At 48.7% G+C, this 65,808-nt stretch overlaps 3 protein-coding genes and 1 non-coding gene across 8 annotated transcripts; 2 read left to right on the forward strand and 2 right to left on the reverse strand.

Annotated features, from left to right (window-relative positions):
- Positions 1-1,607: 1,607 nt before the first annotated feature.
- Positions 1,608-12,647, forward strand: Cabp7 (calcium binding protein 7). The gene is made up of 5 exons (XM_078039695.1): positions 1,608-1,888; positions 8,599-8,742; positions 9,510-9,622; positions 9,894-10,047; positions 10,275-12,647. Exons 1-5 carry the CDS (start codon positions 1,780-1,782, stop codon positions 10,400-10,402), a joined length of 648 nt encoding a protein of 215 aa, XP_077895821.1. The 5' UTR covers positions 1,608-1,779; the 3' UTR covers positions 10,403-12,647.
- Zmat5 (zinc finger matrin-type 5) lies at positions 11,945-42,244 on the reverse strand. 5 transcript variants are annotated; one of them, XM_013363207.4, is made up of 6 exons: positions 42,118-42,244; positions 26,848-27,002; positions 20,749-20,811; positions 19,280-19,360; positions 17,137-17,248; positions 11,945-12,142 (listed from the first exon to the last, which is right to left on the reverse strand). In XM_013363207.4, the coding sequence occupies exons 2-6, from the start codon at positions 26,972-26,974 to the stop codon at positions 12,013-12,015; spliced, it is 513 nt and encodes a 170-aa protein (XP_013218661.1). In that variant the 5' UTR covers positions 26,975-27,002; positions 42,118-42,244; the 3' UTR covers positions 11,945-12,012. The 5 variants fall into 5 exon arrangements, with proteins under 5 accessions (XP_013218661.1, XP_005336120.1, XP_077895823.1 ...); XM_005336063.5 differs by having other exon boundaries at positions 26,848-27,031; positions 42,118-42,240; XM_078039697.1 differs by lacking the exon at positions 42,118-42,244 and adding an exon at positions 27,950-30,154.
- On the reverse strand, positions 24,707-24,779 carry Trnav-uac (transfer RNA valine (anticodon UAC)). The gene has a single exon. It is a non-coding gene; the product is annotated as a tRNA-Val (tRNA).
- Positions 42,245-42,503: 259 nt separating the features above from the next.
- Uqcr10 (ubiquinol-cytochrome c reductase, complex III subunit X) lies at positions 42,504-45,241 on the forward strand. The gene is made up of 2 exons (XM_005336064.5): positions 42,504-42,700; positions 44,982-45,241. Exons 1-2 carry the CDS (start codon positions 42,551-42,553, stop codon positions 45,024-45,026), a joined length of 195 nt encoding a protein of 64 aa, XP_005336121.1. The 5' UTR covers positions 42,504-42,550; the 3' UTR covers positions 45,027-45,241.
- The last annotated feature ends 20,567 nt before the right edge of the window (positions 45,242-65,808 follow it).

A 65,808-nucleotide genomic window follows, 5' to 3' on the forward strand; every position in this document is an offset into this window, starting at 1 on the left:
GGTCTCCCCCCATATGCCTGGGGAGACAGATAGATGGACAGCTGGGGTCTTTCCTGGATCCTCTGCAGGTTGTGGGTGCTACTGGAGTAGACCAAGAAGTGCTGAGGCCCAGGACTGGCTTACTGAGTCCCCTCTCTCCAGGCCTGGAGACAGGGATATGATTAATCAGCGACGAAAGCAGAAACAAGCAGAAAAATTTAATCAGCTTGGGAAGGGCAGGGCCGGGCAGGGCTATGGCAATCAGCTTTCCTGCTGGGGCCTTTGGCTGATTGGACCCAAGGGGGCAGGGAGATAGTCCTGCTGGGGGCTTCACAGATAAGACCTAGACTGAGGCCAACCCAGGTCAGAAGGTCATCATCCTGTATACACCCAGGGCTCTCCCAGCCCAAGGACTTGCACATGTGGCCCCATCTGCCCATAGGCTCTTGCCCCTTCCCCCTCCCCTGCTAGTTCATAACCATGGCATACACAAGTGACCAACACTCCTAACACTCATCCATCTACACATAGATGGAAAACACATGTACAAACACTCGGTGGCACATGTACACTTTGAGAAAAAAGATATACGCATGCACATGCTGCTCCCTCAAACACTTGCCACCCCCCACCCCCACCCCCACACGCACACATGCTCTGGGCCTAGGGAAGCCCTGCATGCACATTAGGTGTGACTTGCAGCCACTTGAACACACAGGCCCTCACACCAGACCCCACAGGCTCGAGGCCCCATCTCTGTCCCTCCCTGGCCCTGAGGCCATGAGACAGATCAGGGCTCCTCATTTGCAAATGGAGTGACAGAAGCTGGGGAGGATCCAGGACTGGGGCCCCATTCTGGGGAACAAGGTCAGCTGCTAATGTCAGCCACAGGACAAGGAAACCTGCCCCAGACCTGTCCCCTTCTCCTGCCTGCTGCCCACATTCTATGACCTTGGTCAACGTCCTTCTCTCAGCCTCAGTTTCCCTACCTTGAGCTTCTCCTGGCACCAACACCAGGCTACTTCTTGAGGAACCAGGCATCTGGGACTAACCTCACCTTTCTGGATCTCTGGTCCTCAGTTTCCAGGTCTCAGCTCCTGGGGGAGGGGGGGCAGGGACTGTAGGGGAAGGTGGGTCAAAGGGTTCGAAGGAAGGGCCCCATCCTAATTCACCCCCATCCTGGTCCTGGTGGCTGCGAATGTGAGGTGTGGGAGACGAGAAATCTGAGGGAGACCTACGGGAAAAAGGAGAATCCGGGGCCGAAGGGAGGAAGGAGCCCGGGAGGGCTTGGGGCGGCCGCTCAGGGGCCGGCGGCGGGCAGGGGCGGGAGGGGGGAGCGCAGAGGGGGCGGGCAGGCGGCGGGCGGGGGAGGCGGGGAGCGCAGCTAGCGCGGCACAGAGCGAGCGAGCGAGCAGGAGAGGCGGCGAGAGCCGGAGCGGCTGGCCGGGCGGCCGCGCCGGCGAGCGGACGAGCAAGCGGCGAACAGCGCGGAGCGCGCGGGGCACTGAGGAGCGGGCGCAGCGGGCGCAGCGCGCGGCGGTCGGAGCCGAGAGGCCGGAGCGGCGCCGCCCCCGCCGCCCCTGCGGGGCCCCGGCTGGGAGCCCGAGGAGGGAGGGGGCGGCATGGCCCGGCGGCCCGGGGCGCGGGGGCGTTAGGCCCCCGGAGGGGCGCCCCTAGCCTCGCGCCGCCGTCCTCCGCAGCCGCGCGCCCCGCCCGCTCCAGCCGCCCCGGGGTCCACCGGCGGCCCATGAGCCCCGGCCTCAAAGTTTGCGGCGGGCGGGCGGGCGCGGAGCCTCCAAGATGCCGTTCCACCCGGTGACGGCGGCGTTGATGTACCGGGGCATCTACACCGTGCCCAACCTGCTGTCGGAGCAGCGCCCCGTGGACATCCCTGAGGACGAGCTGGAGGGTGAGTGCCCTGTCGGGACCCCTGCCCGCCGGCCCTCCTACCTGTGCGCCCAGGTGAAGCGCCGGCTAGGGGCGCAGCGGGGCGGGGGGCTGTCCGCAGGTACCGGCAACCAAGTGGACCGCTCCAGCGAGCAGCTGCGCGGGAGGCAGGATCGGTTCGCACCCCTGGGCGCCGCGGTGAGGGTAGCCGAGGCGGAGGGGCGGCCCAGCCCCTGGCCGCGTGGTCCCCTGCGCTGCGGAAACTTGCCGGGCCCCGCAGCAGGGTCACCGGGCCGCGCAGCCCGCGGTGACGGTGCGGCAACGCGGTGGACTGGGGTGGGAGTCCGAGCTACGCCCCCCGCGCTGGCCGGGCCAGAGTACCCGCATCCCGATCCCCTCCGCGGCGCCCGCCCGTGGCTCTGCGCTCACATTGACATTCCGCTCGTGTCGCTTTAAAAATCCAATCTGCTTGGGCAGCCGGAGAAGGGGAGAGGGCGACTGCCCTGCTCTTGCGGGTTGTGGGGCTTCCCCCAGCCCCTTCTGAGGCGGTAGCCCCTTCCCCTCAGCTCTGCGGGGACCCCCCAGCCCGGAGCGCCCGGAAGGCGGCCGGGGAGGCGGTGGCGACAACAAGTGGCCGGATTGGGCGGCTCAGTCGCGATAGCCAAGCTTAGAAGGGAAAGGCACAGAGGCAAGGACCCAAACCTGCCCGTTACCCCAGTCCCTCGGCCTCTCAGACATGAATGGGGACCGCAGGCAACTGTCTAGAAGAAATCAGAACAGGCGACCGCAGCTGGGGTCCTCAGAAAGAGTGTTCTGGGGAGCAGTAAGACCCCTAGGGCCTGCCCAACTCTTTCCCTGCTGAGATGGGGGGAGGTGCTCATGATTCCCCTCCCCCAGACCTCCTGGTGCCCCATATGGAGTGGAGTTGGGGGCTCTTGGCTGATGGGAGTCTTGGCCTCTTAGGATCTGCTTGTCTGCTGCTGGGGGAGGGGCTGAGATCACCTCAAGGATGAGCCTCTCTGGGTATCTTGGGTTGAAGGGTCTCTCAGATCTGGGGTCTCATTAGGGCCGATTAATGTACAACCTAGGGAACAGTGCAGTTAGGGATGGTGGTGGGAAGCCATGAAGGGAGTTCCCTCCAGGTCCCTAAGCTGGAATGGGGCAGATCTTTGGGGAGTCAGACTGGGTCTGGGGAAGATCCAGAGAAGGCAGACACCACCACACTCACTGCACCACAAGACCAGGAGCCACCTGCTCCTCACCAACAGCCCACACAAACCCTTGGGTTCTAGGAAAGCTTTGGAGACCAGGTCTGGGCTCTGGTGCAGGCAGGACAGATGGAGGGACACTGGTTTCCCTGCCCTGTCCTTATCATTCATTCCCAAAGCCCAAGTCCCACCCTCTCTAGACCAAAGCCCATGGTTCAGAGCTTCCTCTAGGGCCTGGGAAAAGAAGGGGGCATGATGAGGGGCAAGAGGCAAGGGAAGGGACATAGGCCATCTTTTTCCCATCTTCATTCCCTCCTGCCTTGGGCCAACCAGACCTCCTGCCCGTTTCCCCCTCCAGAGACCCTCCTCCTGGTCATTTCCTCCTGGTCACTCAAACAGGGGGCCACATGCTTCCCCACACCCCAGGCAGCTTTTACCTCATTCCCTTCCCTTGCTCCAAGCACCTCCAACATGACCCTGGCACCCCAGCTCTAAGCCTCATTGGGTCCCTCCTTCCTTGATCCTCAATCCTGGAGTGCATGAGAGAATCAGAGAGTGGGCTGGGATGCAGGGGTGAGTGGGCCACAGGGTGGGCAGTCCAGGGGCAAGGAGGCTGCAGGCTCCCCTTGGGCCACCTAGCTGACATGTTGGCAGGAGCCCAGCGGCGTTAGTCACCATCACACCAAACACACTCCCTGCTTCTCTCCCGCCCCCTTCTCCTGGGCCAGCAGAGGGGCCCTAGTGCAGGGGGCACCTGAAGGGCAGGGACCTCCCTGAAGCCATCGGGTGGAGGGCATGGGACCAGCAGATACCAGGGTGGCTCTGGGCCATCTCCTGGCCTGCGGGCATCTACAGATGAAGACACAAAGACTGACTGACCCTCTTCTCCGCTGCAGGAACCTCAGAAGCCCTCGAAGGTCCTGGGCTCCTTGCAGGGGTCCTTGAATGCCAGGGCAGGGTAAAAAGAGTGGCCATCCCTGGCACCGATCCCTTTTCTGCTGCCTCTTTAGTGCTCCACTGGTGCTTCTTCCCTGGGACTGTATGGATAAGACCCAGGCCCTTGGCTGGGAGGAGGCCCTTCGTGGGGGAGCCACATGTGCCAGAAAGAGGGAGCCAGGCAGACTGGGATGAAACACTGCCGTTTGTGCCTGCCTTCACTGAAATCCAGGGGGCAGTCAGTCTGCGAGGGGAGGAAGAGGAGGAAAGGAGATGGGGAGGGCAGCCTTAGGATGAAGGCTTCCCAGCCAGATAAAGCTAAGTTCAGATCTCTGCACCCTCTGCTCATGGAGTGACCTTGGACAATCTCTTGCTTTTCTCAGCCTTGATTTCCCTGTATGTAAGGAAGGGGTTGGTATTGCTCTCCCGGGGGGTCCTGCAGGTAGAGGATGCATTGAAAGTACTCAGGACAAGGCCTGGCAGCGTGTCAGGGGTCCCACCATCACAGCAGGGGAGATTGAAGAGGGGATGCTGGAGGAATATAAGCCTGGAGTGTGTAGTGTCCGTGAGGCGGGGCTGTAGGGTGTTTAAGAAACTGGGTGAGGAAGGCAAGCTGGGGGGCTAGGTCTGGCAGAGGCACTTGGGAACCTGTGGCCCTGGGGAACTCTGGATGGCAGTTGATAGGGTAGGGGCATGGCTGGGCAGAGCTGGCCTGGGGCCTACGCAGCCCTACTGAGGGAATGGGAAGAGCTCCGTCACATTCCCTCTGTATGACACACTATGGCTGCAAAGCGCCCCCGTTCTGCCAGGCACCCACATCAGAAGCCTCCAGGGGTCCCAAGGCATCAGTGGGCTTGAGCACCTGAAGGTGGGAATGAAATAGCTGCAAGCCATCACCCTTTCTGGCCAGAGACAGGAGAAAAGAGAATATAGGCAGGGAGATGGCCACCCGGGCAGGGTTTTGGGGTTGTCCAGGAAGACAGTGAAGACTGCATTGAGAATGGCCATGTGGGGACCTTCTGGGGAGGAGGAGCCTGGGTAGTCTCCTTTCTGCCTCTGGTCCCTGCAACCTGAGCCCAGCAGCCGCCTCTGCACAGGCCAAAAACTCAGGGAGGCTGAAGAGGTGGGGCGCAGGGCCAATGCCGCGGAAATGACAGCCTCTGCAGAGGATGGACACTGCCCCTTCCAGTGACCTCCATTCTGTGCCCCTTCTCTGGACTCGGGCTCTCTTGACAGAGCGCTGGTGGCCTTTGGGGCCTGCTAGGGACTCAGGCCCTGACATAACTCTACAGGTTAGGGAGGGGGCTGGGGGATGTTAGCCTGGGGTGTCAGGTGGGGTACAATGTTAGCCTGGAAACCCAGTGGCCCTGCCAGTCCATTCCTGAGCCAGGCATCCCCATGCCAAGATGGAGCACAGCAGGTTTACCCTGGCCTCATGCGGCAGGAAGGGAGCAAGGCTTTCGGGGAAATGTGCTGGGCTGTGATATGTTGATGGCACACAGTGACTGGGAGTCATGACATCTATGCCTCTCAGGGACCACCTACTCCTTATTCCGCCCCCTACACACACAGAGGCCAGGCCTCAGCCATCAGGCAGGAGTCTCATCCCCATTTCACAGACCAGGCACCTGAGGCTCTGAGAGGGAAGTGCCTTGCCCAAGTCACCTGGCTCGGAACAGCAGAGCCAGAACCTAAGCCCAGGCCTTGGGTCCTGGCCCCAGCAGTGGGCAGACCAGCCTGGCATCCCAAGTTCTCCCTCTCCTTCTGGCTCTACCATCTGGGACAGTCTGATTTACAGCCAGGCCTGGCCAGCACTTACACGCTTGATTTTCTTGCTTAATCATCCCAGAAAGTCCCATTGTACAGGTGAGCAAACTCAAGGTCACCCAGCCAGGGTAGAGGAGGTTGGGTTTTGAACCTGGGTCTGTGTGATATCAGGATGCCTCCCTGACCAAGGAAGGTGGAGCCTGAACTGGGTCTGTGTGGGCACAGGGGCTTAGTGGGGTGGCGGGGCTCCCGGACTGTGGTACGAACTGGTTGTGCAGTGAAGGGTGCGCGAAGGGACACGTGGATGGGGAGGTGGAAGGCTGTGGATTTACCTAGTGGCCTTGGGAGGTCAGTCCTACCTGAGACATGGCCCTGGGACCTGCTGGGCTGCCTCAGAGCCTCTTGTCTGCCTGCCTTCCTTCCACTGCCTCTGCTCCTGTGTGGTGCCTTTCCTCAGGGTCTCCAGGGAAAGGAATTGGGTTCCAGTTGAGGCAGCTCTGGCAAGGTGGAAGGAACTCAGCTCACGGGAGGGATGAAGGGGGCTGCCTCTGCAACTTTCAGTGTCCAGGGCTTTGCCAGCCCACCCTGAGATGCCCAAAGAAGCCTGTAGAGAGGGGGAGACCAAAGACTTGGAGAAACGTGGTACCCGATGCTGGGTCCCCCTGCCCCAATCAAGTCCCCGGGTCAGTGGCCCAAGGGTGGTCCTCCACCTCTGCCTTTGCTCCATTTCCCTCTTCTGTGGATGGCTCACAGGGTGGGTGGGGTGCTGCCCTTGGAAGGCTGGGCAAGGGGACAGGCAGCCTCCTCAGCCTCCCTTCCTGCTTCTTTCCATTGCTGACTGTTAGCAGGCTCCGAGTGACGGCCTCACGTCGAGCGGTACGGTACATGAACTTCTGCTCAGCTGCTTTCTCTGTGTGCCCCCGTGGGTGGGTCCCCACATCAGTTATTCAGTTTCGTCATTCATCCAGCAAATGTTTATGCTTGAGTGACAGGCCCTGTCTCAGGTCATGGGGATAAGTCATGACTAAGATTCCCCCGATCCCTGCCGTTACAGCAGTCATAATTCACCGTTCAGTGTGGGGGAAGAGCAGGTCTGTGGGGCCCCAGAGGAGAGCCAAGGTCAGGCAGGGGCAGGGAGGGCATCAGGGAGATGGACTGTCCAGGCTGAGAACTGGGGCTGCATGGGAGGTGGCAATAGGGAGAGGAAGAGCGTTCCAGGTAAAAGGAGCTGCATATTCCTGGAGATAGAGCAGTGCTGATGTTCAGGCCTGAGAGGGACCCCTTGGGGGCTAGAGTTCAGTACTTGGAATGGCCAGAGCCTAGGGCTGGGTTGGCACTGGCCAGAAACCCACGTGTGTTTGTGTGTGTGCGTATTTGCCTCCATCTCTACCCAGAGACTCCCAGGCTCTTCAGAGTGAGCCCTGTGGGTGCCATGCCTGTTACACACTCTGGTCAGGGGGAGCACACTGCTTCCTTGGTGGCTTAGGAAAATGCTTGGTGGGAGTTGGCCTAGAGTTTCCAGAGTCTAAAGTTTGCAGAAACTCTGGGCCTGGCCCAAATCTCTCAGCTCAGCCGTTTCCCTAGCTCCAGATTCTCAGCTTTCCTTGAAATGTACCTAGGCAACTCTGAGGGGCTTCCCTGTGTTTGTCTCAGACATACTTGTGAGACTCTGACCTCAGCTCAAACCATCTGGCTGTAAGCCATGGCTCCTGGTCTGTGGTAGAACCAATAGGCTGAGCTGGGCTCCCCTGTCCCCCAGAGACCAAGGAATAACCCCAAAGTGTAGGATTCTTAAAGCAGTTTTAGGATTCACAGACCCCGGCATTAAGTCCTGGATCAGCCTGTCCAGAAGCTGGCTGCCCAGCCTCTTCAGGACTCAGTGTCTAGGTGGGGAGCACGGGGACATTCCTGTGTCTCTAAGGAGTTCAACTCTGCATGCTGCAAACCCACCCATGGGACAATTTAGGCAGAGACCAGCAGGCTGCTAAGTGAAGAAAGACCTCCAGGGAATTGGAGCTAGTGGACTGAGATTTGTCCTCCAGAGGGGCCCTTTGGGGCTGTGATAATTAAAGAAGCAGAGGAGGAACAAAGGTGAGAAATTAGGACCTCATTTATGGTTCCTGGATGTCATCCTCGCATCATTCCACCCATTTTGCTATGGGTGAGACTGAGGCCGGTCCAAGGTCATACTCTGCAAGTGTGTTGTTCCCCAACTAAGTGACCCAGGTTCTCAAGCCTCAGTTTTTCCCTCTGTGCAATGGGGAGGAGACTCCCACATCTGATCTAGCATGAGCCTGGTGGGGCTCCTCCACCCCACCTCTGTCTTCCCCGAAACTGGTAGGCAGTATGTGCCCAGCTGGGAGCCCATTAGCTGGAGCTGCTGCCACCTCATGTGGCTGTCATTAGCGAGTGCTGGCCACTGTTAAGGAGCTGAGTCTTGGGAGGAAGCTTAGGAGGTGGGGATGAAGGAGAGAGAGATGGAAGGGGTGGGAATGAGAGGAGAAGCCCTGGCCTGGCAAGCCTGGCATCCTCCCTGTACCTACCACACGGGGGCGTCGTGAGCTCATCAGGAGAGGCTCTGGGAGCCTGGCATGCTCAGACTCCAGGGGACAGTCACCGCAAAGGGCCAGGTACTCCTTTGCAGCCTGGTTTGGCCTGCCCAGAGACTCCAGAATACAGCACCACTAGTGAACCCTTGGGCCATCCTGTGACTGTTTCTCACCAGATCTGCAGATTTGGGGTTGGTTGGATCCCAGGGTTCTGACTAGGGGGGCTGTTTGGGGCAGGGTTGAGGTTCCAGACTGCTCTGCTCCCCCCACAGAGATCCGCGAGGCCTTCAAGGTGTTTGACCGTGATGGCAATGGCTTCATCTCCAAGCAGGAGCTGGGTACGGCCATGCGCTCCCTGGGCTACATGCCCAACGAGGTGGAGCTGGAGGTTATCATCCAACGGCTGGACATGGATGGTGAGCACTGGCCCTTTCACCTGGGCCCCAGGGATGGGGGAGGGTCTGGGGCCTGAGTCACTGAGGCTTAGTCTACCCTGGGCCTCTTGTTTCCCCTACTCCAAGCCACCCCAAAGTCTGTTGCAGGTTGTAGCCAGATCTGGCCCCATTTCTCACCCTGGAGAATCGAGGCCAGATAGCCCTAGCCACATGCAGGGCTCAAAGACTGCTCTTCTAATCTCACTCTGTAGACTGAGAAATGTGGAAAATTGAGAGTTTATATCCCCAGCTTCCACCATCCCAAACAAAATCATTGAGTTGTTTTTACCACTTGACATTTTATTAAGGAAAAATTCATGAGAAAGACCAATAATGCCAAGTCCCCTCTGCTTCATCCCACCAGAGACCTCAAGAGAGCAGGTCACCCCCTCCTGAGCCTCATTTCCTACCTGTATGGTGGAGGCGATGTCTGGCCCTATACCCGCCCTGGTCAGCAACAGGGTGCTGGGGAGCCCTGGATGGTTTTGTATAAACTGAGTGAACTCTGGGGCCACCTGCTGCTCTCCACCTCCACCCTCCCCCGTGGGGCCTCATCACACTTGGTGGTCTCCATATTAGCCCAGAGTGTGGCATGTTAGGTGCTCCTGAAATTGACTCAAGACTTAAAAAGGGCACTTGCCTGATATGCCAGGACTCCATCCCAAGTCCCAAAGGAGGGCAGCAACTGCCCTGCCCGCCCCAGGTAGGTTTCAGGCCTGACAATCTGATTGGACCTGTGCCCACTCTAGGTGATGGCCAGGTAGATTTTGAGGAGTTTGTGACCCTCCTGGGACCCAAGCTTTCCACCTCGGGGATCCCAGAGAAGTTCCATGGCACTGACTTTGACACTGTCTTCTGGAAGGTATGTCCTGGTTGGTTGGGACTCAGGGCTTTGGAGAGACTTAGGGCTTTGTAAAGGGGAGATGACCACTCCAGGCTTCTGTCCGCTGCATGTCTTCTCTACTGGGGGGCCATGGACTCACTGGGAGAGGCAGGTGTCGGTCAAGGATGCCGTAGGAATGAAGCAAGAGTTTCCAGTCCTTCAGAATCTGGAGGACCGTCCTTGGGCTTTTGTGGCTGCAGGGTGTTGGGTGGGGTGGTGGCCAGAGCACTGTTCCTCCTCCTGCCCCAAGTGCGACATGCAGAAGCTGACGGTGGATGAGCTGAAGCGGCTGCTCTACGACACCTTCTGTGAGCACCTGTCCATGAAGGACATAGAGAACATCATCATGACAGAGGAGGAGAGTCACCTGGGCACAGCCGAGGAGTGCCCTGTGGATGTGGAAAGTGAGTGACAGGCCCCTGGGACAGCTCAGCCACTTGAGCAGAAGGACATACCAGGGGTTTGCAGAGTGGGGCTGGCGGGGTGGGGGGTGGTTTCCTGTGTGTCCCAAGCTTTGTGTCCCTGTGTTCCCATGGGTTGAGACTGCGTGCCAAAGTGTAGGCAGCTTCTGATTCTACTGCTTTGTGTCTCCTTCTCTCTGCTCCCTGGTGCTCCCCGTGGGTGGCCGCAGCCTGCTCCAACCAGCAGATCCGCCAGACATGTGTCCGCAAGAGTCTGATCTGCGCCTTCGCCATTGCCTTCATCATCAGCGTCATGCTCATTGCAGCCAACCAGGTGCTGCGCAGCGGCATGAAATAAGTGCCACCTGGGCACCTGGTCTGGCACGTGCAGTGCTGGGCCCACTCCCACCCACCACCACCTGCAGCCCTTCTCCCTCAGCTGGCTCTGGACCAATATCCTGTGTATTTCGGGGCCTGGACGTCTGGTGACCCCCACCCCTCTCACCCCATGGCCCTTGCATGGAGCTGTGGCTAGGCTGCGGAGAACCTGGTGGTGGCCCCGAGGACGGCCCCCGGCCCCTACACCATGCCTGTACCCCTACCTAGCCTGTATGTAGCGCTAACTCTTCCTGCTGTCCAGGGGCTCCTGGGAAATGAGGGCCTTGTACAGGAACCTCAGGACCCAGCCACTGCTGTGGTCCCTGTGCCCAGAGAGGGCACCTGCCTACCGCAGCTCTAATCCCTGAGGTTTTCCAGAGCTGTGGAAAGGGTGGAGGAGGAGGGGGCAGAAAGCTCCTCTAGAGAAGGAAACAAGGCTAGGTCTCTTGAGTCCTTTCCTCTGACTCAAACTAGCCCTCCTCCCCCATGTACCTGCTAGGGCCTGAGCCTGCCCATTTCACAGGTGAGGAGCCTGAGGCTCAGAGGGACAGATTTGGCCTCAGGTTTTCCTCAGGGATTTTTAGGAAGGGCAAAGCTCATGGTAGGATGGGGCATCTGAGATGGCCCTGAGGTCCCTGAATTTCTGCCCCCAACCCATCCTAGCAAAGGCCCAGTGACCAAGGGTATCCTGGTCCCCAGCACAGAAGTCAGAGCTGTAGTTCAGCTTAGGAAGGGAACAGAGCTGGGGCCAGGAGGCCTTAACTGGCCTGAGCAGCCTGTGTGATCTCCCCATTGGCCTGGGTACTCCTCCTGGCAGACCTTGGGAGGGCCCCTGGGCCAGCCCTTGGGTGGAGGAGCTGGCATAGTTCAACTCTGTCAGTGCCAGGAGGTGTGACCAAGCTATTCTCCCAAACCCAGGGCCCGCCTTCTGCCCCCTCCTCCTTCCATTCTTCTGCACCCTCAAGGCAGAGACCCAGCTCCTGTCCCTGCCCCAAATATGCCATCCCAAACCTGTGGCACTAGCTCAGCATGGGAAGATGCAGGGACTGCAAATTCTGCTAGGGCTGGGATGGCAGATGGAGTCCTTGTGCTCCTCTCCCCAGCCTTGGGGCCACTTATCACCTGGGCGACGAGGGAGCCACACTGGCACACCCTTTGCCTGGCTGAACTGAGCCTCTGCTGGTCTCTGTTGAGAAGGGCAGAGAGGACAGATCACCCTGGACCTTGTCTCATCCCAGCCCTGCCTGTCCCCTGGAAAGGGTTGGAAGGAGGAGCTGAGAACACGGGTTTAGGGAAGCACAGCCAAACCAAGGGAGGCTTTCTTTATATACACCTGCAAGTTTTCTCCGTCTTCTCAAGACATCCCAGGAGGACGGGTGGGTGAAGCAGAGGATGAAGCTGCCCAGCACAGACTGGGACCAGGTCTGCAGCTGGTATGGGGGACTTTTGAGGCTTGGGGAGACCAGGCCTACAGTCTCAGAGGCTCTGGGGACATAACAGGCAGAGGGCATGGCCTCCCCAGTAGGAGCAATTGTCTTTATTGTGACAGATAAGCGCTGACCAGGTAGGAGATGAGCAGGGGCAAGGGGCTCAACCCCACTGCACTCTTGGCTGCAGGGGCCACCCCCCGGGTGGGGGTGCCCTCAGGGATGGAGGCAGCTCCTGGACCGGCGGCCAGCCTATGGGGTACTGGAAGACAGTGGCTCTGATGGGTTCAGCCCTGGAGAGAAGGAGAAAGAGAATTAGAGCAGGTGCAACTGAGGCCTGGGTTGGAGCACAGCCCAGATCCAGCTTTCCCTCCCACCACCCTGGCTAGGGAGGGTCAGCTGCCTGCATGGCCCTTCTGGAAACAGAGACTTGAAAACACACAGACCCTTAGAGGCAGCAACCTCCTCTCCAGGAACTGAGCCCAAGGAAACAGTGAGGTTGTAGGCAGATATTGAGCTACAAGAATGGCTTTGAGAAAAACAAAAATAACTTTAGTGTCCACCTGTGGGGGACTGATTAAATACATATGCACGTCCAGTGGAGAATGATGCTATGCAGCCTGTGTAAAAATTAGGCAGACATATATGCACTGATGAGGAGAGACATACTATGTGAGTAGGGAAAAAAGCAGCTTATAAAATAATGTATATAGCATGATACTATTTTTGTTTAAAGATATATAACATATATAAATGCATAAAAAAACCTGGAAGACACGGCAAAATGTTTCTATCAAATGGTTCTATCTGAGTGGTGCAATTATGGGTGGTTTTTTTTACTTCTTTATACTTTCCAAAAGTTTTGCAAGCACGCAAGCCTTTGAAATCCGAAAAAAATATTGTCTAAAATGTTTTAAAAAGCCTCATTTCTCATGCTACTCACTGTCCTTAATATTCACCTCTCCCAAACCACCACCCCAGGGCCCATGGGAAGTGCCATCGATGGAAAGGCATCTTCTGTGCCCAATCTGTGGTACCCTGACCTACAGGAGCTGACTGAGATGGATGGAGGCAGCCTCCCCCCACCCTTTCAACTATGCCACATTCAGACCCGTCCATACTGGACATCCCTCAGGCTACAAAGCACTTTGAATTCACCTGGGAGCTCCTGTATTGTCTCCTCGGGCTTGCAGTGCTCAGAGGGTAAAGACTGGGGTAGGAATGGCATTTTTTTACCCCAGTGCCCAGAGCCAGGCCTGACATGCAGAGGCGACACAGTAACTGTGTGCTGAATGACACAGTTATTCAGCTATACCAAGAGCTCTTACAGACTAGGCACTATTGTGGACCAGAGACCAGGGCCTAGAAAGACCTCAAGATCTCACATGAACCCTTTTTTTCAGATGAGACAACTGAGAGGTGCAAGGAGTCCTCACTTGTCCAGGTGACGCAGGGGATGGAGGACGAAGGGCTAGAATGCAATTCAGACATTTCTCCCTGCCTCTTCAGTTGCCTTTGTTCTAGCCACACCCCACCCCACCCCATGCCCTAGCCTTCATGAAAGGTGAGCGCTGGAAGCTTCTAACAGGCTTGGGGGCCCAGTGGCCAGCCCTCTGCAGAAAGAGAAGGGCCTGGGTTTTCTGTGAGAGGTCAGGACAGGTCTCAGGCCTCCGAGGTGGAGGCAGGGGTGGGGGGCTGTGCTCAGCAGCTCTGAGAGTTTGCCTCTCCCCACCCACTCAGCTTACCCTTCTCTGGGCCTGATAGTACAGGGTCAAGGACTTCTGGGAGCCCTAACTGCAGCCTCTAGGATTCCCATTGTGAGAGGAACAGGGACATCCCCTACTCAATGGGCTTCTGTCTGCTGGAAAGCACAGAATGCAGCTCTTGACATGATTTATGGTGCTGGGGAAATTTCATAAACAGAAGGTTGAGGGTAGAGGAGGTCACAACTGCGGGAGCTGGGGCTCTCTATGGAGTCACAGTGACAGTAGAGCTCCCCAAGGGGTGTGATCCTGGGAAGCCCCAGCCTCTAAGCCTCGGGCCCTTCCTCTAGCAAATGGGGCACATTTCCAGGCAGCTGGGACCCAGCTACTGGATTCAAGGCTCAGTCCAGTGTCCCTGCCTGCCCTGAGGCACCCAACAGAGAAAGGGCAACCCCTGAGTCTGCTCACAGATACTGGAGCCTTGCTAGGGTCCCAGATATGCCAGGCCCTGGGCCTTACAGCCCATACCTGCAGCCCTGGCACAGAGTAGACAGACGCAGGTACATGGGGTAGGACTCTACTTGAGGCTTCCAGCATGGCCTGTTTGCCCTGTGTGTAAGGACAGAAGCAGCTCCCTGGCAAATCCCCAGCTGTGGTCCTTACCAAAAGGAAATAGAGTCTTATGGAGGTGGATGGGCCAGAACAGTAGCTGTGGTCCAGAGAGGGGTATGTAGGGGAGATTAAGAGGGATAAAGTCACAATCAGAAGAGCCAACAATGGGAAGCAGGGCCGAGCATTGAACTGGCTGGGGATTAGTCTGTGTGTCTAAGGCCAGCTGCTCCCTCCCTCTGCCACTGTCTGCTCTTGGCAGATCCCTCAGGGTCAGTCTGTTGAGGGAATGAGCAAAAATGCCACCAGGCTGCACCTTCAAGAGCCTCCGTGTCCCCATGTTGACAAGGAAAGTTGGCTCAGCCCACTGTGTGTTGTGGGGTTCTGCTCAGTCTGTAGGTCTATGTGTTCCCAGGTGGGTCAGGCAGCCACCTGTTCCCCAGGAAGGAAACAGACACCCAAAGAGGAAAAGGGGGCTACTTAAAGTCCTCAAACTGGTCCCCACACATTAATACCCAGGTAACAGGCATCTAGGCTGGCCACACTGCTCCCCTAAATGCACACACATGTAGTCACCATGCCCTGGGGACACCCACACTTGCTCAAGATTGTGAAGGGGAGCTGGGGCTAGAAGGGGCCATGTCTTAGAGTGCTAAAGCTCACAGGCTCGTGGGGTTGGCAGAGGCAGTTTTATGCAGAGGAAACCGCATGCATGGGGTTCCCAGAAATCACAAATGACTGTCCATCTAAGAGGCTGCTAAAGAGTCCACTGTGACTGACAGGCGAGGTATGACAGGTGATCAGGTGACCCCATGAGTCTGGTAGCCAGCAAGGAGATTCCCTTAGGCCCTGTGAACTAGGTTGTAGAATCCAGGCCCTCCCAAAGTGGAGGTGGACTTGGGAGGGGTTAAGCAGGGGAGGCCCAGGGCCAGAGTGTGTTTTGGAAGCTGGCTGGGGCTGTAATATGGAGAATGAACTGGAAGAGCTCAGGGGAGGGGAGAGACCTAGGAGAGGGCTGTTATGGCCAGCTAGGAGAGCCACAATAGGACAACCCAGAGGCTGGAATCTAATTCCCTACAACCCCACAGGAGGGGTTCATGGACGCAGAAGCACAGCCCTGATGAGCAGAGGTGTCATGTTTCCCAAAACTACCCTGCAGGGAGAGGACTATGGGAGACCAAGGTAGCAATGGCAACAGCAAGAATAAAAGGTCACTTCCTTTCCAACAACTCTTTTTTCTTAAGGCTGTACAGGTCTGTTCTGCCCAAAGAATGATTCATATTGGCTTGAAGCCTTCAGGAGGCAGGTGAACAGGTGGGGAAGGGGCAGAGAATGTTTGTGGAGAAAGCAGATCTCTTGGAAGTGCCCAGGTTGATTGGCCAGAGGAAAAGTGACCTGGAAGAGCAGTTTAGACCCTGCTCCCCAGAGCCCAAGGTGGGTCCCAGTTGTAGGCACCATTCCAAAAACTGCTACTGCCATATTAGCAGCTCCAATCCAGCTGGAGACCACAGGGTCTTCCTGGATCCTCCTCACAGCCCTAAGAGACACCACAGGGCAAAAGCAGGGCCATAAGTGGCCAGGACAACATGAGGTTGGGAGGAACTCATTCATATGGGACCAGTTCCAAGGAGTGGTGCAGAGCAGAGACTGAACTGAACTGATCTCAGGAAAATGGGGATCCCCAGGACTCCCTAGTCAGACCAACCCTCCACCACATGAGCAGAAGTAACTTGGCATTCAGGATCTGGATCCCTGGAAGATGGCTGGTAACTACAGGGGGCACCCAGATGACCGAAGTCACAATCCCTTCAGACAGATCCAAAAGGCAGGGATGGCATACTCCAACATTTGAGTTTTGTCCAACTACATAGTTTTAAGGTAGGGGTATACTGGGCACATATTTAGAATAAAGGTAAAATACAAAATTAACTTTAAAAGACCTTAATCATCTCTTTCCACTGGACCAAGAAATTTGCCTTCACCTTCTGGCACAGCCCCGAGGGAAGTCCATGGACTTCTCTGACCAGACCCTCTTGGCTCAAGTCAGGTTGTCATCCCATGAGACCATACCACAGAGCAACTAGGGCCTGAAGTGCTACTGCAAGATGGGGAATCAAGGTGGCCCAGGGTAGGGCAACTTGCACACAGTCATGTGCAGCTCACAAGCACACCGCTTGATCCCCTTTTGTACCCTCTCTTCCTCCCATTTCCTCCCCCTCTCCATTACTGGCAGCGGGGAGCTCAGGAGCCCTGGACTTTGGCTGTGATGCTAGGTGGCTGCGGAAGCTCCTGCCTATCTCTGTGCTTCTCTGTGTTAATGTATAGTGTGGGCTGTGTCTGAGAGGGGAGGGTCCGAGATGGCATGCAGCCCACATTTGAGGGCCCCTGGCCCAGCATGCTCCCTGTATGAGAAGTTCCTGTCCATTTTTGAGCATTCTGAGTGCTCAGGCCACTCCCCCTTAGGGAGGCGTGGGAGAATGATGTTGTCAGCCCCTGTACAGTCCCTGCTCTGCCTATTCCTAGCTGTGTGCCCTTGAGCAAATTGAACGTCTCCATGAGCCTCAGTTTCCCATCTGTGGGGCCTTGGGACAGGCAGTAGATGATGGACCACTGGGAGCTTGGCCACCACAGCTCAGTTCCATCTCTCTAGCAATGGACTTAGTGCTGTGGAGTCAACCTGGCCAACACTTCCCCTCCCACCAGCACACACTGCCAGAGGGGGATGAGACATAAAAGGTGGGGACCAAGGACAGGTACCTTTAAATGTATACCCCCTCTGGCCAGTGCCTGGGGACCCAAGAGCCTCCACTGTAGCCCTACTCATAGGGATCTCTGGAGGAGGGAAGGAGAAGAGTCTAACCATGGCCCTTGAATTTAGGAAGTTCATGGAGATTCCTCAACTTTAGCAAAAGACCAAAGGACAGGCTGGCTGGGGTCTTGCCCCCAGCAGCACAGAAACACCTGGGAGTCTATACCTGCTGCTTGGGGTTGAGCTCAGTCGCTTGGCTCTCTTCTCCAGCCAGTCCTCCAGGTGGCCCTCAGGGAGCTCGGGGGTGTCCAGAGGCCACTCCCTGGCCCGCCTCTCCTCTGTGGGAAATAGGGAGACAAAAGGAAGATGAGGGGCACAATTCTGCCTGCCTGAACCCCACCCTCCCGCAAAGTAACAGCAACTGGCCAGCTCGGGGGAAGTCCTGGGATGCTGCAGCAATCTTCCAGAGAAATACAGGGTGGTAGGCCAGGAGCACTGCTGCTGGCTTGTCCCTTTACTGCCCCTACTGCTTGAGCCTATCTGCATCCCATGACCCGGTGCTACAGGCCTGGCTCTGCTCCCCATTGAAGGGAGATAGTGATGGCTGCCTCCCAAGCTTTGGGGAGCTGGAAACAGGACAATGAGTGTAAAGAGCCTAGCCCTCAGGAGGGGTTCAAATCTCAGGTGCAAGGGGTCAAAATTGGCAGTAGAACAAGGTTGAGTCTTGGTTCTGCCACATGCCAGGTCTCCAGACAAGGCATGAGCCTCAGTTTTCTGGTTTTTCTTCTCATATAATGTTGTATAAAAAAACACTGCCATTGAACTAAAGCCAGGAAACAAATGGTCTGAGTTCATACAACCTGGGTGTGAGAGGATGATGGGGTCTATCTCCAAGTGGTCTGGGATGGGCCATGGGCCAGAGGAAAACAAACTCATGGTATGACAACACTTGGGGGCTGGCCCTGGGCTCACTGCACAAGGCATCATTGCCTGGGGCATCATCATGTTTTACAGGTCAGGACATGTCTCCAAGAGGTCAAGCCATGTGCCAAGGTTACAGAGGATGTGGAAGAGCCAAGACCATCCACAATGCCAGCCTCCTTGGGCCTCACCCTATCTCCATCTCTACTAGATATGATCTCAGCCTGAGCTCCCCACCACAAGTTAACCATTCCCTGAGAGCCTGTGGCGCACGGGGAGCTGGAGACATCCGCACTGCCAGGACTTGCTGGCTGGTGCCATGAGGCCTCACTTCCACCCAGAGAGAGCTCCTGGAAACCCGGTGTCAGTGCCAGAGCTGTTGTATTGGCTCCCCAGGGGAGGGCATAGAGCCCGTAGGGTCCAACTAGGCAGAGGGAAGTGAAGCCTAACAAGGGATGAGGACAAAGATCAAAGTGCCCCAGGCATTCAAGAGCTCCCTGAGGCAGCCGGACAGAGAAGAATGGATAGCAGCCTCCTGGGAGACCCAGAGTCAGTCTCTAACTCACTGTGGGACTCTCTCAAGGTCCTATGGTCTGAGGTCTGAGTACTGGCCTTGGTTTCTTCATCTGTTCAATGAAGGGGCCATAGGAGATCAGTTAAGATGTCTAAGAGGGCCAGGTGCAATGGCACACACCTGTAATCCCAGCAGCTTGGGAGGCTGAGGCAGGAGGATTGCAAGTTCAAAGCCAGCCTTAACAACAATAAGGCACCAAGCAACTCAGTGAGACCTTGTCTCTAAATAAAATATAAAATAGGGCTGGGGATGTGGCTCAGCAATTGACTGCCCCTGAGTTCAATCCCTGGTACCCCCTATCCTGCCAAAAAATACCTCTTACTCCCCCTCCCCAAACAAAGCCCTCTAAGAGGGAACTTCCTTGTTCTGTAATTGGAAAGCCAGCATCGAGCTGCCCAATGGCTCACAGGCCTGTTTCTACGGAAGCTGAAATTGCTCTGCCCCTCCAGAAGACACTAGGCTATGAGCATCCTGAGGGAGGAAAAAGTGCTTTCTTCATTCCCCTTTCCCAAGAGCGCTAAAGGGGATCTGCCAAGTGTTGAATAGGGATTCCTATGGTGCCTGATGGAGGGGGAGTGGGAGGGACCCACCACACCTGCCGGGTTAGCGTGTGGGCAGTGGGGCACTTTCAGAGCTCCCAGGCGGGAGCCATAAATTTTTCACTTTCAGGAGACACAGCTGTGTCTCTGACGCCCACCTCACATTGTGGAATTGGGGACTCCCTATCACCCTGAGCAGACCTTGGTCTGCCCCACATGATGGCTTCTACTGAGGGACAGGAGGGGAGGTGCAGAGCAGTTTCCCCAGTCACAGATCCCACATCTCTTGCCCGCACTCCATTCCTGCCCTGCATAGGGCCCCTGCCGAGACGCACCCTCCACCTGGATGCTCAGTTCTTGCAGGTCTCGCTCTGACATGTGGGAAAATCTGCAGTTGGAGCCAAAGTCACACTGGCCTGCAACAAGAAGATAGAGTTACTTGCCATTCAAGAAGGGCGCCTATTATAGGCTGAGGGCACCCTGATGACGGGTTCTGACCTTTTAGAAACAAGGTTTTAGGGTCTCTGGTCCCACTCTCACTCAGCAGTCCTGGTGGACCAAACCTGATCAAAGTGAGTCAGGACTGGGCTGCACAGATCTCTGCAGGCTGTCTCTCATCTCCAACCCTTCCTCCCCACCTCCATGAATTACATGTGGGTTCCTGAAAGAACATGCTTTCTCCTCCATGCCAGGCTGTTGCACATGCTGTGCCCCTACCTGAAGCCCCACCTGCCCACCTGGCTTGCATGAGCAGCTGGACTGCTCCTCCAAAAGACCTCAGCAGGGGCTGGAATTGTGGCTCAGTGGTAGAGTGCTTGCCCAGCATGTGTGAAGCACTGAGTTTGATCCCCAGGGACCACATAAAAATAAAAAACAAATAAAATAAGGGTATTGTGTCCATCTACAACAACAACAAAAAAATCTATTAAAAGAAAGACCTCAGGGGCTGGGGATGTGGCTCAAGCTCGCCTGGGATGCGTGCGGCCCGGGTTTGATCCTCAGCACCACATACAAACAAAGATGTTGTGTCCACCGAAAACTAAAAAATATAAAATAAAAATTCTCTCTCTCTCTAAAAAAAAAAAAAGACCTCAGCAGCACCTTTGCTATGGAGGAACCAAAGTTTGGGTGGTTTTTCCAGGCTCAAACAAGAAAACTAAAGTGTCTGGAAATAACAGGAGCATCGTGGTAACCTACATCAGTGTAACCTCCCAGTGTCAAATGTACCTCAAAGCCAAGTCTATGGGAGAGCTCCTGATCTGCAGGCCTGGTGACTATTTGGGGGGCAACACCATTTCCTGAGAAGAACACGGCCTTTCATCCAGCTTCCCTAGCTCACCCACAGTACTTCTCCCCAGGGCTAAGTTCCCTTACAAACCACTGTGGTTTTCCTCTTTGCCTTGGCTTCCAGGAAGCTCAGGGACAAACTTTCTAGTACACAGACCTCAAGAGCAAACATGGAGACTAATTATTCTCCTGGCTTGTCTTATTTTTCCTACCCTTACTTTCATCTGTCTTTGCTGCCTTTGCTTACTAAGGTCTATATCTCTTTGAAGTATAGTTGTCTTTGTGAGATGAGTACTGAGCAGTCAAATCAATACTTCTGAAAAGCTGAGGACTAGACCAGGGAAAGACCCAAATTCCAAACGATGGGGAGGCCCTGACTGACTGGTCAGCTGAAGCCGGGCTGCAAAGTGGACTCAGGATGTGTCCAGAGTTGGAGAAGATACTCTACAGAGATCCACACAAGCCAGACAAGGTATTCTTGGTCCCTGAGGGGACCCAAACCAGCAGAGCACTTTACCTGTCAGCAGGAACTTCCTGCAGGGCCGCTTGTTCTGCTCATCCAGCAAGATGGCAGCTGCATCTATAAGAGAAGAAAGGGACTGGGTTCAGATGGCTCCGCCAAGGAGGGAGGTAGAGTCTCAGGGAACTGAGGGAAGAAAAGAGCTCCCCACACACGGAGGAGCATTGCTTTGGTTGACCATAGAGGGGGATGCTTGGCAGTGGGATCCAAGGTGACCTCCATCCCTCACCTCACCTAGGGCCAGCCAAAGTCAAGAAATAGGTTTTAGGTCAAAGGTATTTGACTGCACAATGGACTCACATAGGGAATTTTCTTTTTCCTCAACCAAACAGAGGGGAAGGGGAAAAAAAGCTCTTTTATTTCCATATAAAATCATTTTTGAAGGGGCTGGGGTTGTGGCTCACTGGTACAGCACTTGCAGCGCATGCGTGAGGCACTGGGTTCGATCCTCAGCACCACATAAAAACAAATAAATAAAATAAAGATATTGTGTTCATCTACAACTAAAAAAAATTTTTTAAAAATCATTTTTCAAGTTTCAGAACATCTTAGGGCTGGGAATGTAGATCAGCAGCAAAATGTTTGCTTAGCATATGTGTGGCCATGAGTTTGATTCCCAGCACCACAAAAAACAGCAATAACTGGCTTTCTCAGAACAACTTCTAGAAATTTTAGGGAACTTTAATCAAAACATAGGTTAACCAAGTGAGAACTGACATGTGGACATTATTTCGTCTCCCCATTCAAGAGTGTCACACGTCTCATGTATTATCTCCATCTTTTCTTTGTTCCCTAATAAAATTTAGAAGTTTTTAAATAATTTTATTGCTCTTCTCTGTAAAAACTTGACCTGGCAGATGAATTCATCATTTTAGGGACTGTCAGTTAACAGGACATATTTTTATGGCCTCCTGGTTGCAAATAGCCTGACAAATTATTATTTGGCTTAGCAGCCATGTTCTCAGCTGCTATACTGAATGCTCTCCAAAGGTCTTGTTCCTCAGCTTGGTATTGAAAGGTGGTAAGAGGGTGCTCAGAAATGGCAACAATTCTTTTTTTCTCCTCATGAATCCACTTTATAGTACTAATGTCCCCATTCTGCAGAGGGGTAATATTGAGGTTCAGACAGGAAAATGACTTTCCCAAGGGTTCATGATCAGAAAGCGGCAGCACCAGGTTTGAACCCTGGTATGTGGAAATCTAGAGCCTTTGTTCTTTCCATGTGGCTGCTGATTTCCTGATGCCTGGATAATTATCCCCAGTAATGGGGATGCCTCCCTTCAGGGCAGCTGGTGGCTGGGAAGGGAGAGGATCTGCTAGGGGATGGGAGTTGGTTACAGCAGGATTCACTCCAGGGAGCCTGGCAGAGCCATGAGTGAAGCCAGCAATGTGGAGGAGGGTCCATCCATTAGCACCAGGCTTGTCAGGCTCAGTTCAACCACTAGAGCTAGAGACACCATGGCCTGACCTGCCTGTCGTTCCTGGGGAAGCTGAGCTGGTGCGATTATGTGGATGTTGCCTAGGACCTCCCTGAGGCTAGTACCACTGAGGGAGGCAGGAGGGCTGAGCCTAAGTCCCAGACAAGAGGCACTGGCTAGGTGGCTCAGTGTAGAAGAGTTCTATTCTGTGGTGCTGCTGGCCAGTGGTTCTCAACTCTGACATGCTTTAGGATCACCACGCAACTATTAAAGTACATGGACACCTGCACCTGCCCTTCTCAGGTTCTGCTTTAATTCATCAGCATGGGGGAGCATCACAATTGTTAAAAGCTCCTGGGGTCAGGCAGGGTGGTGCACACCTATAATTCTAGTGGCTCAGGAGGCGGAGGCAGAAGGATCACAAGTTCAAAGCCAGCTTCAGCAACTTAGTGAAGCCCTAAGCAACTCAGTGAAACCATGTCTCTAAATAAATTACAAAATAGGGCTGGGGATGTGGCTCAATGGCCAAGTGACCCTGGGTTGAATCCCCAGTACCCTCCCCTGAAAAAAAAGTTCCTGGGTACCTCTAAAGTGCACCTAGGATTAAGAAAACCCTGCCTACCCTCTGCACAAAGAGGCCCCTGTTCCTCCACATGGTGTTCAAGGCTCCTTGTGATCTGACCTGTTGGTCCTTCTCGCTTCATCTCCCAAAATTAACAGCTAACCCTGGTGCCCCATGTTTATTTACCTAGTCATTTAGGCATTCATCTATCAAATGTTCACAAAGCACATCCTGTGTGCCAGGCACTATGCCAGGACGAGGATTTAAGTGGAGATCAAGTCAGAGCGGGTCCTTCCTTCAGTCCAATAGCCACAGTAATCCATGTGGATATAAATGGGGGTAAACATTGAAAACAAACAAATGACCTGACCTGGCCTAAGGCATGGGAAGGGCATCCCTGAGGATTTATTGCCCGAGTTTACTTCTGGGACAAAGAAACTATCTTGGGATGGGGAGGACTGAAGGAAGGACATGCCCACAGAAAGAACAGTACATGCAGTGATCAATGTGGCCAGAGCCAAGAGGGAGAGGCCAGCAGAACATGGAAACTCAGGCAGGACACACTATTGTAAGTGAGTGGGAGGTCACTTAGAAGGGCCTGTTTTATCCATCTTTGAATCTTCAGAGCCTGTCTGGGGACTAAGGACAGGCAAGTACTCATTGAGCACTGGCTGAATAAATGTGCCCATCAGATAAAAGGCCTGAGGCCACTCCTTCTAAGGACACAGAAGCATCATTCCTACTTAGCATAAACCCTAATGTGCAGAACAGTCATCATGGGATTACTGAGCCTGTGTCACATCCCTGGGAGGTGGGTACTGTTGTTATGGCTGTTTTACATGTGACAAAATTAGGGCTGCACTGTTAGTGATTCACGACTTGGGACTGAACCCAGGCAGCCTAGCTCCAGGGCCTGTGTTTGTCCTGACTGTGACCCATGGATCATCAGCCACTCTGAGGCCCTTGGAATTTGTCAAAGGCCATGAAGCTGGGAGCTGAGAACCAGTTGCTCAGGGTAAGTGCAGGCCTAGAGAAACCTTTTGAACAAGAAGACAGCTCATGTGCCAGCTTGGCCACCAGCACATGGGGACAATGAGTAAGGCAATCCACTGGTCTAAATTTTTAAAAATTTTGTTTTAGTTGTCAATGTACCTTTATTTATTTATATGCAGTGCTGAGAATCAAACCCAGTGTCTCACACATGTTAAGCAGGTGCTCCACCACTGAGCCAAAACCCCAGCCCCACTGGTCTGGATTTTAAATTCATCATCTGTAAGTGGGGAAACTCAGGCCGCCAGCCCCGCTAGCAGAGCTGATTTGTTTTGTTTTCTGGTCCTAGGGATCAAACCCAGAAGAGCTTTACCACTGAGCCACAGCCCTTTTTATTTTTTGTTTCGAGACAGGGTCTCACTAAGTTGCTGAGGCTGGCTTTGAACTCACAATCCTCCTGCCTCAGCCTCCTGAGCTGCTATGATTACAGGCATGTGCTACCATGCCCAGTTCCCTGCACAGCTGTTCTAAGGACTAGAAGTGGCTGGGCATGTGAGAGGTTGATGGGAATGCAAGAGCCCTAAGAAAGGGACTACAGCACCTGCCTTTTCATTTTTTCTGTAAGGAACACAAGGACTTCTACCCATTATTTCTGGACTCCAGAGCCCAGCTGTTATTGGCTGAGCTTCTGGGATAAGGAGCAAACGCCAAGGTGATCTTGGCCTACCTAAGGCCAAAGCAAAGCCCCTCACTGGGTTTGGAAGACAGGGAGCCTGATGTCAGGATCAGAGATTTCTCAGACAGCTAGGAGCCCCCACTGCCCTGAAATTCCCCATCTGTCTCCATTCCCAACCCCCCCCCCCCAGTCACAGCTGTGCTGGCCCTGCTGAGCAGCCTTGTTGGCCACCTTCCTCCCAAAACCTAGAAGCCTCAGTTTCTTTGCCTGAAATAGGGAGCATCTGGGAGACGCTTTTTTTTTTTTTTTTAATGGTGCTGGGGATTGAACCCAGGGCCTTGTGCATGTAAGGCAAGCACTCTGCCAACTGAGCTATATCACCAGCCCTAGGAGAGCTTTAAAAACACCAAGCCTAAGCCAGGTGTGGTGGCGCATACCTATAATCCCAAGGCTTGGGAGGCTGAGGCAGGAGGATGGAAAGTTCAAAGCCAGTCTCAGCAACTTAGTGAGGTCTTAAGCAACTCAAACAGACCCTGCCTCCAAATAAAATCTAAGTGCCGGGTGTGGTGGCACACACCTGTAATCCCAGTGGCTCGGGAGGCTGAGGCAGGAGGACCACGAGTTCAAAGCCAGCCTCAACAAAAGTGAGGCGCTAAGCAAATCAGTGAGATCCTGTTTCTAAATAAAATACAAAACAGGGCTGGGGATGTGGCTTAGTGGTTAAACGCCCCTGAATTCAATCCCCAGTACCAAGAAATAAAAAATACTATGCCTAAGCCAGGTGTGGTAGCACATGCAGTAATCTCAGCAACTTGGGAGGCTGAGGCAGAAATTCAAGCCAGCCTGGGCAACTTGGTGAGACCCTGTCTCAAAATAAAAAGATTAAAAAGGGGACAGCTAGGTATGTAGCTCAGTGGGAAAGTACTTGCCTAACACATACAAGGCCCTGGGTTTCATTTCCAGTACTCAAAACAGAAAACAAAAAAACAAAAACAAAAACCATGCCTAGTCTTTATTCACCCAAACCCAGTAGGGTAGGGAGATCACTGTTACCATGACCAACTAGCCTTATTTATTTAAAGGTCTCTAAGTGCCTAAGAGAGTCACTGAGAAGTAAATGACAAACCATAGCAAGCACAGCATGTAGCAGGTACTCAATAAAGGCTCACTCCCTTCTAGTGAATTTTAAGTCTCAGAATAGAGAAGTCCTTCTGTCTCCCTTCCCCTTTCTCCTTGGCCACCTGAACTCAGTTTGTTCCTCCCAGGCTCTGAGCCCTGTCCTGGAAAACTGCTCCCTACCTGTCCAAGCACCTCTGCTGCATCACCAAGCTCCCTCTCCTTTCAGCTCAGCTCCTCCCTGGCCACACTCTGGCCCCTCCCTGACCATTCCTTGGTGTGCACATCTAGTGACAGCTATGTAGCAGCATAACTCCCATCCACAGGCATCCTGGGGGCTAGGCCATGATGGATGCTTCTGACCTGAGCTCTTTCACTCCAGTCACACCTGCTTTGCAAGAGTCCCCACCCCCACCGCAGCAGTTGGGTTATTCATTCCTCCCTCCAGCCAATCATTCAACAGACTCTTCCTGTACCACACTATTTACCCCACACAGAGTTCTTGCTGGCAAATGTAGGCCTGGCCACATCACATCTGTTGAAAGCTCTTCAGAAGCTGCCTTCTGCCCTCAGGACAGTGCAACCTCCTTGCTGTGGCCTCCACAGACCTGAAGAATCTAGTCCCTGCCCATACCCAGCTTTGGCCCCTACCATTCTCCGCATCATTGGCTATACCCTCTCCTCCCAGGGCATCCGATGCTTTGCTCATGGCTACCTGTTTCAGAGTCTTCTTTGCATATCCTTGGCCCCAAATGACATGGCTGGCCCTATTTCAGCTGCTGGCTCAAACATCACCTCCTTGGAGAAGCCTGTCTGTTATCTGTATCTCAAGGATGTTCCACTGTGGGTGAAGCACAGAACCCTCAGTCAAGGTCATCAGCGAAGGGACCTTCCATTTTGGATTGGCTCTCAGTCTCTGGGGCTCTCTCCTTTTTTTGGGTACTGTTTCTATTTTTTTTTTCCCTTAGCATGTACTCTATCACTGAACTACATACACCCCAGCCCCTCCCCACCCCACCCTCTCTCTCTCTCTCTCTCTCTCTCTCTCTCTCTTTTTGATACTGGGGATTGAACCTATTTTTTATTTTATTTAGAGACAGGATCTCATTGAGTTGCTTAGTGCCTACTTTTTGCTAAAGCTGGCTTTGAATCCATGATCCTCCTGCCTTGGTCTCCTGAGCCGCAGGGATTACAAGCATGTGCTACCAGGCCCAACACCTTCCTCTTTTGGATCCTCAAAGAGCCCAGACTGACCCACCATGGTGCTAACCTAATGGTTAGAGGGATCAGCATGCGGGCTCCAGCAGCCTGGCCACAGAGCCCGCATCACCCACCTCGGAACATGTCGTACCACACCTTCTTGGCCTTGAGGTGCTGCAGCCCATTCAGGTGCTTCTTTCGATTGTGGAGATTGTCCTGGAAGGACCGGTCACAGTAGTCGCAGAAGTATCGCTTCCCCATGGCCGCCTACACCAGGTGCTGAGGCTGCCTGGAAAGTCACAAAGCTCTTGGTCAGACCTTTGGAGAAAAGGCCAGAGGTCAGAGCTCTGGGGACAGGGCCCCTGACTGAGCACTCCCTGAGGGCGAGGCCTGAGCCAAGCTTTTCTTACGGTGCCTTGTACCATGAGGAACTTCTAGAGCTAACAGGTCTAGTTCTAGAGGGATTTTTTAATTCTGATACCCAGCCTCCAACCTCAGCCAATTAAAACAGAAGCGGGTATAGCAGCACACACCTGTAATTCCAGCTACTCAGAGGCTGAGGCAGGAGGATTGCTACTTCAAGGCCAGCCTTGGCAACTTTGTGAGACTCTGTCTCAAAAAAGGCTGGAGAGGGGCTGGGGATGTGGCTCAAGTGGTAGCGCACTCGCATGGCATGCGTGCAGCCCGGGTTCGGTCCTCAGCACCACATACAAACAAAGATGTTGTGTCCGCTGAGAACTAAAAAATAAATACTAAAAAAATTCTCTCTCTTAAAAAAAAAAAAAAAAAAAAAAAGGCTGGAGATGCAGCTCAGTGGTACAGCACCAAGTTCAATCCCTAACCACAAAAACAATAACAACAAACAACTAGAACCTCAGAAGGTAAGCCCCAGACTTTAGTATTTTTTATTTATTTCATTTTATTTTTTGGTACTAGGGATTGAACTGAACCCAGGGATGCTTAATCACTGAGCCACATCACCAGCCCTTTTTATTATTTTTTTAAATTTTGAGACAGGATCTCACTAAATTGCTCAGGGCTTTGCTAAATTGCTGAGGCTGGTCTCAAACTGCTATCCTCCTGCCTCAGCCCCTTGAGTTACTGGGATTATAGGGCATGCACCACCATGTCTGGCTTTAGTATTTTTTTTAAGCTCCTAGGTAATTCTAATATATAGCTAAGCTGGAGGACCCCCACCTTATACCCTCTGGCCAGCCTCCCTCATCCCTAGCATACCTCTGACTTCTGATCTCCTTGTTCTGGTTTTCTCCATGCTGGCCCCATGGGTCTTCTCCCTGCCCCTCACACAAGCCAGGAACATGGCTGCCTCCAGGCACATGGGTTTGTATCTGCTGTCCCCTTGGCCTGGATGCTCTCCCTGTGATGTCTGCCTGCCATACTTGCTTCCTTGGTCCTTTTTTTTTTTTTGGCTAGCTTTGAACTTGCGATCCTCCTGCCTCAGCCTTCTGAACTGCTGGGTTTACTATGTGCAGCCAACAGAGGGGTCTTAAGACCTTACAATGTTCTCATTTCCCTTTGGGACTGAATGAGGACCTGCCACCTAAGAATTTAGTAATCTTCTTGGGAAGCTATTAGCCTCTGCTGCCTAAGCTCTCTGGCTTAAAGGACACCCAGGAACATGATTTTAGGGGACTTGCATTTGCATTCTTCTGACCAGCTATGTGACCTCAGACAAATCTCCCTTCCTCTCTTGAATCTCTGGTTGTCCCAAAGGAAAAATGAAAATTAACTCATTTATTCCACAAATACTTGATTGCCTACTCTGTATCAAGTACTATTTTAGGTGCTGGGGCCCCAGCAATAAATAAAGCAAAAATATATCTGCCTTCATGGATTTATATTCTTGTCGGGAGAGAAAGACAATAAACGATAACAAGTAATTTATTATTTCAAAGGCGATAAGTGCTATGAGGAAAAATCAAGCTGGGAATGGAGACAGCTAAGGGGAGAGTTCTGCAATTTTAAATAAAGTGATTACTGTAGATTGTCAAAAAGATAGCATTTGAGCAAAGATCAAAGGACTGAGGGAAGCCGGGTGCAACAGCACATGCCTGTAATCCCAGCAGTTTAGTAGGCTGAGGCAGCAGAATGACAAGTTCAAAGCCAGCAGTAGCAACTTAGCAAGGCCCTGAGAAACTCACTGAGACTCTGTCTCTAAATAAAACACAAAAAGGGCTGGGAATGTAACTCAGTGGTTAAGCACCGAGTTCAATCTCTAGTACCAAACCAAACCAAACATAAAAACCCTGTCATTGTGACCACAGCTGCCATTCCTTTCCAGGAGATCTGCAGCCCATGGTGGGTGGCAATTCTATGGCTTTCATGCCCAGTGCTTGGGTCCTCCAGCTTGATGTCACAAGACCAGAGGGAGGATGTGTCTACTTGAGACTGTCAAGTGGGAAGTGCAAAGGCTGAGCCTAGAACAGTTCCTCAATCTGGGGTCTGGTCCCTCACTTAACAAAGCAGGCTTCTGAGGCCCAAAGGAGTATAGGAAATGATTTCCCTGAGGTCAGAAGGTGGCTACCCAGGCTGGCAGCCAAAATCCCAGATTCCCAGGACCTGGCAAATAAGGATGAAGCTTGGACCTGAGCCACAGAGCAGACGGATGAGTGGGGAGGTAGAGGGGACAGATGGGGGAATGCTTCTTGGGAAGAAAAGACTAGGGATAGATGCAGAGACAAACAAGCATTCTGGGCAGTCCAGACAGCCAAGCAGGTTGATGGAAAAAGTTGCTCCTGCAGTAGACAGGGGCAGCAGCCATTAAGTCAGGGGCTGTAATGGGATCAGGAACAGCCAGTCATTCCGAATGAAAACGTATAAAATCTCTCTTCTCCCATTACTGCTGAGAAACCACATCTCAGACATGCGGACTTGATATATTAAATTTGGCAGCTCTAATACATTCCGTCTTGCCAATAAACTTATAGGAATTGGATTGAAATTGTAAGAGATGAACGCTTAACGGCCGAGTGCTTAACAAACCATTCAAGGAGCTTGAAGCTCCAAGGAGCAGCTGATTCTGGAGAGTAATGGGGAAGGGAGCGGAGGAGGGGAGTGTCCCTCTGCGAGATTGACTCAAACAATGGCTCTGAAGCAGACTGAGCTGGACCACACAAGGCACTGAGAAGCTGGCTGTGTAACCTTGGGCAAGTCACTGTCCTCTCTAGGACTCTATTTCACTGTGAGAATATGAGGCAGTGGATCTAAATGATCTGATTATTTCAGAAGTGTACAGAGAATTTTATTAATGCGAATGGATTATTAAGGCTGGGGATGTAGCTCAGCTATAGAGCATTTGACTAGCATGTGCAAGACCCTGGGATTGATCTCCAGCACCACTAAATAAATAAATAAAATAACAAAGACCACTAATTGACTAGCAAGTATTCAATAAGTGTTAAACTATTGTTAGAGTTAGTAGTTTATTGAGCACCTACTATGCTCTAGCACCATGCTAAGAAATATATACATCATTTCATTTGATCCTCAGGATAACCTGTGGGAATAGGACCTATGATGCCTTTTCAGATGAGGGCATAGAGACTCCAAGATGTGAAGTGACTTGGTCAAGATCACACCACTAGAAAGCATCTGAGCTGGGCTTATATCCAGGCAGCAAGGCCCACATTCCTAACCATTCAATCCAAGTCTCCTCCAACAAATCAGACCAATGGCAGTTTTCCTTCATTAATCACTCACTACACCCCCAGGACCATGCTGGCTCTTTGAACTCTAAGAGGTATATATTATAAACCTACTTACGAATGGGAAAACTCAGGTTCAGAGATGTGCTGTGAAGTTCCCTGGGTCACATGTATAGGAAGAGCAAAGAAAGCTTCAGGGTGGGAAGGTCTGTTCATGCCATCTAACTAACTGTCCCAAACCCCAACTCAGCAGGAAATTGAGGCCACAGGCAAATGTCTGGCCATCCTGGTCAGGTCTATAGGTCTACAGGACCCCACATTCTAGTTCCAGCTCTGCCAGGTGAGACTGTGTCCATCACTTGCCCTCTCTGGGCCTTAGCTGCCCTTTGTGTAAAGTGGCAAGAGGCTGGCTGGTGATCTCTAAGGACCTCTGCATTTCTAATATCCACTGATCAGATGAGAACATGCCCATGATAGTGCCTTTTGCCTACTTGTCCCAGCTGGGGACAGCACTGAGCACAAGGCCCTGCAATTATATGGCCTCATACAGCTAGGTTGCATGAGGCAAGGAATAAGGGCTGGGCTCTGGAGTCGACCTCAGGGCTTAAATCCTGCTTTGTAATTTGGTGAGCTTGATCATTATTTAACTTCTGGCCTCAGTTAATGCTATGATAGCCATACTCCTCAAGGGGTTGCTGTGAGGATCAGATCATCCACGTGCATGCAGAGCTGAGTCCATTAGAGATGCTCAAGGAATGTTGGCCATCACCATCATTATTATTGGCTTCCAGAAAACAAAGGCTCAGACAAGAAACTGAATGTCAGTGCCCAACTAACCTCTGGGGCCAGCTGGTCCACATTACAAATGAGGAAAGGGAAGCCAGGAGAGGGGAAGTGAGTCCCACAAAACACACAGCACAAGAGGCAGAAATGGAACTGTAACCTCCACTTCCATGGTAGGCCCAGTCTCCTGCCCTGCACAATGGCTCTGCAGAACCCCTCTGCCTGCAGATGGCACTGGGGGCCAGTGTTTCCCACTTACCTCATGAGCTTATCCCCATAGCCATGTGCCCAAAGCCCAATTCCTGGGCAGGAATTGGCTTCTGCAAGGTCACTGCCCTAAGCACCAACTTCTAGACCAACTGCCAACTGTCTCCTGCTTTAGTGCACATTAGGAAAAGGTGCAACCTGCAGAAGCCTTTCGACAGACACAGTGTCTTGCCAGCTGCATACCTTGACAAACAGAATGATGGCCAATTTCAGCTCCAACTCACCTGCTAGCCAGGTGTCTGCACAAGACAACCAATACTACCACACTGCAGCCCTGAGTGGGGGCCAGGGACCCTGAGTAAGGGTCCAGGGACAGGGATGGAGGGGGACAGCTGAAGCATCTCTAGGTGGTGGGGCCCAAACACCAGCAGGGAGTGCTGACTAAGCTGGCCTCCTCTGCTATGATTCATCCTCATCCTCTGAGGGTGGTGTGTTTAGCAGCATGTGAGCAAGCCCCTGTCCCCTGTCTAGAACACAGAATGATCCAGCCCCACTTTCCCACTGGGAACACAGGTGGTGCCACCAACTCACTTCCAGGGACAGGTCTATGGCTGAGACAACATTTGTGACTTCCCAGAGCTTTGCCAGATGCCAGAGCTGGCTCCTCATAGCCAAGAGGCACAGGGATGCGAGCAGGATAACTCTCTGGGGTCACATAGGTCTGGATTTGAATTCCAGTTCTGCCATTTACACTTATGTGATCTCTGAAAGTTATTTCATGTCTTTGAGTCTGTCTTTGGTTATAAAACAAGGATCCCATAGCTGCAGAGAATTTACCAAGGTCACTGTCATCCTTCAGTATCCATAAGGGATTGGTTTCAGGACCCTCATGGATATCAAAATCCTTTGATGTTCTAGACCCTTGTATAAAATAGTATATTTGCATATAACGTACACAATTTTTTCCACATACTTTAAATCGTCTCTAGAATATTTATAATACTTAATACAATGTAAAAGCCATGAAAATGGTTGTTGTACTATATTGCTTAGGGAATAATCATGAAAAAAATCTTAGTGTTTTGACAGAAAGGACCATGGATATAAAGCAACAACATACAGTAAGTGCTCGAGAATGGAGATGTAGGGCTAGAGCTGAGTGGTAGAGCCCTTGCCTAGCATGTGCAAAGCCCTGTGTTCCCCCAAACTACTTCGGTTTATGGTATCACCCAGGTACTCATTCCCTCACCTACTTGGTAAGCACACCCTGACGCCAATTTAAAACTGTGATCAGTAGGGTACCATGGTGCACAACTACAATCCCAGCTACTTGGAATGCTGAGGCAGGAGGATCACAAGAGCAAGGTCACCAGGGAAACTTACGAAGACCCTTTCTCAAAACAAAAATATGGAAGGCAGGAAAACATAACTGCAAAGTCCATCCACAGGCCCCTGGCCCCTCTTACACCTGGCTGTTTTCTATAGCAAGTCTCCTCACATGCTGATCACTGTCCTGAGGACCTGCTTCCTCCACTAGTACACAGCTTCTCATGGGCAGAGCCCTCTGTCCGATCGCTGCTCCCCAGCACCTGGAAAAGGGCCTGGCCTACTCCAGGGCCCCCTGCTGCTTGTGGAATGAAGGAGCAAGCAGCCTGCAAAAGTTAAGGACTCCCACTCTGCTCAATGCCAGTACTTCCCAGGCCCTCTTCTCAACCATCTGGGTATAAAGATGAGGAGCACGCAGGAGAAACAAGGAAAGCCCTGAAGTTCTCTCACTGCCACCTAGCTTCATCTCACAGATGTCTGTGTCCACCAGAGCCTTGGCCTGCTCCACTGTGCCGTTGCCCATGGAACCTGGTCTACTGACTTAATCCTCATTTGGCTATCTCCTGGCACCTGATTTCAGCCCTCTAGACTCAAAGAAATGATGACCTACTATTTGAGACACTGAGGGGAAGAATAGGGAAGAAAAGAGACTGGAGGTGAGGTGAGGGGAAATCACTTCAGATTTGTTTAATCCTCATCAAGTCCTCTGAGTAGACAGCGTGGGGTCCTTTTTGCAGATAAGGAAACAGCCTCAGAAATACTTATAATCTACTCACAGCCATGGGCGGGAGAGATACAAAATAATGGTAAAAAGTACCATCAATAACAATGATGCTTGTACCAGTACTAATGTCTTCTCTTGAATTCTGGGTTAGCAATGCTGAGAACCCCCCATTCGATCTCTTGGAGTCTTCACCACAATGTCGAAAAGGTACATGCTGGAGGCCCCACCGTCAAGGCACCCAGAGCCAACATTCATTCTTGGGTCTGGTGGACCCCAGAGCCCATTCTCTTCCTGCCCCACTATGAGGCTGCTGCAGGGCAGACATTTGTACTTCATCATTCTCTTGGTTCACTTCATTGTGTGCATCTCAGGCATAGAGCTGGCTTTGGCACAGGGCTAAAATAAGCCAACAGCTTGGCCTTGGCCAGGCGCTGGGATGCACACTGTAATTATCCTGGACTTGTGTTCACCACATGCTGCCCTCAAGCTCACCTGTCATTTCTTCTAATTATGGCACCACCAGAGTCCAGGTAAACAGTAAACCACAGCCAGAGGACAGCTTTATTGCACACCCACTAGGAGCACGGAAATGTCCCGGTGCCACGTATGTCTGCCGTCTGGAGTTTGATGGCAACAGAATTGCCCTGTGGGGGTGGCCCACCAACAGCCTGCTCGGGCCCCTGCTCCAACAGAAGTGCCAAGAAAATGCAGATGTCTTTCCTGACAGGAGCTCCCATATGTTAGGGGCATCCTTCAGATGTCCCAGTGTTTAACTGCAACTACACAGCTTTCTCATTCTGACCTTGTTTGGATGTTTGCTTCCTGCCCATTTTGGGGTGAGGTGCTTCATCTTATTCATAGCAGTCTAAGGTAGTGGGAGCCCCACCCACAGAAATTTCAAACTCAGCAGGTCTGGGATAGGGCCAGGATCTAAGCAGGCTGATTCCAAAATCCTCCGAGCAATGCTAGACTAGGGTGGCAGATGACAGACTGGAAAACAGAGAGGGTGACAGTCTCCTGAAGTCACACAGACCACCCTGGTCTAGCCTTGGAAGTTATTTTTCCTTAAACACAGATAGTCCTCAACTTACAATGGTTCAGCTTTGGATTTTTGACTTTATAATGCAGTATGACGCTGGGCTCCAGCGGTGCACTACAGCTCCCAGTCAGTGCTGCTGGCACAACAGGAAACGACCTGACTCTACACAATATACTGTGCTGCTAAATTGGGAGGCTTGGTAGGTTAGCTGTATCAAATGCATTTTGTGGGGGGGGGGAACGGTGTATGGTGCTGGGGATTGAACCCAAAGGCTCATGAATGCTTGGCAAGTGCTCTAACCTTGAGCCACACTCCCAGCACTTTAAATGCATTTTTGATTTACCATATTTTCAATTTACAATGGATGTATCAGGAGATACCCCCACCATAAGTCAAGCAGTATCAACCAACCCAGGTCTGAATTTCATCCCTGACATTGACTGTATAAATCTCAACAAACTAATCACCCTTTGCATCTCATCTGGAAGACAGGAGTAATAATGCTATTCTAAAAGATGACTATGAGCATTCAGTCATGAGTGCTGGGTGCTGAGCACAGTTTCTGGCACACAGATAGTGCTCACTGTGCATTTGTGGAGATGGCAGCCAGGCTCCATGGCCCCCAGGGATCCTCCTTCCTGATTTTTCCACTTTGTATGATCCCTCAAGAGCTGCATCAGAGTTTAGTCTGTGTGAGCTAGAGAAGAGAGGTGATGGTACGCCATTTCCATGGGCAGGTTATAAAACACACTGCAGCTTCCTTCTCAGTGCCTTTCTCTGATCACTTTTATCTAGAGGACGTCAGCTGCCACATGGTAAGCAGCCCTATGGTGAGGCCCATGTGGAGAGAACTGAGACCCCTGCCAACAGCTGAGTGTTATAGTTCAGATATGAGGTGTCCCCCAAAAATCTCACGTGTTAGTGCAAAAAGTTCAGAGGTAAAATAACTGGCTTATGAAAGCCTTAATCTCATCACTGTGCTAATCCACTTAAATGGATTAACTGTAGGCAGTAGGGTGTAGCTGGAGGAGGTAGATGACTGGGGGTGTGCATTTGGGACTCATATTTTGTTGTTGTTGAGTGGAGCTCGCTCTCTGCTTCCTGACTCTCATGTCCTAAGCTGCTTTCCTCCTTCACATTCTCCCACCATGCTGCTGTTCTGCCTCATCTTGGGCCCAGAGCAATGGAGCTGGTTGTCTACAGACTGAGACTGCTAAAGCTGTGTGCCCCAAACTTTTCCTCCTCTAAAATTCTTCATATCATGTCTTTTGGTCACAGCAATAAAAAGGCTGAGTATAATAGAGAGAAAGCTTGAAGACCCTCCCAAATTCCTGATCCTGAGAAACAGCAGGAAATAATAAATGTTTGTTGTTTTAAGTCATTAAGTTTTGGGGTAATTTGTTTTGTGGCAGGAGATAACCAATACAGTGGTATAAATGAATGAAAAAATTAAGATCTGTGGCAGCTACAGGAACAAAGAGCTCCATATCCCAAAACACCCCTAAGTCAAGTCAAAGGAGGCCCCTGTCCCCACTCCCACATGCACAACCCCAAGGTTCCACGGGTCCCTTTTCATTCATTCATTGACCAGCCAAACATTTGCTCAGCACTTTATCTCTGCCAGATAATGGTTCGCATCTCACCACAGAGGCCTTGCTCTCACGAAAATGTAGACTGACTATGTGCTGGGGGTAGCAGACAGATACAGATACTACTACTAATACCCGTAGTAGGCTCACTTGGTACCACTTTGTGCCCAGTAGTACCAAGTGAGCACCTGTATCCAATTCCTCTAAGACCCTGCAACTTCCTTCTCAGTGTCCTTCTCTGATCACTTCATCTAGGGGACATCAGCTGCCACATGGTAAGCAGCCCTATGGCGAGGCCCATGTGGAGAAGAATGGTCAGAAACAATCACAAAATTCTTGGGTACAGATTGAGTATCCCAGATATGAAAACCTGAAATCCAAAATGCTCCAAAATTCAAAACTTGGAGAACTGACATGATGCTCAAAAAGTTTCATATTTCAGGTTTTCAGATTAGGGATGCTCAACTGTTAAAGTTTATGCAAATAATCCAAAATCTGAAAGATTCTGAAATATGAAATGCTTCTGGCCTCAAGTATTTTGGATAAGGAATACTCAATCTGTACCCCAATGATCAGAACAAATGTAATTTATCCTAAAACAGAAATCTAATGTACAGCAATAGGAAGAGAAGTTATCCACTACTCACTAAATGCTAGGCACTTAGCCACTGCTCAGTCTTGCATGAGGTGGGGACAAGGATTTAATGATGTACACAAAGCCTGAGATGTCAATTCTGTTGTTATTCTCATCTTACCCTGAAAAAAAAAAATTGTGGCCATAGAAAGCTCACATTTGGCAAGGATCAAGAGTAGGGTATGGTGGGCTGGGATTATGGCTCAGTGGTAGAGCGCTCACCTAGGATGGGTGGGACCTGGGTTCGATCCTCAGTACCACATAAAAATAAAGGCATTGTGTTGTGTCCATCTATATATACCTAAAAAATAAATATTAAAAAAAAAGAGTAGGGTATGGGCCAATCAGTTCAATGATACCCCATACAGCTATTAAAAAGGCAAAAGCCAGGCACAGTGGCACATGCCAACAATCCCAATGACTGGAGTGTGAGGCAGGAGAACAGGAAATTTGAGGCCAACCTGGTCAACTTAAAGAGACCCTGTCTCAGAATAAAAAATAAAAAGGGCTGGGGATATAGCTCAGTGATAACAGCACCCTAAGTTCAATCTCTAGTATTTCAAAAAAAAAAAAAAAAAAAAAACAAGTCAAAGGAAATATTTCTTCATTTAAACAACTGTTCATTCTATATTGTTAAATGAAAGCAATAAATAAATAAAATGGCTCATTATTACATAAGTATGTACAATGATACTACTGTTTTAAGGAGAAAGACTCCTCTTCCCATATATACAAAGACTAGAACAGATACAATATTTACTGTGCTTATGTCTAGGTAATAGGATTACATGTGGATCTTTTTTTTTTCATTTTGTATTTTTCCATTTTTCTAAGCAGTTTCTACATTTAGTTGTATTGTTTTAAAATCAGAAATCCCTTAAAAAATGTGTATGCTGGGGTTGTGGCTCAGTGGGAGAGCTCTTGCCTAATATGTATGAAGCCCTGGCTTTGATCCCCAGCAACACACACACACACACACACACACACACACACACACACACACACGAGAAATCTACAAGGCAAGAATAAATCCTATTTCTTCTCCCTCCCTCAGGAGACTGCCAGGGACGGTTCCAGGGACCTGATTTGCCTGAATAAATCAGTTAGGTTTGGTGGTTGAAAGGGACAGAATAGACAGTTCCCGCGGCTTCTGGCTGAAAACTGACAGGGTAAGCCCTGATATTCTAACTCAACCTGGCCTAGCATGCCCCAAGGCCCAGTGAAAAGTTGGCTGAGCCCAAATCTGGGCTCCAGGGACTATAGGCTGAAGACAAGTGTTTCTCATTAAATAGTTACAGGTCCCAGGAGCTCAGTTTCCAAAAAGGAAAGATAAAAATAGTCTGGAAGAGACTTCTAAAAGAGATACATGGACTTAGAACTGCCCTGTAGCCTCCTTCTTCTGCTCCCAGTCTGGGCTTCAAATACCATCTGACCCTCTGTTACCACTGTTCCTGCTGTCCAAGTCAAATCCCACCCCTTCACATCTGGACCAGCTTCCTCAGTTTACCCACCTGGGTTGCATCAGACCAACTCTCTTAAATCACCCCTGCTCAAAATTTTCCATGTCTCCCAGGGGGGAACCATTTTAAAAATGAAGTCTTCAGGGATGGGCATGTAGCTCATCAGCAGAGTGCTTCTTAGCATGCATGAGGCCCTGGGCTCAATCCCCACCACATTTCTCCTGGGTAAGGGTCAAGCCCTCAGAAATCCTGAATTAACAGATCTGGAAGGGGACTCAGAAACGTGCATTTTAACTAGTAAGTCTAGTACCTCTAGTAAGGATCTTCTAAGAAAGAAAACCCTGTAGAAAGAATCTCCCCTTGACTCCCAAAGGCAGTCTATGGGTGGGGAGTCATTCCCAGTAAACATCTCCAGCCCTGGATTTGTGTCCCAGCAGACAGAAATCAGTCTGATTACAAATGAACTCAGCTCACTGAAATGGTAATCTCAATTAGATGCAAAGCATATGATATGTCAAGAGCTTTGTAATGTTGTGAACAACCAATAAAAAAAAAAAAGAAAAAAGAAAAAAAAAATTAGATGCAAAGCACAACTTACAGAGTAAGAAATTATTTTCTACTGGATAAGTGTCTTGTCATATACTCCAGAAAAGTTCTGAATTGAAAACAGAGGTGGAAAAGTAAATCAAGTTCACTGTACTAAGGTTCCTGAACTAAGTCTAGTAAAAATCAGCATGTACTTGGTATTTAGGTGGTGTATGACTGTAATTCCAATGACTTGGGAGACTGAGGCAGGAGGATTCCAAGTTCAAGGCTAGCTTCAGTAACTTACTAAGCCCTAAGAAACCTAGTGAGACTGTCTCAAATTTTAAAAAGGAGGGCAGAGCTGGGGATGTGGCTCAGTAGTTAAGCACCCCTGGATTCAATCCCCAGGACCAAAAGTATCTGTTACATTGCTTGGCATGGTGGTGAACACCTGAAATTTCAGTAACTCAGGAGGCTGAGAAAGGAGAATCACAAGTTCAAGGTCAGCCTCAGCAACTTAGCAAGACTCTGTTTCAAAAAATAAAAAGAGCTGAAGATGTGGGGATGTAGCTCAGTGGTAAAGCACCCCAGGTTCGATCTCCTAATACAAAAAAAAAAAAAAAAGTATCAGTAATATTGAAAAGAATTTGACATTAAATATTTAACAGATAAGCATTGTGATTCTGATTTAAGGTATAAAAGTTAAAATGTACAGTTAAGTAATTGATATAATATATGTCAATAATTGATATTAGACTTGTGATTTTAGTTTGAGAGGTTAGCAATAATTGGAACACTGGCTATTAGAATCACCCGGGATGCTACAAAGGTTAGTTAAGGAAGCCCCCATATTCTGAGTTCATGTCAGACAAAGAGCCTATATTTTTTAGACAGACAAAAGCCACTGACAAGAGAATTTTACTAAGTCTATAAAAAGTATTAAATTGTTTACAAGAACTTGAAATTCAGTATGTTTATAAGTTTAATTAATCAGATTTTCTAGTAACCAAGTATCCTTGGGGATATTGAGCTTGTTAGGTTATACATCTAAGTGCTTAAAAAGAAAATCAAATATATTAAATTTATAAATGGAGTTAAAATGTTTAAGGGAATGTAATTAAGCTGCAAATAGGGCTGAGTGTTTAAAGGAATTTAGTTTGTTAAACTTGAGATCAAACATCAAAGGAAAAGTGAAGGCCATTTTTCTTACTTTTCTAGATTTATGTACAGAATAATAATTCCTAAGTTGAAAGTGAAGGCTTAAAGATAATTAGGTTTTTAAAAACTGTTATTCTGGCCAGGTGCAGTGGCACATGCCTGTAACCCAAGCAGCTCTGGAGGCTGAGACAGGAGAATCATGGGTTCAAAGCCAGCCTCAGCAATGGCGAGGCACTAAGCAACTCAGTGAGACCCTGTCTCTAAATAAAATACAAAATAGGGCTGGGGATGTGGCTCAGTGGTGGAGTGCCCCTGAGTTCAATCCCCAGTACCAAAAAACAAACCTGTTATTCTGCCGGGCCTGGTGGTGCATGCCTGTGATCCCAGTGACTAGGGAGGCTGAGACAGGAAGATTGCAAGTTCAAGGTCAGCCTCAGAAACTCAGCGAGGCCTTATCTCAAAATAAAAAATAAAAAGGGCTGAGAACGTAGCTCAGTGGTGAAAGTGCATCTGGATTAAATCTCCAGTATCAAAAAATAAAAAAATAAAAATTGTTATTCCAAAATGAGAATTTCAGTTTAAAAGATAAAAAAAAATTTTAAAAAAGGAGAATAAGCCGTATCTTTCACTCCCTGTGTTCTTCCCTATTCATCCCACCTAAAATAATTGCCTCTGAACTGTCCATCAGTCAGGTTTGTTTGCTGCAGGTGATTAGCAAGAAGTAATCTTTTCCTTCAGGCTCACTATTTTCTGCCCCAAGGAGTTACCAGGATGCGTTGCAAATAGTAAATAACACTTTAATGATAACTCATCCCAGATGTAGAGCATTTCACACTTCACCTAACCAGGGATTACAGTTACTTCCCCAACTCAATTAGGGGATTGAGTCCAGAGGCACTATACCACCATCACTGAGATACATTCCCAGCCCTATTCAGTTTTGATTTTGAGACAGGGTTTTGCTAATTTGCCCAGGCTGTCCTACAACTTGTGATCTTCTTGCCTCAGCATCCAGAGTAACTGAGAATATAGGCATGGGCCAATTAACTGTTGCTCTTTACAGATGAATTAAATAGGGCCAGAAGTCCAGACCCGATTAAGGTCACAAGTAAGAGCCAGGGCCAGGCTTGAAGTCTGGTCCATGGTTTTGAATGCCCCTCCATCCTGATGGCTCCTATCTCAGGCTCATATGTCTCTAAACTTCAGAGAGAGAGATCTCCACTCACTTGTGACATCTCCACTTCCAATATAAACGGAATGTGGTTAAAGCAGAACTTAAGATCATTGATTTTTAAGTCATTTTGTGGTCAAAATTCCATTTCTCTTTCCTGCACACATCTGCCAGTTGTTCTGTCTGCCCTATTCCCTAAAGTAATAAAAAATTGGATGGTTTCTCTAATCCACAACCTAATCTAAATCATCGTCATCCTTCAACTGATCCCCAGCAATAATTTCCCCTCTTCATTCATTCTCCCTAGAGCATCCAGGACGATGACATTAAAATATAAATTAAATCTTGCAGCATTCTTGTTTAAAACCCTTCAATGGTTTATTAATGCAAGTAAGAAAAAAAATAAGACTTCGTACGATGGGTTGCAAGGCTAAACTGAGCTGATTCCAGCCTACCTCTTCATAGTCTATCCTATTTTCTTTAAAACATTCCAGGACTGCAGTCACCCCAGGGCCTTTGCACCAACATTTTCCTGTTTGACCCTCTACTATAATCATTCAGGACTCTTGTCAACTGTCACCCTCGAGGCAGCCACCCAGGCAAAACTCCCACCACCACTACTACCTTAAACATCCATTCTCTTGTTTTTCAAAGCACTATTTTGTTAACTGTCCCCTCCCCATCTGCCTATACAAAGTAGATTGAGTGCCCCTAGCACAGGGCCTTCTTCACGGCGGAAAACGTTTGAGAAATACACTTTACCCCCAAAGCCCTGTTCTTTCTACTCCAAAGAAGCTCTTTCTAGTCCCAGGTCGCCTGCATTCTTGCATTCGAAGCCCAGAAGTGAGAAGAGAAAGCGCATTCGAGTCCTTCCTTCCCCTGAGGCCAGGCTGAACAGCTCGGCCCCAAGACCCTAAGGACTTTTGCCAGCTCTAGGCCTGCACTTGGGGCAGGCAGTGGCGGAGAGACAGATGGGGTCCCGGAAGCTCAGTTCCCTTAGACTTTTTACCCCTCCCCATGCCAGGAAATGGCGGGACGCCAGATTTAAATGCAAGAGCACGAGCCTTGTAGCTAGGGAAAGAGACTAACGAGATCTCGGGCCCTCACGTCCAGCCAAAGGTACCTCGCTCCGCGGGGCTGGACGGCTGCGGGCTCCTCCTCCAATGCCCTCGAGTCGCGCACTGCTTGATGGTATTCGTAGTCCTTCCTTGGGCCCACCCTTCCCAGAAAGCTTCGGGAAGTCAAGCCGAGATAGAGTGAGAGGAGGTGGGGAACACGAGGGCTTCTGGGAGTTGTAGTTTAAAATATTCAAGCATCAAGGAAGGCCTGGGAAAAAAACTGAGTAATAAATATTATCAAATTTGAGCTATAAGGATCTGAATTTCATGAGATATTTTTTCTCTGTGCATGTTGTTAGTTACCTCCAGGGTTCAAAACGACGAGCATGTCTATTCATAGGAACCACAAATCCCAGAAAGCGTTGCATGTGGAGGCCTTTGGAGAGCGAGGTCGGCTTCGGCGCAGGCGCGGTGGCTCGAGTTCGGCTGTGAGGAAACATGGCGGCCCCGGCGCTTACTGCGAAGTTGTATTCCCTGCTGTTCCGCAGGACTTCCACTTTCGCCCTCACCATCGCGGTGGGCGCTGTGTTCTTCGAGCGCGCCTTCGATCAAGGCGCGGACGCGATCTACGAGCACATCAACGAGGGGGTGAGGGTTTGAGCCATGCTGACCTTGGGTCCGCTGAGGGGTGACGGTGGGAGTGGAGTTGGGACGGGGCTCAGTCTGTCTTCACCTGGAGAAGGGTAAACCATAGGCGTCTTTTGCCGAGAGACTGATATCCCCCCCGCCCGGTTTGGTGTGAATCCTAAAACGATGAATGAAATCCATAGACCCCATTTTGCAGGGGTTGCAAGTATTGATAATGTCCCATCTCACGTGCCTACACGTCCGTTTGCATAAAACTAAAACCAGATTAGAGCTAAAGATTTACTAGGACCCCACCACCAGTAAATCATTTGCAGTTCCGAGCTGGAACCGAGACCCTTGTCTCCTGAAAGTGTCAACAGCAGATTGAAACAATCGTGAAAAGGACATCTTAGACACCGTGGTTGACCTTTAAAGGATTACTCTTTCAGTTCCCAAGGTGTGCCACGCCGGCAACGTGGTGTTTATGACTAAAAGTAGGGCCTAGCTGGGGAGCAATATTGGACATATTATATTCTTAAATTGTGTGCATATACGAAAATATAATAACAAATCCCACCATTATGTACAACTGTAGTGCACTAATTTAAAAAAATGTGGAGAAAGAAAAAAAAAAAGAGTGGAGGCTAGGAAAAATAAAAGCCTATCTGGGAGTACTAGGCCTTGTCACTTAATAACGGTACTATTAAGTTACTTAACTTCTCTGAGCTTTAGTTTAATATAAAATAGAGATCATAATAGTAACTACCTCAGGGAATATAGATCTAGTGTCAGTGTCTGATAGGTGGTACCACTGGAAAAACAGCATTCATTACTTTCTTAGAAAGTAAGGAAACAAGAAGGCAACCGCAATACCTTTTTAGATTTGCTGTGTACCAGGCGCTGTGCTAGGTTCTGTGCATGTTTTATATCATCAAATTGTGACTGTACTGGAAAAGGCCTGGTGCAGATAGTCCTGTTCACCATTTCCCTGTGTTTTTAATTTGAGGCTGTATGCGTCTACAGTCTAGGAAGGCTCTGTCCACCAATGCCAAACTGCCCAAGGCCAGTCCAACTTCCTGCCCACATGAAAGTGTTGCTGCTGCCCCATCATTAAAAAAAAAAAAAAGAAAGAAAGAAAAGAAAAGACTAATTTATTTCAATTATGGTTGGATACAATACTTTTATTTTATTTTTATGTGGTGCTGAGGATCAAACCCAGTGACTGGCACATGCTAGGCAAGTGTTCTATTGTAAGCATTTCCATAGGTCATCCCCACTGATCTGGAAAGGCAGCTAAGTATGCTGTCATAACCCACCTATTTTCTTTTCTTCTTCTTTTTTTTTTTTTATTTAAAGAGAGAGGTTTTTGGGGTTTTTTTTAATATTTATTTTTAGTTTTTGGCAGACACAACATCTTTGTATGTGGTGCTGAGGATCGAACCCGGGCTGCAGGCATGCCAGGCAAGCGCACTACCGCTTGAGCCACATCCCCAGCCCAATCCACCTATTTTCCTGTGCTTTTAAGAATGATAATCTCGGGGCTGGGGATGTGGCTCAAGCGGTAGCGTGCTTGCCTGGCTTTGTGCGGCCCGGGTTCGATCCTCAGCACCACATACAAACAAAGATGTTGTGTCTGCCAGAAACTAAAAAATAAATATTAAAAATTCTCCCTCTCTCTCTAAAAAAAAAAAAAAAAAAGAATGATAATTTCAGTCAGTTTAGGTTGAGTAAACAAAACTCAATGTAAAACATTTGGGAACTGTGCACGTAGGACAGTAGTACCTGGGAGTCAAAGAATGGAGACATCTTTTAGGCCTTTTTTTTTTTTTTTTTTTAAACCACGGATTGAACCCACAGCATTTAAACCCATTGAGCCACATGCCGAACCTTTTTTTATTTTTTATTTTGAGATAGGGTCTCCCTATGTTGCTGAGGCTGGCTTTGAACTTGCAATCATCCTGCTTCAGCCTCCTGAGCCATTGGGATTACAGGCACGTGCCACCACACCTGGCTTCCAAGCTGTTTCTTAATAATTGTGTTCTTCCAAGCCATTCTCTTAATATGTGTTTCCATTCCCTATAAAAGTAGGATTATCCATTCCAGCTTCAAAGTATTTTATAAATATTTAGAATTGTGTGTCAAACCTAGTGTTGCTTCCATTCTGCCCACCACAGCTGCACATTTTTTAATCAGACCATGAAACTGGTTTCTCTCAAGTTTGTTTTAGTTGCTTAGTTTGTGGAGTAGTTGTAAAATGTGAGAGCACAGGTTACAGTTTATGGTTCTTGTCTTTTAAATGCAGAAACTGTGGAAACATATCAAGCACAAGTATGAGAACAAAGAGTAGTTTCTCACCTCCAAGGAAATGAAAGGACCAGATCCACCCACCAGCTGTTTGCCCAGAACTGGGGCCTCAGCCTGAAGATGATTCTCAAGTATTCTTCAGGGACCGCTGGTAGCTGTTGGCAAGAAATGGCTCCACCTAACAAACAGACTCTTTAACTTCTTCCGGGTTTGAAGTGTGTTTAGAGTCATCCGCAAATAAATGTAAATTATCCTTGAGACTTGCTTCTGCACTGGGTGCTTTGTTTACCTGATCTTTACTTGTCAGTTAAAGCCCTCTGCAAATACCTAAAGGACAGACTCCACCACGTACTCCTCCACGTGGAGTTTTCCATTAACTTTTCCATTAATTCCAAAGAATTCTGGTTTTCAGAACAGCCTGAATTGGAGATATTACCTTCAACATTGGGTCTCAAAACTGTTAGTTACATTCTTAAGTCTCACAGAGGTGACCTTACTCTCTTGGCCATAGGAAGCACTATGGTCTCTGGAGGAATAGAGATTGGCCTTGGGGCCTTTAGCCAAACCTGCCTCAGTCTTTAGTCTGCCTTCTGCCTTTTGCTGAATTTCTTGGTAAGCTGCTGGGGCAGGGCCTCCTGTCAAAGTTCCACTGAGGAGTTCAATTTATTAAAATGCTTGGGTTTGAATTCCACTCCAGCAGTTCTAGCTGTGTGGACCAGTGGCACACACTTGACCTTGCTGAACTTATCTTTACAATTGAGATAATACAAATACCTATTGCATGTGGGTTTTGTGAGTTTTAAAGTACTTTAATGCAGCTGGGGAAGTTATAGATGCTGGTAGTTGGAGGAAACTGCTGGCAGAGACAAGGTTGCTAAGGACTAGAAAAACCTGAGCATTCTGCTTGAAACCTGGAGCAATAGGAATGTAAGGAAGGGGAATTCAAGGAACATCATCTGGTCATTAATTCAAAAGTTTGGGTAGCCACTGTGCTAGCAGGAGGTTTGGGGAAAGTAGCACTGTGGGGCTTGAATTCCCACAGGACGAGGTAGTATAAATGCCATCCTACATGGTTACAGACTGGGGCAAAGGTTGGGGAACAGTGCATTGTAAATGAGCCGAGACCTGGAGGTGATAAGGCTGAGTCACTTAAGTGGGTATTGGAGGCAAAACAGGAAGTAGCAGGTTTGAAGGCACCATATTGAGGAATGGATTTACTGAAGCCTGGGAGGCTGAAGGTGATTGGAAATATCATTCAGAACCTGATGTGTCAGTGAAGATTCTGGATTTTGCAAAAATTAAACTGAAAATGGCTTAATCAAGGGAGCAATAAGTTCTGTTTTATTAAAAACCTCACTCTGGTAGGGCGGGATGATTACATTGGAAGCAGGTGGGAGAGAAGCGTCTACCTAGGAGGCCAATGCCCTGCTGTTAGTTAAAGCTCATGGCTATAAAGAGACCTTGAAAACTGAGCACTCTGGTTTGGGGTGGTAGTGGAGAACACTGGAAAGTGTAGAACTCCCTGTTTTTATATCTGGGAAACTGCTTGGCCGGGGAAGGAAAATGACTGACCTGGTAAGTGTCTATCACTTTGAATCTGGAATGATTTAACCAGACAGAGCTAGATCATCCAGAATCTTCTCTGATGGAAGAACATTCAAATCTCCACCCATACAGAGGTAGAAGAGATCCTAGAAATATTTGTTCTACCTAAGGCATATTTTCATGAGGTATAGGCCTAGAGAAATTGTCCTGCCCAAGATGGTACAGCTCTGGGTTCAAATCAAGACCTGAAATAGAGCCTTGTCTAAGATTTCATTTCTTTATTTTCTGCAGCACAGGGGTAAAACCCAGGGCCTCACACATGCTAGGCAAATGCTCCACCATTGACCTAATATCCCCAGCTCTAGTCTGACTTTTAAGAATGATTTCAGTACCAGCACTGTGGTACAGGCCTGTAATCCCAGCAACTTTTGAGACTGAGGCAGAAGAATTACAAGTTTGAGGTCAGCCTCAGCAACTTAAGAAGACCCTATCTCAAAATTTAAAAAGAGGTCTGGGGAGTAAGAGTGTTCCTTGGTTCAATCCCCCGCACCAAGAAAAATAAAAAGTGATTTTGGCATCATGTAGAGTATAATTCTGGACATGGAAGATTGCTACTTTGCCCAAAGTGTCTGGTAGTGTGCTGGTAAAAAACAAAGCAATGAACATGTTTGAAGAGTTATTCTGCTGAGAGCCATAGCCAAGTAGGAATGACACATGGCATTTTGGGTTGAAAGGTGACTCTGCTCAGGGATTAGGATGGCTCTGGGTTTAGGGTGGATCCTGCTGGGAATAGGGCAGCTCCAGGATTAGGGCGGAGGATCCTGCTGATCCTGCTGGGATGAGGGCAGATCCTGCTGCCTCAGGCACCCGTTCCATTGAGTTCTTGCGGGGTTCTGAGAGAATTGGCGCGGGCGTGGGGGTGGTTGGGGGGGGGGTGTTGTTCACAGGAAGTGTGTGGGTAGAGTGTTGGTGAGAGTTCGGGAATAAAGAGTTGCTGTTTGAATCTACAAGGCTTTGTGGTGGCTCGATTATTTTGTGCCCAGCCAGACTGCGGCATTATTCTGTTATTCTACAGTAGGTAATGATGAGCTTTCAAGTGGGGCACATTCCCAGACTCAGCCCAACCAGCAAGTATATCCGTAATATGCCCCATTATTTGTCACCAGCATTTCTAGGCTACTGTAGTGTGTGTGCTCTTTCAATATGAGATGAACACTAAAATTATAATTAACCCTGTTTTATGTATTGTCCTAAAAGAACCATGTCCTGCCAAAATTCAGGCCTACCTAGAAACTTAAAACGTGACCCTTTTGGAAATAGGGTTTTTGCAGATGTAATAAGTTAAGATGAGGTCATCCCATTGGGATAGGCTTTCAATCCAATGACTGGTGTCCTTATATGAAAGCCATGGATGCCACAGGTATGGTAATGCATGCCTGTAATCCCAGTGACTCAGGAGGCTGAGGCAGGAGAATCACAAGTTTGAGGTCAGCCTTGGCAATCCAAGAAGACCCTGTCTCAAAATAAAAAATAAAAAGGGCTGGGGCTATAATTCAGTGGTAAAACACCCCTGGGTTTAATCCCCAGTGCCAAAAGAAGAAATAAAACAAAAAAGAAGGAAAAAAATCACCTAAAGATACATCTAAATATGGAGATAGAGAAGGAATTACGCCATCTTTGGCCAAAGATTGTCAGCAAACACCGTGAGCAGGGAAAATGGCAAAGGAAGATTCTTGTCCTAAGACATTGGAGGGAACATGGCCCTACTGACACCTTGATTTTAGACTTCTAGCCTCCAGAACTGTGAAATAATAAATTTCTGTTGTTTTCAGTCACCTAGTTTGTGATAATCCATTACAGTAGCCCTAGGAAACCAGTACATCTATCAAATTGTTCAAACTAAAAAATAGTATAGTTGTGTTTGGTGGCCCAAGCCTATAATTCCAGTGACTTGGGAGTCTGAGGCAGGAAGATCACAAGTTTGAGACTAGCCTTAGCAGCTTAGTGAGGACCCAAAGCAACTTAATAAGACCCTATCTCAAAAAAAATTAAAGGTGTTGGGTATGTGGCTCAGCAGTAGAGCACCCCTGGGGCAATCACTGATGCCAAAAATAAAAATTCTATCTAACTTTATTGAGAACATGAGTAAATAGCACTTATGTACCACTAGCAGGAGTGTATGACAAGTACCATCTTGCTGGAGGGTATTTTATTCATACATATTAATCTTTTTTCTTCCTTTTTTTCCTTCCTTTTATTAGGGATTAAACCACTGAGCCACATCCCCAGCACCACCCTTTTCTATTTTAATATTTTATTTAGAGACAGGGCCTCACTAAGTTGCTGAAGCTGCCCTTGATTTTTTTTTTTAAGAGAGAGAGAGAGAAATTTTAATATTTTATTTATTTATTTATTTTTTAGTTTTTGGCAGACACAACATCTTTGTTTTTATGTGGTGCTGAGGATCGAACCCGGGCCGCACGCATGCCAGGTGAGCGCACTACCGCTTGAGCCACATCCCCAGCCCTGCCCTTGAACTCTTGATCCTCCTGCCTCCCAAGCTGCTAGGATTACAGGCGTTCACCACCCGGCTCAACCATACATATTAAATTCTTTTTTATGTGGTGCTGAGAATCGAGCCCAGTGCCTCATAAGCTAGTGCTCTACCACTGAGCTACAACCACAGACCGCGTACATATTAACCTTAATATACATACCTTTAACCCTAAAATTCCACTTCTGGCAATTTTCCCCCAACACACACAAAGTGCATATCCCTAGCTGTTCATCATAGTGTTGAGGGAAAATGCTATATCATTATTCCAAATAACAGCCATTTAAAACATGGGAGAAAAAGTCAGCAAATATAGTAAAGTACCAACTATCTTATTCCCTTCCAGCTACTGTAACAAAATACCATATGCTGGGTTGCTTATAAACAACAGAAATTTATTTCTTATAGTTCTGGAGGCTGGAAGTTCAAGATCAAGGCACTAGCAGATTCAATGCCTGAGAAGGGCCAAAGTCTTATTGGATCTTCTCATTGTGTCTATATGGTGGAAGGGACAAGACAGCTCCCCAGGGCTTGTAGGAGCACTAATCATATTCAGGAGGGCTCTGTCCTCTTGATCCAATAGATTTTCCAAGGGCCCCACCTCCTGATTGTACCACATTATGGATTAGGTTTCAATATATGAATTTGGGGGATTCAGATTATAGCATCAACCTAACTAACCAAAGAAACAGTCTTCCACATCAGGAAGAAAAACACGATTAGGGCTGAGGATGAGCTGGATATTAGAATGTTTGTATAGCATTCATGAAGCCTTGGGTTTGATCCCCAGGACTGTAAAAAAGAAGAGAAAGCATGATTAACTCAATAGAAACTAGGCCAAATGAATAAAGAAATGAATAGATAGTCACGACAGGAACTACAAATGACCACAAACATGAAAAGATGCCCAGTTTTACTAAACACACACACATACACACACACACACACAAAAAAATAAATACTATATTTTTATTGGTGCAGGCCTGTAACTACAGCTACTCAGGAGGCCAAGGCAGGAGGATCACAGGTTCAAGGCTGGCCTGCGCAACATAGCAAGATCCTGTCTCAAAATTAATTTTTTTATAAAAAGGGCTGGGGATGTAACTCTGTGATAGCATGCATGAGGCCCTGTACAGCCAAAAATAAAGCACATTTTTTTGCCCATCAGATTGACAAAGATGAAAAAGATGGTCAACCCCAGTTTTTGGTGAAAGTGCTGCCCATGGACACTAGAATAATGGTTTGGGGAAGGCACTTCCTCAATTTTATTTTAATTTTTTATGGTGGTGGGGATCAAACCTAAGGCCTCATACCTGCTAGGAAAATACTCTGTCACTGAGCTATGTCCCAGTTTGCAATATATTCTTTCTTTTTGACTCTGAAATTTCACTTCTGGAAAACTATCCTCAGAATCACACATGTACGCGCGCGCACACACACACACACACACACACACACACACACACACACACACACAAAGAGTCATGGGGGCATTGTTTGTAATTAAAAGAAAAAATAATGAAGTGGCTAACTGAAAAGTAGATTCACACCATAGAAATCTATATAGACATTAAAAAAATTGAGGTGAGGGTTGGGGATGTGGCTCAAGCGGTAACCTGCTCGCCTGGCATTCACAGGGCACTGGGTTCGATCCTCAGCACCACATAAAAATAAAGATGTTGTGTTCACCGAAAACTAATAAATAAATAAATATTTTAAAAAATTGAGGTGAGTCAGGGTGTGATGGTAAAGAACGATTAAGTGGGAGGAAATTAAACTGTAAAATGGAGTGTTTAGTTTAGTCCCATTTGTGTAAATCCATACACAGTGATAGGTTCACACAAAAAATTCTATGTGATATGCACCAAACTTCACGGTGGTTAGCTCTCAGGATTTCAAGGGACTTTTACTTCATACAACAGATTTCTTTCTTTTCTTTTCCTCCCTTCCTCCCTTCCTATTTCTTTCTTTCTTTCTTTGTACTGGGGGTTGAACCCAAGGGTGCTGAACCACTGAGTTACATCCCCAGCCCTTTTTATTTTTTATTTTGAATCAGGGTCTCTAAGTTGCTGAGGTGGCCTCAAATTTATGACTCTCCCACTTCAGCCCACTGCAGTGCTGGGATTATAGATGTATGCCAACATGCCTGGCAAGATATTTTTTCCTGTGACAAGCAGATATTGATCTTCTAATTAGAAAATATTTTATAAAAATGAAAACAGATAAGTAAAAAATGATTTCATCAATCCCAGCAGCTCAGGAGGCTGAGGCAGGAGGATCGCAAGTTCAAAGCCAGCCTCAGCAAAAGCGAGGCACTAAGTAACTCAGTGAGATCCTGTCTCTAAATAAAATATAAAATAGGGCTGGGGTGTGAGTTCAGTGGTCTAGTGCCCCTGAGTTCAATCCCTGGTACTAAAAAAAAAAAAAAAAAAAAAAGATTTAGTTCAATGTTCACAGAATACTCAAAAGATATGGTTAAGTGGGGAAAAAAATCACAAAATCATATGGAATATGTATAAGAAAAATTGGTAAAGCCCCATGTGGTGGCTCATGTCTCAGGAGGTTAAGGCAAGAAGATCACCTGTGCCCTGGAGTTCAAAAACACAAAAACAAAACAAAAACAAAAAAATGCTGCCTCAAAAGAAAACAAACAAACAAACAACAACAACAACAACAAAAAACAAGCCAGGTGTGGTAGCACATGCCTGTAATTCCAGCTGCTCTGGAGGCTGAGGCAGGAGGATTGCAAGGCCCTAAGCAATTTAGCAAGAATCTACCTTAAAATACAAAATAACAAAGGCCTGGGGAGGACTGGTGATGTGGTTCAGTGGTTAAACACCCCTGGGTTCAATCCCCAGTACCAAGAAAAAGGGAGTAGTGGCTCAGTGGTAGAGCACTTGTCTAGCACGTGTGAGGCACTGGGTTTGATCCTCAGCACTACATTAAAAAAAATAAATTAAATTAAATTATTGTGTCCATCTACAGCTTACAAAAAGGCCTGGGGATTTATGTAGCTCAATGGTAAACTACTGCTGAGTTCAATCCCTAGTACAAAAAAAGAAAAAAGAAAAAGAAAAAAAATTTTTTTGAAATGCTTACATCAGATTGTTAACAGTAGTTAGCTTTGGGCAAGTCAGCTTTCTTTTCCATTGTATTTCTTCGATTTCTAGGTTTTCTGCATCAAGCATGTATTGTTTTTGTAGTGCTGAGTAAATAAGTTAAAAGGGAGCTGCCCCGAGAAAGAGCAAACACAGAACTGTGAAATGTGAGCCCCAACCCTGGCTCCAGGCCGGGAACCCCAGCTGCCTGGCCCAGGGTTCCCCTTCCTGAGATCCAGTGATGTCCTTGGGTGGCACCTCAAATGTGAGCTAGGCCTCCCCAGAGCTCCCTGGACAGGTCTGCCATGCAGGTAGGTAAGCAAGGATTAACACCTTCCTCCTCAGACTGGCACCAGGAAGCTGTTCATTACTAGAAAAAAGATCTGTCTCCCAGACTCAGCCTGAGTCATTTCCTGGAGCCAGGAGCTGGGGCAGTCTTTGAAGTTAGAATGTCCCCAGCACCTCCTACCTGCTCCCCAGGGTAGGGGCATTATATAAACACATGGATACTGTGAAAAGCATGTTCCAGAAGGTCTCTGAAATCCTCTTCTGAGGAATTGGCCTCCTGGAGAGCTCTGTGTAAGCAGGATCACCCGCTCACAAATACCTCTCCAGGGGTTGGGATTGTGGCTCAGCCGTAGAGTGCTCCTAGCACGAGTGTGACCCGGGTTCGATTCTCAGCACTACATTTAAAAAAGTAAAAAAAGGTATTGTGTTGTGTCCATCTACAAAAAAAAAAAAAAAAAAAAAAGATTCTCTCTAAAAAAAAAAAAAAAAAAAAAAGAGTATTACAAAATACCTCTCCAAACTGAGAGTGTCACACAGTGATAGAGCGCTTGTCTAGCATGTGCGAGGCCCTGGTTCCATTCCCAGTGCTGCAAAACAACAACAACAACTCTCTTTAAATTTGTGAAAACCGGGCTGGTGATATATCTCCGTTGATAGAGTGCTTGGCTTGCATGCACAAGGCCCTGGGTTCAATCCCCAGCACCGCACCCCCCCAAAAAGTTTGTAAAAGCCATCCATCCATCCATCCATACATACATACATACATACATACATACATTAATTCAGCTGGTACATCTTTATTGAACGCCTGTTCTACCTGGCACTGTTATAGGTTTCTCCTCTCTTAGAGCTTACATTCTGGTAGGGGAGACAAGAAAATAAGAATTTTAGTAAATGTCAGAGCTATGAAGAAAATAAAACTGAGTAATGTAAGGAGGGATCAGGTTTGAAAAGCAATATTAGATGGTAGTCAGGAACGAGTTCTCCATAGAGATGATATTTGAGATGAGATTTGAGTGGAAATCTCCACTGGGCAGAAGATGAAGAATAGGCACATTCTGGGCTGGGATTGTGGCTCAGCGGTAGAGCGCTCACCTCGAGCGGGCGGAACCCAGGTTCAATCCTCAGCACCGTATAAAAATAAAGGCGTTGTGTTGTGTCCATCTACACCTAGAAAATAAATATGAAAAAAAAAAAGAATAGGCACATTCTGAGAAAAAAGAACAGAATGTGCCAAGGACCTGAGGCGGGCATGAGCTTATAGTCCCTGAACCAAAAGAAACAAAGGAGTCATAAAGAGGTTCAGTACTGTGCAGTCTTGTAGGTCAAGCTAAAAGAGTTTGGATTTTATTTTAAGGAAAATGGGCAGGCCTTCGGGCTAGAGTTGTGGCTCAGTGGTAGAGCACTTTCTTGGCAAATGTGAGGCACTGGGTTCAATTCTCAGCACTACACATAAATAAATAAATAAATAAATAAATAAAATATAGGTTCATTGATAACTAAAAATATATATATTTAAAAGAGTAGTAGAAAGGATAGCCCTTGGAGGTTTTTTTTTAAACAACTAACATTTATTGACCATTTACTATTCGTTCAGTCATTGTACAAGAGCTTTGCACTCTACCTCTCATTTAGTGTGAATAATAACTCATGAGATCATATTATTCATCCCACTGAATAGTGAAGTGTAAAGAGCACTGATTTTAGAATGGACAGTCCTGAGTTAGGCTTCAAGCCTCACAATTCACTGGCTGTGTGAACACAGGCAGGTGGCTTACCCTCTCTGAGCCTGTTTCCTTATCTGTAAAAGAAGTGATAGTGCACAATGGCAGCTATGATGCTTGTTATTTCTGGAGACTCTTGTTATTTCTGATATCTGGGAGGGGTATCAAAGGGAGTAGGTATACTGTGTACAGTAAGTCTCCACCCAGATACCTGCTTAAGTAATCCAGGCTACCCTGGAAGCTTCTGGAATTTTGGAGATGCCTGTCAAGACCCAAAACTTTTCAGCTCTTGGGTTATCCTGGCAGATCAAAGAAAGAAGGCAGGCAGGCCCAGGCCTTGGAACATTTTTAGGCTTGTACACCACTCACATATTGAGATTGTCCTGGGGAGATACAGGATGCTCCCTATTCACAGCCTGGGCTCCTGGGAGATGGATTCTGAGCTCAGGGTTGGTGCTCAGTAAGCTTGGGAGGCAGCGCTCTTACATTGTGTAAGGGAAAGAGAGGGAGAGGCAGAGGGCCATGTCAGACAGAGGCCTCAGGAGACCCTGAAAGTCTTTAAAGACCCCACGGCAGGTCTTGGTGGAGGCTGCTGTCCAGGAAGCCAGCTGACCAGGGCAGCTCGGCCAGTCCCTAAGGGGGCCGAGGCCAGCCTGCAGGCTCCACCTCCAGCATTGGGGTGATAAATCCTTCATCCCAAGGGAGCATGGGCAACAGATCTGACCATCTGCCACATCTCCTCACTCCCTCCACATCTTTCTCAGGCCCACATCATGCGTCAACCTGCATCTGCTTTCTGAGCATTTCTGAGTGAAGCCTGTCCTTCAGAGAGGAGGAGCAGCAGACTGGACCTGCTGGAGTGTAGGTAGTAAGCATGGGCCGTGGCCCTGCGGGGAACCCACCATGCCAGCGGGGGCCTGAGGTGCACGGAACCAGCATCGAGGCAATCCAGGGTGCCCGACATGTCACCCCGTGGCATTGCAGCTGGGACAGTGTGGAACACCTACTCCACACAGCCCTGCAGTCCTGAACCTCCAAACATCCACCATCTATGGGACCTCAACCTCCTGGGGAGCTGGGATTGCAGGACAGCAGGAAAACAACTGGCTGGGGCTGGGGCTCAGTGGTAGAGCACTTGCCCAGCACGTGTGAGGCGCTGGGTTCGATTTTCAGTACCACATAGAAATAAATGAATGAAATAAAGTTTCATCAACAACTAAAAAGACTATAAAAAATAAAAATAATAAAAAAAAGAAAACCGAAGTGAGACAGACCTGAATGGAAGTGCAGGCTCAATAGTTAACCAATAGCATCAGTTCTTTTCCAATCCTAATTAGCATAAATTTGGACCAATAGCATTGACCCAGTTGCTATATAAGCTCTTAGACTAGCCCATTCTAGCAGCAACCCCATCAGGTGCCCCCTGACCTCTCGAGAGTTCTGTCTCCATTCTTCCCACATGAATATATCCCACTCTTTTGTACTCAGTCTTTCAGGTCCATGAATTTTTTTTTTTTTTTTTTTTTGATTTGCAAGACAAGAAGCTGGAAGAAAGATGGTGTGAGCTTCTGGGGTCTGCTGCACCCCTGCCATTCAGAGCTGTGACATGTGCCTCTATAGTAGTGGAGAAGAATCTGGCTGCAACTCTTGGAGCCAACGATGGCAGGCATTCCCTGCCTTGTTGAGCAACTAAACTACAACAGGTTTTCTCTGCTGCAGAGTCCTGAAGCTTATGCAGATCCTACCCACCAGCAGAAGAGAAGAATCTAGATTCAATTTAAACTCCGGTTATACAGAATATGGGAAATAAAGGCAAAAAGATATATTTTGACTTATTAAATTCACCAATGTTTTTGTTTGTTTGTTGGTTGGGGTACCAGGGTTTGAACTCAGGGGCCCTCGACCACTGAGCCCCATCCCTGGTCCTATTCTGTGTTTTATTTAGAGACAGGGTCTCACTGAGTTGCTCAGGGCCTCCCTTTTGTTGAGGTGGTTTTGAACTCAGCCTCAGCCTCCCGAGCTGCTGGGATGACAGGCGGGCACCACCACCGCTGGCTTCTTTTGTTTTTTAAATGAGTATAATACCCATGTGAGCAAAGATACGGGAGATTGTCTCAAATCTGTGGCACTGGAAAACCCATTCAACACTGGCAATCTCTCCCTCTGGAGGTGGCCCACATTCTCCCTTGAATATGTATCTACCTTCCTGAATAAACCTGTCTATCCTCTGGGGGAAAAAAAAAAAATTTAGCCCTGTAATTTTTTAGTGGTACAGGCCTGTAATTCCAGTTTCTAGGAAGGCTGAAGCAGGAGGATCACAAGTTCAAGGGCATCTGGAGCAACTTAGTGAGATCCAGTCTCTAAATAAATAAGGGCCGGGGTGGAACTCAATGGTAGAGCCTTTGTCTGGCATGTGTGAGGCCCTGGCTACCATCCGCAGCACCGCCAAAGAAAACAAATAACCCCACAATTCTATTTCTAAGAATTTAAATTTATCCCGAGAAAATATAATCATGGATGTGGCCAAATACATAGCCGGGAGGCTCTTCATTGTTGTCTTATAGCAAATAATTAGAAACAACCTAAATGTACAACACTTACAGCATGGTACAATAGAAAACGGGCAAGTCATTAACAAGCTGTAGAGGAGAACTGGAAAAATGTCCCCAGTCTGATTAACTGAATAAATGATTATAATTGCATGTGTAGTGTGATTCCATTTCTGCAGAACACCAATGTGTATATTCCTTTTTTTTTTTTTTCCAAACAGTGCTGGAAAGATAAGCACTCTAATCCTAACAGTGACTATTTCTTTATGGTGGGATTATCAGTGTTTCTTTTTTTTCTTTGCTTATTTGTAGGAACCATACCCAGCGTGTTACTGCTTTTGTAATAAGAGGCAAAAGCAATGCAAGTTATTAAAGAGAAATGGATTCCATCCCATTACTCAGTCAGCCCTTCCAAAAACAAGGGGCAAGGACTGTCCTACAAATGAGTTTGAAGTCTTCCGAGAAAGGGACAGAAATCAATGAATTTTAAATGTCTGAGAGATGCGCGTAGCTGGAAGGAATACAAATTCCTTGGGCAAGATGGAGGTGACGGAAGCTGCTTGAGGGAGAGAGAAGGACGAACACTCTGTACCAGGGCAAGCAACCAGCACACACTGAAGATCACACACACAAAAATAGCTGCCTTCTCTGGGCACTCACCCAGGGCCAGGCCTGAGCCAGGTGCTGTAAATGTACTCTGTGTCTCTGGATCTGCATTTCTGGTGGGCGCTGCTCTTCCTTTTATTTTATACGTGGAAAATGAGGCTCAGAGAGGTTAAGTGTCTTGCCCACAGTAACACAGCTAACGGAGAGCCAAATGCAGGACAGTTGGTTGATAGGCTACTACTGTTCCACACCAAGTAAAAATCGTATTTCTCTTTTCAGTGGGGCCTTGGCTTGAGAGGCTTGAATTTAGATACAAACTGAACTGCCAAGGGCAGACTCCAACCAGCACCAAGGACAAGGCAATGATGGAATGTAGGGGAAATGTTGGCTGGAAGCCATCAGTGGACAGTCCATGCTGACCACCTTCCTACTGCTCCCTGTCCCATCATCCTTTCCAAATTCCTGCACAGAATCATCTCTGATGCTCTGGACCCTTCCTCTCCACGGCACCTTTGTAAGGCTGCCAGGCCAACGACCCTGCTCACATACCTTCTGTGGCTCCCCACTACTTATAAGATCAAGTTCAAATTCCTTAGTCTGGACAGGCAGAGGCTTCTTCAAAACTCACTTTGCAAACCTGCCAAATAGGGTCCTTGCTGTGCCTCCCTTGGCTCTGTCCTTTTGGACCGAGGCAGTGAATGTCTGAATTAGAATCCTGGTCCTGCTAGTCTCCAGTTGGGGGACCTTGGGCAGGTTGCTTCCCCCTCTTGAAGCCTCGGTTTCCTCGTCTGGAAAATGAACCATCAACAATAACAACGCCTCTCTGGGTGGCCGGGAAGGTACATATTAGGGCTTGTGATGTCTTCGAGCAGGTCTATTGGGGCGGTTTTATTATGTTAGTTCAGTGAAGGAATTAACGGGGGCTCCCTGCACAGTCTTCAGGGACCAGTGCCTAATTAGCAGACTTGATCCACAGAATGCAGGCAGAGCACTTTGGGGATGACTGTGCAGCTGAATCATCCAAGTGCCTCCCCCTCATTGTCCCAGCTGCTTTAAAACCGTGTCCCTGGCATCCTTTCCAGCCCTCCGAGGCCTGATCCCATTCCCGTGTTCTCCTTTGTGTCCCTTGGCAGTGTCATGTTCAGCGTCTCTAACACTGTTTTAAACTCCAGCAGCTTCGTGTCCCCCTCAGGCGGCCCTTATCTTTTCCCCACACCTTTCGCTGTGTAACCGAGTCCTCTTTGCTTCCCTCGGTCCCCGATGTCTGAGCAGATTTCTGACTCCCTCTTGTACAGGCCTCCAACAGTGAGGGCCACCTCCTGCCCTTGGACTGCAATTGCACATGATGCTTAACGTCCTTATCTCATTAAGCTTTCCTAATGAACACCTTCAAACTGAGCCCTCTGAGGGGCATTCCTTCCCCCCCACTGAAAAGAGAGGCTATGGCAAAGTGGAAATTAGGGAAATATGTTATGTCCTGCTTCTTACTTTTCTCTGCTCCTTGTCCATGGAGTGACTTGAATTATAGGTCGTATCTGCAGAGATATGGTGTTTAGAATGAAGGAGGTGATAAGCCCTCTTTTCTGGTCTAAGCCAACCACATGTGGAATATTGTGTCTTCTAGTTCAAGTGCCAAGCTACAGAGAAGCAGGAAACCTGAGGGACTTGAGAGCAGGTACTTTGGATGCTGATTGGAAAACCTGGGTTTGAATTCGGCCTTGAACACTTTGCAGCCACAAGCAAGCAATTGAACTTTTAAACGAGGCTTATTGTCCCATTTGTCACTAGGCCTTGTTCTGAGGATTCAGTGAAGTAATTTCCAGTCCTACAAGGCTACACGGGGCATCTTTCTAGGTTCCTGGGTACCCGTCACACATTGACCAGACGGGCCATGTCTCTCCTTGTCCTAACCCTTTGTGTCCAGTCCATCTGGAGCCTGGAGGCTTCTGGGAGGATAGCCCTGAAGGAGTCATGGAAGTCATGCCAAGAGCATGCACAGAAAGCCAACCGGAGCGTTGGCAGGAGGTACCTGACACCCCTCTCCCAGGTCCCCAAGGGTAAACCCTGTGCATTCATTAACTTGTGTCACAACCGGCTAAATACCAACCTACATATCCCAGCCAACCTGACTGCATCTCTACGTACAGGTAAGACACTGTGGCTTAGCAAGGTGAGACCACCTTGCTCCATCTCCCATAGCCAGGGAGCGGCTGAGCCCAACTCCATTCTGACCCCAGCCCCAGCCATTGCAAAGCCCAATAGACTGAGCAGGGTCTTTGCATCTCCCTCTCAGTTAGTGTCTGTGGAGGAGATAGGGCTGCCTTTCTGCACAGACTCCTCCTGTGAGGGAGCATGTGGCTTTCCAGGTGTGACAGCCCATACAGTTGGCTCTCATCTATTGCTGCTGTCCTGTGACAGAGGCCATCTGGCTCTGGAGGCCATGCTGTGCCCACTGGATGTGTCATGTGGCACCTGGGGAGTCCATTAAAGGGCAGAAGTTTCGACTACTTCTAAACAAACTCCCATCCAAGAGCATCTCAGTGAGAGAGTCCTCAGCTTCCCCGCAGGCGGGGGGCCTGGGAAAGGCTATTTCATGACACAGTTTGTCCAGGGAGGCAAAGGCCTTGGAGGTTCGGCCATCCGCAGATGAAGAATCCCTGGCCAAAACCCAGATAGAGGCCACTCTAAAACTGCCCATTTCAATCCCTGGGACCCCAGGATTCTGTTTGAGAATGTGCTCCCGGGAACAGCAGGTGGTTTTGCAAAGAGATTTCTGGCAGGGTGGTTAAAAGAGAGGATAGCTGGGCACGGAGGGGCAGCCTGCAATCCCAGCTACTTGGGAGACTGAGGTGGGAGGATCACAAGTTTGAGTCAGCCTGGGCAACCAGTGAGACCCAGCCTCAAAATCATAGTAATAATAAAGGCTGGGGATTGAGAGTGTTTTGCATAGCATGCACAAGGCCTCAGGCTCAACCCCCAGTACTAAAAATAGTAATATTAGTAGTAGTAGTCATAATAATAATAATAATAATAATAATAACAACAACAACAACAACAACAACAACAGGACTGGGGTTGTGGTTCAGCGGTAGAGCACTCGCCTAACACGTGCGAGGCCCTGGGTTCGATCCTCAGCACTACACAAAAACAAATAAGTAAAATAAGGGTAATGTGTCCAACTATAACTAAAAAATAAATAAATAAAAATAACAATAACAATAAAAATAATAATATAAAAGAGGGAGAGGTGGGAACTTTCACAAGTGCAGGGTAGATAGGCTGCCCATTATAGTTTTCATCTCTTCTATTTGAACAGGATTCACTACTTTCAGAGTCTCCTTTGACCTTCATAATAATGTCATCTGACCTTCATAATTGCCTGTGCTCATGAGGCAACAGGGCAGGGGAGAATGCCCTTCTTCTCTTCTCTTCTCTTCTCTTCTCTTCTCTTCTCTTCTCTTCTCTTCTCTCTCTCTCTCTCATACCAGGGGTTGAACCCAGGGGTGCTTTACCACTGAGCTACATCCTCAGACCTTTTTATTTATTTATTTTTTTATTTTGAGAGAGGGCCTCACTAAGTTGCTGAGGCTGGTCTCCAACTTGTGATCCTCCTGTCTCAGCCTCCTGACTCATTAGAATTACAGGTGTGCACCACCATCCCTGGCTCGTTCTTATTTCTTATAAGAAAGGGAGACCCAGAGAGGCCCAGTGATAGATCCAAGGTCACACAGTTTGTTGAAATCTAGGGCATGGTCTCTAGCCTCTTGACTTTCAATCTGGTGTTCTTTTCACTAGGGCCCAGCCACTTTTATGAGCAAATTAGCAATAAAAAAAAATGAATATGATGAGGCCTGGGACTCTGTGTGAAAGAATGCTGAGTAAGTAGATCAGGGTGTGAGATGGGAGATAGTGTGGGAGCCTCCGCGGAAACATTGCAGAGAACATTCCTAAATTTACAGGAATAATTGGTGCTCAACCCACTGGGGGCTCCTTCTCTGCCTGGCTCCTCTGTGAAAACCACTTTCCGGAGGAGGAGAAAACCATAATTACCTCCTTGGGACAGCAGAACACTTAAGGGACATGTCACAGTGTGGAGGGCGGACTCCTGCAGCTAGAAAAATCAGACTGGGTATCAGAATTTCTTATTTGGAAAACTAGAATTTTGTACCTATAGTTTCTTTTTTTTTTTTTTTTTTTGGTCATTCGGACCGCAGGACCAAGTCTCTGTGGCTGGGAGAGAGACACAGAAGCCCAATGAATTCTAAAGCAGGGCAAAGCTCCCTGTCCCCAGGGGAGGACAGAATATCTGAAATGCCAGGACCTGAGATGGGGACTGTGGAGGGATTAAATAGGCTGAGAAAACCCGCACTAACTGCCCTTTCAGGTTCTCTGAGGCCTGTCAGTCTGTGTCAAATTCTCTGAATGATTATTGATTGTTGGAAGACTATTTTCTGTATGATGTGAAGTTAGAATTTCATGCCATTTTAAGGACCATCTCTTGCTGCCCCCAGACCCAGACCATCCTCCCTGCTCTACCCTCCCCAGCTGCCAGCATCCCATACACATTTAGGGGTGCAGATGGCAAAATTTAGACAGGATGAAAAAAAAATTTTTTTTTCAGTGCTGGGGATTGAACCCAGGACCTTACATGCCAGGCAAGCACTCTACCAATGAGCTACATCCCCAGCCCTTTTTATTTTTTGAGACAGGGTCTCACTAAGTTGTACAGGTTGGCCTCCAACTTGCGATCCTCCTGCCTCAGCCTCCCCATCAGCTGGAATGGAAGGCATGGTCCCTATGCTCAGTTCAGGAGGATTTTTTTTTTTTTAAACCTTGATTCAAGATGCAGGATTTCAACAATAACCTCTGGCCATAGTTAAGGCTTCTCCCTTACTTCCCAAGGATGCAGGGCTCTAGAAAAGATCAGAGCTGGCTGGGGCAGCTTCTGAAAGGGTCATGCCTACCTTTCCCACTTACTGGGTGTGCCTGAGCTCCTGCTCCTTCTAGGCATCCCACAACAGGCTGTGGGTACCAACACTCCCCCTGAGCCTCTCTGACAAAGCCGGGGACAGAGCCCAGTGAGGCCCATTGCCTTTGCCTGGGTGACCTCTTCCCTTCTGCCTGATGCTGCAACCTTCCCCTGCTTCTGGAAATGTCTCTTTCCTCTTGGTCTCTTTGTGTTGACCTTGTGTTTTCCCTACTATTCATTTCTTCATTCATTCATTGGAATAAGCAAGTTATTACAAATTGTTTTTCCAAAATTATGTTTTATTTTCATGTCTATGAGCCCTTGTACTATGAACTCCAAGAGGGGACAGAGGTCAGGTCTTTTCCACACATGCCTGCCACTTAGCAGGTCTCACCAATGTGCCCTGAATATAGTCACTCTCCTCCTCTTTCCTGGCCCTCCAGGGGGCCGGCTGCCCAGGCCCTGATCCCTGACAGCAGGCAGCAGGCATGGACGGCAGCTGCTCTGGGCCAATGCTGGCATCTGGCCTGGTTTGCCCCGTGGCTTTAACTCTGAGGTCCCCTTCTAGGTCTTGGGGTCCTTAGGCTCTGCTATTATCATCTCAGCTGAGGATGCCCAAACCTTCTCCCTGGAGAGGGATTAGGTTAAAAAAAATGAATTATTCAATGGGCTTAATAGCAGACTAGACAAACAGAAGAAAGCAGAAATGAATATGAAAACAGAACAAAGTGAACAAATTGGAGTAGCCTAGCTTTGTGGGGCACTGTCATAGAGTCTGACGTGGCCTAATGAGAGGGGACTTCACCTCTTGTTCTGCACCCATTTCACTGGGTTTTATTCTTTCACTAGAAGGAAGGGTCCAGTAATAAGGATGTGTAGTCGGGGAGAGTGGAACGGAGGTCAAGAGCTTAGGGGTTAAGAGTGGGATTTTAAGAGACAACCGTGGGACTGGGGTAACTTGCTGCGTGGCCTTGAGCAGGTCATCTAACCTTTCTGTATCTTGATTTCCTCATTTGAACCTACCTTGTGGGATTGGACAACAGAATGCAAGGAAAGAACCCAGCAGAAACTCTGGCCATGGCAGGTGCTCAATAAGTACTTCTATTCTTATTACAAATATCATAATCTCAGCACCACAGTCATCCACACTATTTCCTCTGTGCACACTCCTGCCACCTAGCAGGTCTCACCAATGTGCACTGAATATAGTCATTTGTGTTTCCCTTTCTTGGTCTGTATGCAAAAAAAAAAAAAAAAAAAAAAAAAAAAAAAATTAAAATCATGGTGTATCACACTGTCAGGTATTCTACATTTTTTTGTGTGTGTGCTGGGATTGAACCCAGAGGGACTCTACCTCTGAGCTGCATCCTCAGCCCTTTCTATTTTTCATTTAGAGATAGGGTCTCATTAATTTGTCAAGGCTTCCCTCAAACTTGGGATCCTCCTGCTTCAGCCTCTGGAGTCACTGGAATTACAGGTATGTACTACTGCTACTGGCCGTGTACTCTACTTTTAATTTTTAAAAAAATTTTGAATACTTTCCCAGGTTGCTTTCAAGTTTCTGTTGATGTCATTTTAATACCCTCTGCATTTTCTTTCTTTTTTTTTTTTTTTTTTTTTTTGTGGTGCTGGGAATTGAACCCAGGGCCTGGTACATGCGAGGCAAGCACTCTACCAACTGAGCTAGATCCCCAGCTCATTTTCTGTGGACTGGCCTTTGTTTTTCCTTTCCCTTCTTATACTATTAAAGCCAAGCTCCTGGAGTGGCAGTGACATGCAGGTTTTGGCCCACCATTTCCTCCCCCAGGTTGCATCTGCTCTTTCAGAGGACAATTCAGAAAGGACGTATATCCAGGCTCTGCTGCTAACTTAGTGTGGGCTTTGCTGCCCTGTCTTCTCTGTGCTCTGACAGAATAAGGTTATCATAGATGTTTCCTGGGAAGCTTTGTACCTCCAAGAGGACTTGGGACCCCAGTGTCAATTTCTAGCCATGAGCGTTGAAACAGTTTCTGATCTCCTGTGAAGTGGGGGGCCAGAACCAATCCTAGTTTATAAAAAGGGACTCAGAAGCCAGCGCACAGAGAAGTCACTTAGCAAATACCTACACAGAAGCAAGTAGTGGGGATGGTGGGGTCCAGTGAGTGGCAAGGCTCTCACCCCACTCATAACACTTTTTGTAGTTGCCAATCTTAAACCTTAAATCTCCTCTGAGAATCTCTTTTTTTTCCTTTTGCTTGCCTTTTTCTTTCTTTGGTACCAGGGATCGAACTCAGATGCTTAGCCACTGAGCCACATCCTTGGCCCTTTTTATTTTGAGACAGGTTCTCACTAAGTTGCTTAGAGCATCACTAAGTTGCTGAGGCTGGCTTTGAACTTGCAATCCTCTTGTCTCAGCCTCTGGAGTTGCTGGATGACAGGTGTTCGCCACTGTGCCAAGGATTTTATAGGCACCAATGTGGAAACCATTCATCTGGTCTGATGGTTAAACTGAGTCCCTAAGTGGGGCAGCATGCCTCCAAGCACCGTTCTGGATGTCTCCTGAGCTGTTTTCCTTTTGTGGGTCCCCTCAAGATCTGAAAGGGGAAAGCAACAGTTCCTCTAAGGAGACCTGACTCTAAAACATTCTGAAAAACATGAGAAGTGGCTTGCTCAAATTCTTTAAGTCAGGAGGCTCATGGGAAACCTGAACACTAACTAACAGGTGGCTGGGCAGCACACATGACTAACTGAAGGTGTGAGGGGCTATACGAACAGCAACAGGTAAGGCAGGTAAAGCCAGCAGCTCCCCAGCCCATCTCACCTTCCTCCAGGGATGTAAGTTGGGTCTCCTGATCTCAGTGGGGAAGAAAAATGGCTCTGTCATTAGGCAGGTCACAGGCAAATGCCTCCAGGAGGAAACAGCCTTCCTGTAGCCTGTCAGGATGGCTAACTCTGAGCCTGATCTCAGTTAATTCAGTAGCTCGCAGGGAGGACACCACCCCCATATCTGCTCTGCATCTCAAACACGCCAAGAGAATTGCGAGACGTGGAGGAATTGCTATTGATTTTCACTTGTGCGGGCTGACCTAACAAAACCAATCCATCAAGGGCCTGTCTGCCTCTGCCTCACACACTCTTCCTAACCACGTGCAAATAAATTGTACTGGCTTCCAGGGTGATTCATCAAGGTCCGGCTGGGCCTTGGGTTCAGCCGATGGGCTCCAGGCCAGACTGGGCTAGGATCAAACACCTCACTAGCAACAGCCCCTGTTGATTTGCCATTCATCAGTGACATTCTCAGAGGCCTGGCAGCTACTGCCACACTAGGAACTGGCTGGTCATACCTGAGAGGGGGCTTTAAGGAACCAGGCCCAAGATCCACTCAGGGCCTGGCAATGACATCCTCAATTGATTCCAATCTCTCAGTTTTAGGGGTCAAACATGAGGCACTGAGTTCTGGTCCAAGTGTCCTTGGACCAGCTGTGAGATGGATATGACATCATCTATGGGGGT

The sequence above is a fragment of the Ictidomys tridecemlineatus genome, chromosome 2 (assembly GCF_052094955.1).
Source record: "Ictidomys tridecemlineatus isolate mIctTri1 chromosome 2, mIctTri1.hap1, whole genome shotgun sequence".
NCBI lineage: Eukaryota > Metazoa > Chordata > Mammalia > Rodentia > Sciuridae > Ictidomys > Ictidomys tridecemlineatus.

Coding starts and splice junctions, on each gene's coding strand:
- Cabp7 (XM_078039695.1), top strand. CDS start 1,780: ATGCCGTTCCACCCGGTGACGGCGGCGTTGATGTACCGGGGCATCTAC. Junction 1,889..8,598: donor CCCTGAGGACGAGCTGGAGG/GTGAGTGCCCTG, acceptor CTCCCCCCACAG/AGATCCGCGAGGCCTTCAAG. Junction 9,623..9,893: donor TTGACACTGTCTTCTGGAAG/GTATGTCCTGGT, acceptor TCCTGCCCCAAG/TGCGACATGCAGAAGCTGAC.
- Zmat5 (XM_013363207.4), bottom strand. CDS start 26,974: ATGGGGAAGCGATACTTCTGCGACTACTGTGACCGGTCCTTCCAGGAC. Junction 19,361..20,748: donor CAGGAAGTTCCTGCTGACAG/GTAAAGTGCTCT, acceptor TTCTTGTTGCAG/GCCAGTGTGACTTTGGCTCC. Junction 12,143..17,136: donor AGCTCAACCCCAAGCAGCAG/GTATAGACTCCC, acceptor CCTTCTCTCCAG/GGCTGAACCCATCAGAGCCA.
- Uqcr10 (XM_005336064.5), top strand. CDS start 42,551: ATGGCGGCCCCGGCGCTTACTGCGAAGTTGTATTCCCTGCTGTTCCGC. Junction 42,701..44,981: donor ACGAGCACATCAACGAGGGG/GTGAGGGTTTGA, acceptor TTTTAAATGCAG/AAACTGTGGAAACATATCAA.